Source organism: Mangifera indica, chromosome 14, assembly GCF_011075055.1.
Source record: "Mangifera indica cultivar Alphonso chromosome 14, CATAS_Mindica_2.1, whole genome shotgun sequence".
NCBI classification, from domain to species: Eukaryota; Viridiplantae; Streptophyta; class Magnoliopsida; order Sapindales; family Anacardiaceae; genus Mangifera; species Mangifera indica.
Window position 1 is genome coordinate 7,090,328 of NC_058150.1, and position 72,089 is coordinate 7,162,416.

At 33.5% G+C, this 72,089-nt stretch overlaps 3 protein-coding genes, 1 long non-coding RNA gene and 3 pseudogenes across 4 annotated transcripts in view; 6 read left to right on the forward strand and 1 right to left on the reverse strand.

Annotated features, from left to right (window-relative positions):
- The first annotated feature begins 10,944 nt into the window (after positions 1-10,944).
- On the forward strand, positions 10,945-14,002 carry LOC123196373 (G-type lectin S-receptor-like serine/threonine-protein kinase At2g19130). Its single transcript, XM_044610374.1, has one exon. The coding sequence runs from the start codon at positions 10,972-10,974 to the stop codon at positions 13,423-13,425; it is 2,454 nt and encodes an 817-aa protein (XP_044466309.1). The 5' UTR covers positions 10,945-10,971; the 3' UTR covers positions 13,426-14,002.
- A 5,242-nt stretch (positions 14,003-19,244) lies between these two features.
- On the reverse strand, positions 19,245-21,017 carry LOC123196375. Its single transcript, XR_006497692.1, has 2 exons — positions 20,724-21,017; positions 19,245-19,694 (listed from the first exon to the last, which is right to left on the reverse strand). It is a non-coding gene; the product is annotated as an uncharacterized LOC123196375 (long non-coding RNA).
- Positions 21,018-26,965: 5,948 nt separating this feature from the next.
- On the forward strand, positions 26,966-29,652 carry LOC123196022 (annotated as a pseudogene).
- A 5,681-nt stretch (positions 29,653-35,333) lies between these two features.
- LOC123196592 lies at positions 35,334-36,700 on the forward strand (annotated as a pseudogene).
- Positions 36,701-39,514: 2,814 nt separating this feature from the next.
- On the forward strand, positions 39,515-42,381 carry LOC123196115 (G-type lectin S-receptor-like serine/threonine-protein kinase At2g19130). The gene is made up of 2 exons (XM_044609999.1): positions 39,515-39,911; positions 40,035-42,381. Exons 1-2 carry the CDS (start codon positions 39,740-39,742, stop codon positions 42,218-42,220), a joined length of 2,358 nt encoding a protein of 785 aa, XP_044465934.1. The 5' UTR covers positions 39,515-39,739; the 3' UTR covers positions 42,221-42,381.
- A 7,334-nt stretch (positions 42,382-49,715) lies between these two features.
- Positions 49,716-52,632, forward strand: LOC123196116 (annotated as a pseudogene).
- Positions 52,633-70,095: 17,463 nt separating this feature from the next.
- The window catches only part of LOC123196118 (G-type lectin S-receptor-like serine/threonine-protein kinase At2g19130), a 2,840-nt gene continuing 846 nt past the window's right edge, over positions 70,096-72,089 (forward strand). The window contains exon 1 of the mRNA XM_044610001.1: positions 70,096-72,089. This exon is cut by the window's right edge and continues 846 nt beyond it. Within this exon, the coding sequence (XP_044465936.1) occupies positions 70,206-72,089 (1,884 nt within the window). The 5' untranslated portion in view covers positions 70,096-70,205.

Genomic DNA, 72,089 nt, shown 5'->3' on the forward strand with positions numbered 1-72,089 from the left:
TCCCACGGCGAACGTCATTTCTGCCGATTTTCTTGCTTTCCGACAACCGCAAATGGCAAAGAAGGTTAGTATATCTCCCGTAATCTTGTTTGGATCAAGTTATTGCTCATATTATTTAGATTTGATTGAGATTCTTGGGTTTGAAATTTTAGGGTTTACAGTTTGAACAATGCTTAAAATGTTTCGATTTTTGGTTGTTTTCGTTGAATTGATTGAGGGGTTTTGTGTTATACAACGTGTAAATTTGATTTATGTGAAAATCGGAGGCCGAAACGACCAAAATTTGGCCAAAAATGGCTATCAAAAGGATCGACAGTCTTGCCGTGGGAACAGCGTTTCCCACGGCAAACGATTTATCCCACGGCAGCTGCATTGACCATGGGTTAGTTGGGGGGGGGTGTAAAGTGACTTTTTTAAAATGTTGGGGATCAGCATGAGATTCATTAGGACACAACGGGTTTTTTTGAAATTTGTCATATAATAGTGAACCTTTTCTATTAAGGAATTTTCATGAGGGGGTAAATTGAGAATTTTCTTATCTAGGGTTTGTGATCGTGTAGTTTTCGAATTTTATATCCGTTTTTTCTGTTTTAGGGATTTTCCATATGTAATTTTCAAATTTGAGATTCGAGTTTTCGAATTTTGGTGCTTTTTGACACAATTTACAATGTAATGACGTAATTTCAACTTAATTTTCGATTTTTTCGTTTATAGGATATATTGATTCGTCTTTTTGAATTTCAGTTGCGTTTTTCTGTATTTTGTCTTTTTATGATATATCGATTTGTTTTTTTCAAATTTTCAAATGATTTTTCGGTTAGCGATATTCATAGGTATTTCAACTGATAGAGTTCAAATTTCAAATCCGTTTTTTCGATTTTCCCCGTGTTAGGATAAATCGAGTCTTCTTTTCAAATTATCTAACGATTTTTCGATTGTTCACATTCTATATTATTTTATCGTATAGATTTCGAATTTCATTTTCGTTTTTTCAAATTTCGCAGTTTCAACTTCTAGAATTCGAATTTCAGTTTCGTTTTTTCGAATTTTACTATTTCAGGATATATCGATTCGTATTTTCAAGATTTCCGATCGATTTTTTGATTATCATCACTTTAAGGTATTTCAACGTATAGAATTCGAATTTCAGTTCAGTTTTTTCGAATTTCACTATTTCAAGATATATCGATTGGTATTTTCAAGATTTTCGATCGATTTTTTGATTATCGTCACTTTAAGGTATTTCAACGTATAGAATTCGAATTTCAGTTTCGTTTTTTCGAATTTTACCATTTTAAGATATATCGATTCGTATTTTCAAGATTTATGAATGATTTTTTTATTATCGTGACTTTAAGGTATTTCAACGTATAGAATTCGAATTTCAGTTCTGTTTTTTCGAATTTCACCATTTCAGGTTATATCGACTCGTATTTTCAAGATTTCCGAATGATTTTTTGATTATTGTCAGTTTAAGGTATTTCAACGTATAGAATTCGAATTTCAGTTTCGTTTTTTCTGATTTTCGTCATTTCAAGATATCTTGATTCATATTTTGTTATTTTTGATCGATTTTTCAATTGTTAACATTCTAGGGTATTTGAACGTATAGAACTCGAATTTCATTTCTTATTTGTTAAGTTTTGTCATTTCCTTTTTTATTATTTGGTATTTTTCATCTTTTTATGTTTTTTCCACTAATACATTTATTTACATATTTATTTTTATGAATGTCTAACAAATTTTTAAAATTGTTACAGGATATTTCTCACAAAAGAAGACGGGTTGACAGCGAGTTGCGTATCCCCGACGAGTCCAGATACTTTCGGGCAGATGTGATATTTCGTACACAGCGTACCACATTATCTCAGATTTCTTCTACATTGACCCCAGGTCAGTTGCAACTATTTGAGAGGACATGTTTCAGGTCCCTCCTTCGTTTACCCAAAACCAAATTCTCCGGGATATTGGTTCATGCATTTCTACTACGACAGCTACATCCACCCTTTGCCAGAGACGAGTTTTGGTTTAGGGTTAGCGGGTGTGACAGGGCTTTCGTTTAGCCGACGGACTGATGTTTCTTCATATATTCCTTGCTCCTCTGGACATAGGATCAGAGATACGTACTTTCGCGGTTGTCCAAAGGTGCAGTATCAGAACATAGAGCATGTTTTCTTGTCGAGGCCATGGGGGCATGACGATATTGACGCTGTCAAGATGGCCTTGTTGTATATTCTTCACATGGTTTTGTTGGGGAATGATCGACTTACAGTTAGTTGATCATTTAGACGGGTTTAATTCCTACCCATGGGGCATTGCTGTGTGGCAGATGACATACGATTCTATGTCAAAAGCGAGTGAGAGAGTCTGTTCTGGACAGATGTCTGAAATCCGTAAATGCAACCTTTACGAATTTCCTTTCGCATTTCAGGTAAGTTTTATATTATTATTTATATATATTAATTGGCAATTGGAGGATGTCACATTCCCTCTTCGTCCATCAGCGATCGAGGAGGGTTTACCGTGAACCCCTCATTATACATTGTAGATTGTAGCAATAATCTGGTAAAAGCATAAATGATTCCTCCGGTGAACCCCTCAATGAATTGATAGCCCAATTTCTTGCCCGCCAAGCCTGTGAGTAGGAAATATCAATTTTATATCGGTCGGCGATGTCTACAATTATTTCTTTAGGCCGATAAATTCGATCAATCATCACAAACTTTGATCTCATTAATTGACCTAAAGCTCAGGCTCCAGCTTGTCTGTGATGTGGCATGATTTGATCAACTAAGCATGTGTGGGTAGGATTCATAGAGTTGATCCCCCACACATCATCGACAGTGGACTTGGTTGCATGAATATACCACTTACAATTTTCAGCCTTGCACTTAATTTCCCATCGTTTCTTATCAGACTTTTTCACACCAAATTGAAATCTTTAAGTAAGGCGAATTGCGTCATGACGTCTTTCAATTGGACTTTATTTTGAAAAATATCACCAATCTTTACACCATTCTCCTCTCGGATCGATCTAGAACCAGTTGATGATGCTGATGGCTGTGGAGGAAAATCAGGAAGCCACCTAAATGGATCAGTGGGGACATTGTCAAAAAATGGCCCAGAATAATTTCCACCACCTGAAATAGGATCTTCAATCTGCAAACTATCCATACCCTTGGTAACTGATGTCATATACTCAGACTCTACATCTTCTGAAGGAATGTCGGGCATATCATTTCCATCAAAGTCACCCCAATAAGGAACTATATCTTTTTCTCCATGAGCCCATGAGTTTGCAATATACAATGGGTTATTACTGAAATCAATCAACTTTTCCAAATTGTATTCTTTTTTGACCCAACTACTTTCTTTTTCATCTTCATCTTCATCTTCATCTTCATCTTCTTCTTTCTGCCCTTCAATTGGGGTACATGTAACAAAAACAGGAATACATTCCTGAAAGTACTGGGACATATCAAGAAGACCCTGGACATCTTCATCGTTTTGGATCTGGATGGGACAGTCGAGCTCAATTTTTCTTGGCTTCATTGATACTTGAATGTAGTTTTTCATTGGATCAATACTGCAAGACTCCGTCAAAAGCTCAATAAATCCCTCGAATGTTGTTCCATAAGGGATTTTAATCAATTGTTTGGCTCTTCCAACATATTTCATTTTGTTGTTGCCACCTTGAATCCATTCTCCCTGGTAACGAACCGATGCATAACCATCCATTTTAATTATCAATCCTGCAATGACAAGTTTTTGAAGATAATTATTCATTTATAATAAAAAAATCAATAATAACTATGTAAAATAGTCGTACATTTATTAATAATTAAAAAAAACTCCTCATATTTTTCTAATATTTTATTTATCTCCTTATAATTATTTAACAATTTATATAACACTTTCGTATGTTATCTTATATCAAAATGCATCTATCTGTTTGTAACGTTCCATTTAAAACGTTTTTATAATATCTATACTTTGAAATAGATATTCAAATTCTATACTTTGAAATACTTTAAAATGTCAATAATCAAAAATTTCTTTAGAAATCTGGAAAATATTAGTGGATATATCCTAAAATGATAAAATTCAAAAAAACAGAATTCGAATTCGAATTCTAAAAGTTGAAATACCCTAGAATGGTAATAATCGAACAATTCTTCAAAAATCTGAAAAATACGAGTTGATATATCCTAAAACGGTGAAATTCAAAAAAACAGAACTGAAATTTGAATCCTAAAAGTTGAAATACCCTAGAATGGCAACAATCGAAAAATTCTTCAAAAATATGAAAAATACGAATCGATATATCCTAAAGCGATGAAATTCGAAAAAACGGAACTGAAATTCGAAATCTAAAAGTTGAAATACCCTAGTATGATAACAATCAAAAAATTCTTCAGAAATCTGGAAAATGTGAATTGATATATCCTAAAGCGGTGAAACTCGAAAAAACCTATAATTTCAATTATAATGCGCTTACAATATTTAATATGAAAATGCGCCCTAATTTTAGTAACATTTTATTTGACCCCTCAATTATCTCTTTCTTTATTTAACACCCTCGTATATTGTCTTGTATCAAAGCAATACCTATCTATTTTTAACATGTTACATAAATCCTGTATATATTGTAAAATATCCAAAACCCCTCATATTTATCTAAAATTATTTTAACCCCCCATATTTACCCTAAATTACATTTAACCTCCCATACTTGTTAAGCATTGCATTTAACCCCCATATTATGACATAAAAACTAGACTTAACAAATAAAATTAAGTTTTAGCTAAGATTGACATAAATACCTTTTTTTGATAAATAGTATTTTTTCGAGTTGAATTCAGAAATACGAACTTCTTTCGTCCGAACGAATCCCTACTAATTGATCTTGAATAAAAATGAAAGTGAGAGTGAGTGTTTAAGTGATATGAGAAGTATGTGTAAATAAAATGAGTGAGTAGGGTTTATATAGATGAGAGGAATGGTAATTTTGACATTTTAGAAAAAGTAATAAAATAAATAAATAAATATCAAAATGCCTTTACAATGTAAAATATCCAAAAACCTCCATATTTACCCTAAATTACATTTAACCCCCATACTTGTCAAGCATTACATTTAACCCCCATATTATGACATAAAAACTAGACTTAACAAATAAAATTAAGTTTTAGGTTAAGATTGGCATAAATACCTTTTTTTGATGAATAGTATTTTTTCGAGTCGAATTCAAAAATACAAACTTCTTCCGTCCGAACGAATCCCTACTAATTGATCTTGAATAAAAATGAAAGTGAGAGTGAGTGTTTGAGTGATATGAGAAGTGTGTATAATAAAAGTGAGTGATGAGAGTTTATATAAATGAGGGGAAGGGTAATTTTGACATTTTAGAAAAAGTCTGAAATAAATAAATAAATATCAAAATGCCTTTACAATGTAAAATATCCAAAAACCCCTCATATTTATCTAAAATTACTTTAACCCCCATAGTGAGTGAGGAGAGTTATATAAATGAGGAGAAGGGTAATTTTGACATTTTAGAAAAAGTTTGAAATAAATAAATAAATATCAAAATGTCTTTACAATGTAAAATATCCAAAAACCCACCATATTTATCTAAAATTACATTTAACCCCCTATAGTGAGTGGGGAGAGTTATATATACATGTCATGTCCACAAGCAACCGCAATAACTGAAGGTGTTAACGTCCTTAAGTTATTAGATTCTAGGTTGGAGGGCAGTGCTGACGTAGAAGAGGTTTTAAGACTTTGTAGAGTGGCTTGTTGGTGCATCCAAGATGATGAAACTCAAAGGCCATCAATGGGTCAGGTAGTTCAAATGCTTGAGGGAGTTTTGAAGGTGATGCAGTCTCCAATTCCAAGATCTATCCAAGCATATTCTCACTACCAAGACCACATCAATTTTTTCACAGCCTCGGCCTCAAACCGGAGTCCCCAGTCACAAAATAATAATATTTCAGTCGCTTCATCATAGGCCAAAAGCACCACATTATCCACAAGTAATTTTGGTTTCTTAATGTCTGTTTTGGGCTGTTATTACAATTGGGTCAGTCATTGAAAAAAAATGAATTTTTGTAATTCACTAGAAAACAATGTCAGACAATGTAATTTATGACAACTATTTCATATGAGCATCCATTGTAGTTATTGAAATAGTGCAATGCTAACAACTATCACTTTGGATTTCGAGTGTTAGGTAGATTTGATTATAATTTTTGGATTTAAGAATCTTACCATAAATAGATAATGTTTGTCCTTTAAAAATGTGTTTATGCCAAAAGTAGCACTAACAAGAAGTACACCAAATTTTGGTTACAATATGGTGAAAAGAACTAAAACAATAAAATTATAGTAAACAAAATGACGTTATTACAATAATTCAGTTTACTACTTGAAAGTCTATGTTATGGTATTAGGAATTCTAATTACAATTGAGCAATGACAATACATGTGAAAGTTGTCATCCTTAAGTTTATGTACAATCCTCAATTCATAGAACAAGAGGTAAGGTTACATGTGTAATTACATAAATGAATACAATCTAAACCATAGTATAATAGATCTAGACAAATTTTGTTGTTAAGGAAAATTGGTAATTATGTACTCTCAAAATGATATGGATTGATTGTCATCCTATAAAGGTATGAGATAGAAATGGAACATAATCTTGTGAGTGTAAGAGTCTAAATTAACACATTGATGGAATTATGACAACGTTTGAAATTGTCAAGTTCTTTTCTTCTCACTATGTTTCGATGAAAATGTCTTTACCTATATTGTGTTATGACTCTATGTATAGATGACTTGACTAGCTGTTGTGTGCAATTTATATAGCTAATTACCTTTTGTGTTAGTTTCATAAGTTTGATTAAGGAGAGATTTGATCATATAATTATCCTTCAAAATTCTAGAGTGTGAGTAGAATTTTAAAAACTCTTTTCACCTCTACATAGATGAATGGCATGTGAACTATTAGGATTTCTACTTTAAAACATGTCATAAAAATGACACTTTTACTCTACATTTCGCAGATATAAAATTATAGCACATTCTTTATTAAGACCATACCCATTAAGTTTCCATTATCCTGTCTCTCCTACACGGCAAAACAAGACCTATTTGCATTTGTGGTACCTTCGACTGTCTTTGACTTGACTGCTGAACTTCAGTTGATGACTCCAAGTGTTAACTTCGATTTTTCAGCACCTCAATATTTTTGTTAAAGCACACAAGCTGTGTAAAGATTTTTGTTAATAAATAGTGGAAGAAAATCATCAATATTATATGGGCTGGATGTGGGCTGAGCCGGCTTGGTTTTGGGAGTCAGCTCAGTCTTGAGAGTTGGCTCGGTTCAATATAACTCAGTTTAAATTCGTTTTTAATGAACTCAAACCAAATCCCAACCAAAAAATATAGCTTGTTAAGAAAACAAGCCAAACTCAACTCAGATTAAGTTTGGATTGAATTGACTAGTGAGCCAGTCGTCAGCTTGCTTTGGACCAAGCTGAGTCATGGCTCGTGTGAGCCGGCTCTAGTGGCTAAAAGTACATCGCATTTAATGACACAAATTTTGACAATAAAAAAGTCTCCTGTTTTTTCTTCTTGTTTCGTCACTCTCTCTCCACCTTTCTCCTTCTCTTTTCAGACACTTTCTCTCATATTCTCCACCTCTTTCTTTCACCCAAACAGATCACAAAACCATCAAACAAATCACAGAACCATTCACATGGACTTAGCTCTGTCTCCAGTCTCTGTTGCGGTTATCTTCCCCGAGCATCTATTAAGAGACCGAAAACAATCCTGAAGTTTAAATCAATCGCCATCTCTCTCCTTTGGATCTTCCTTCTCACTGTCTCTCTAGTTCGCCGATAAAGAGTTCACCTCAGTTGGCCAAGACTCCGATTACACACCCTTGTGTTTCTCTAAACGGTGCACCATAATTCATCTTTAGCAGTATAAAAGTCTTTGTTTGATATCTTCAGCAGTATTACTTTTATTCAAATATGTCTGAACTTCTTAATTTATGAGTATTACTCTTATTCAAACATGTATGGGCTTCTTAATTTATGGCGTAAATATTTCTCTGAACGGTTTTATTTTTATTCAAAACATGTATAGAGATATGAATTTATGATGGGAAATATATCTCTCAACACTATTTTATTCAAAACATGTATAAAGATATGAATTTATGATGTGAAATGTTTCTGGCAAAAATTAAATTTGAGTTACGGATTTGAACTGAATTATAAATTTTAATTATTGATTTGGGTTATAAAATTGAGTTCAATTTGAATTGCGTTACGCTAAATCAATTTTCATCTGAGCCAAATTTAAACCAAATTTAATTTTGATTCAATGAATTCGAATCAAATTTTAATCAAATCATTTTTTATTTAAATTGAATCTGAATCAAAGGGTTTTCAGATATTCAGATTCAGCCCGATCCGTATCCACCCCTATTATCTCCGGTTACTGAAAACTCTATCTTTTCTACATAAAATTTGTTGGAGCCGTACAACTAATAAACAATTAATTTGGATATCAAATCAAAAATATATAAAAACTAATTTTTCAATTCAATTATTATTTTATTTAATTTTTAAAATTGATTAATTAAACCGAACTAATTTTAAAAAAGTTCAATAAAAAACAAATAAAAATGTTGATAAAATATTAAACAAATTTTCAAAGAAAAAATATCATAATTCTTTAAACTTAGTTCAAAAATAGGTTAACTGAAATTTGATTTGGTTAAAAATCGGTTCAATTTCAATTCTTAACATTTTTCAAACTAAAAATTCAGTTTGGTTCAAAAAATTAGTAAACGGTTCAATTAACTGGTTTTAAACACTATAGTAGTTTGGGTGGCAAATAGAAAGAATCCAATTTATGGTAAATATTCTTCACTTTTAAGAATCTTAGATGGTAATTTGGTGCTTTTCAACAAGTCCAAAACGCCAATTTGGTCCACGAATCTAAACTCTACCACCCCAAATCCTCTAGAAGCAGTTCTTCTAGACGAAGGAAATCTTGTTTTGAGAGAGTTGTCAGGTAATTCATCAAAATCATTACGAGAAAGTTTTGATTATCAAGCATCGCATACATGGATCCCTGGTATGAGGATGAGACCAGTGTAACACCCCAAAACCATCTTAAAACATATGTACAATAGACTCGAAAAAATTCTTAAATAAAAGAAAGTCTTAATACAAAGTTTTATACTTAAAAAAATATAATAATATACGTCAACCTAAAGCACATAATTAAATAAATACTAATTTTTTTAAATCTTCTTAGATGACTATTTTAATTTTTATTTCTCAATGGTTAAACAATCACTCATATTTTATTTAAGGTCTGTAGTACATATAATTCTTCTATTTAAGGTCATTGGATTTGTCCTATACGAGAGTGGATATGAATTGATATACAATCATCTTAGTTAGGCTTGTCAATTAAGCTTATTGAACTGGATTTGACTTAGTTAAAGTTTGGATCTGTGAAAAAATTTCGGGTCTTGGCTTTGAGTCTAAGTTTTTTTATTCAAGCTCAATGCATTAATTTTTTTTAGCCTTTAGGTCTAACTTTGTAATTTTAGAAACCTATAAAAACACCCCTATAATCTCTTGTAGGTTTGAAAATTTTACACCTCTATTCAAAATGAATTTTCAAACCTAATCAGGCCATAGGTTTGAAGATTCTCTATTCAAACTTGAGCTTGATAATTTAATAGATTTTTTTTTTTTCCAGTTCTATCTAAGACCTAAATTCTATTTAATATAAAAATGAATTTTTTGGATAGAACAATTGGATAATCTCAACCTTCCATTCACTGTTCATGGCAAATTAAAAAAGAGGAAAAAAAATTCAAGAAACCAAGAAATTTTTTATTGTAGGTTGGGTAGTTGTGCAAATTGTTTATGTATTTAGCGGAGGAATACAACTTCATCTAATAAGGCCCTATTTCGAATAATAATCAAACAGTAACCTTATTATAAGCATTTTATGTTACACTGGACTAAGTTGAATAGGTTTGTACTGATTTGGTTTAGCATAAACTCGTATATACCATGGCTGAAATTATCTATAAGAACATTTAATAACGTTTCAAATACAATTTCCAAAACCATCAACCAAACAATGACAGCTACAATATATAAATTATTCAGATCAAAAGTTCTTACGAACGGGGAGAGTGATACACAATAGTTATGAAGTACAACTCTTCATATAAAAACTAGAGAATGAGTGGAGGGAGAATCACTTGACTTTTTTCAAGTTTTAAAGGTTTTCTAAGTACTTTTATTTTATTCTTGATTTTTTATATTTCTTTGTTATTCTAATTTTAACCCTTTCCTTACGTTTTATTGTTAGACTAACGTTTATAAAAGTCAGTGTATAAATAAATATTAAAAAAAGTAAAATATTGAATAGGAGTTTAATTTATAATAAGATTATGTACATAATTTTTATACATAAATAATAATATGTCACTATATAATAAAGTATTATTTTATCTTTAATTTTCAGCTATCTAATTACATAATGACACGTTGTAGTTTATACATAAAATTGTGTACATAAGATTACTCTTTAGTTTATAGGCAAAATTTATTTATGAGTAATATTATATGTATTCATTTTTTAATATACAACTAAGTTTATATATGATGTGTTATCAAACGATTGGATGTTTTATAGTTAATTTATATAGGATATAACACAGATATAAAATTATAGAACATTCTTTAGTCCGACCATGACCAAAACGTTTCCAACATCCAGCCTCTCGTACACGGCAAAACAAGACCGATTTGTCAAAGCACCCAAACGCTGTAAAGATTTTGTTAATAAATAGTGGAACAAAATCATCAATGTTATCCATCTCCGGTCACAGAAAACTCTTTATACATAAAATTTGTTGCAGCCATGCATATCATGAACAATTCATGGTTTGCGCTTTCTCTTCTTTTAATTTGCTTCTCTCTCCAATCTTATGTCTCTTTGGGTGCTGACACCATCTCTGCAAGCCAAACTATCTCCGGTGATCAAACTATTGTCTCTGCCGGTGGAGACTTTGTATTGGGCTTCTTCAAGCCAGGTAAACCTTCGAACTACTATTTGGGCATGTGGTATGGTAAAGTTTCTGAGCAAACTGTAGTTTGGGTGGCAAACAGAGAGAATCCCATTTCTGATAAATATTCCTCAGTTTTAAGAATCTCAGATGGTAATTTAGTCCTTTTCAACGAGTCCAAAGTGCCAATTTGGTCCACAAATCTAAACTCCGCCATCACAAATCCTCTGGAAGCAGTTCTTCTAGACAAAGGAAATCTTATTTTGAGAGAGTTGTCAAGTAGTTCATCAAAATCATTATGGGAAAGTTTTGATCATCCATCTCATACATGGATCCCCGGTATGAGGATGAGACTGGACAAACGGACCAACATAAGCCAACGTCTCATCTCGTGGAAGAATATAGAAGACCCTGCACCGGGCCTATTCTCTTTTGAGCTAGACCCAAATGGATCCAATGCTCTTATTATGTTGTGGAATGGTTCTCAACCTCATACTTACTGGTCTAGTGGACCTTGGAATGAGAATGAAAAGTTGTTCGAGGATATTCCTAGAGCAGATTATATCTATGAATTCAGCTATCATACCAACGAGAATGAGAGTTATTTTACGTATTCGGTGAAAAATACTAGTTCCATCATTTCTCAATCTTCTATGGATGTTTTAGGGCAGGGTAAACAAATGAATTGGCTCGAGCCTACCAAATCTTGGATTCTGATTGGGGTTCAACCCCATAAAAATTGTGAGGTATACGCTCTTTGTGGTGTATTTGGCCGCTGCACTGAGGAAAGTCTGTCTTTCTGTGATTGTTTGCAAGGTTTTCAGCCAAGCTCAGAGCATGATTGGAACTTGCAAGACTATTCTGGCGGTTGTGCGAGGAAAACGCAACTGCAGTGTCAAAACAATAGTGTTGCCAATGGAGAGAAGGATACATTTTTAGCAAATTTGAACATGGCATTCCCCAAAAATCCACAATCCGTGCCAGTGGAGAGTGGCGTCGAATGTGAAACAACCTGCTTGAATAACTGTTCTTGCACTGCTTATGCCTATGAAGACAGTCAGTGTTCTATTTGGTTTGGAGATCTTCTGGGTGTGCAACAACTTGGACAAGGCGCCTCAGATGGGAAAACTCTTTATATCAAGCTTTCAGCTTCGGAGTTTTCGAGTCCCGAAAGTGAAAGGGTAACAGTCATTGGTGTTGTTCTGGGCTCAGTGGCTTTTGCAGTTCTCTTGGGCCTTTTCGTGTTTGTGTATTTGAGAAGGAGAGAAAACACAATGAAAACAACTAAAGCACTTGAGAAGGGTTCTTTAACGGCATTTGCATACAAAGATTTGAAAAAAGCCACCAAGAATTTCTCAGAAAAATTAGGTGGGGGAGGTTTTGGTTCTGTTTTCAAAGGAGTTTTACCCAATTCAAGTGTCATAGCAGTGAAGAAGCTTGAAAGCTTGAGCCAAGGAGAGAAGGAATTTCGAACAGAAGTCAGCACAGTAGGAACCATTCAACATATCAATGTAGTACGGCTTCTGGGATTCTGCTGTGAAGGTAATAAGCGGTTGTTAGTCTATGACTACATGACAAATGGTTCTTTAAATTTGCATCTCTTCCATACAAAGGGTTCAAATGTACTTGATTGGAAAACAAGATGTAGAATCGCTCTGGGGTCAGCCAGAGGCTTAGCTTATCTCCATGAGAAATGCAGAGACCGCATCATGCATTGTGACATAAAGCCAGAAAACATTTTATTAGATGCTGAATTTTTCCCAAAAGTGGCAGATTTTGGCTTGGCGAAACTTGTTGGGCGAGAATTTAGCAGAGTCCTAACAACCATAAGAGGGACAAAAGGTTATCTTGCACCAGAATGGATTTCAGGAGTGGCCATTACAACTAAAGCTGATGTTTATAGCTATGGCATGATGCTTTTTGAACTTGTATCAGGAAAGAGAAATTCTGAACAATTCGATAGTGAAAACTCGAAATTCTTCCCAACTTGGGTTGCAACCGCAATAACTGAAGGTGTCAATGTGCTTAAGTTATTAGATTCTAGGTTGGAGGGCAATGCTGACAGAGAAGAGGTTTTGAGAATTTGTAGAGTGGCTTGTTGGTGCATCCAAGATGATGAAACTCAAAGGCCATCAATGGGTCAAGTAGTTCAAATGCTAGAGGGAGTTTTGGAGGTGACGCAGTCTCCAATTCCAAGATCTATCCAGGCATATTCTCACTACCAAGATCAGGTCAATTTTTTCACAGCCTCAACCTCAAACCGGAGTCCACAATCGCAAAATAATAATATTTTAGCCACTTCATCATAGGCTAAGAGCACCACATTATCCACAAGTAATTTTGGTTTCTTAATATCAGTTTTGAGTCGTTATTACAATTGGGTCAGTCATTGAAAAAGAATGAATTTTTGTATTTCATTAGAAAACAATGTCAGATAATGTAATTTATAACTATTTCACATGAGCATCCATTATAGTTATTGAAAGAGTGCAATGCTAACAGTTATCACTTTGGATTTCGAGAGTTAGGTAGATTTGATTATAATTTCTAGATTTAAGAATCTCACCGTAATAGGCTAAAAGCAAGGGAGATAGATAATAGTTGTCCTTTGAAAAATGTGTTCATGCCAAAAGTAGCACTAACAAGAAGAACACCAAATTTTGGGTACAATTTGGCAAAAAGAACTAAAGCAATAAAATTATAGTAAACAAAATGACATTATTAAAGTAGTTCAGTTTAGTACTTGGAACTCTACATATGTCCAAGTTATGGCATTAGGAATTCTAATTACAATTGGGCAATGACAATACATGTGAAAGTTGTCATCCTTAAGTCTATGTACAATCCTCAATTCATAGAACAAGAGGTGAGGTTATATGTGTAATTACATAAATGAATACAATTTAAACCCTAGTATAATAGATCTAGACAAATTTTGTTGTTAAGGAAAATTGATAATTATGTGCTCTCAAAATGGTATGGATTGATTGTCATCCTATAAAGGTATGAGACAGAAATAGAACATAATCTTATGAATGTAGGAGTCTAAATTGACACATTGAGAGAATCATGACAATGTTTGAAATTGTCAAGTTCTTTTCTTCTCGCTATTTCTAGATGACGTGATTAGCTATTGTGTGCAATTTGTATAGCTAGTCACTTTTTGTGTCAGTTTCATAAGTTGGATTAAAGAGAGATTTGACCACACAATTGTCCTTCAAAATTCTAAAGTGTGAGTGAGGCTTTAGAAACTCTTCACCTTTCTACATAGATGAATAACACATGAACTATTAGGATTTTCACTTTGGAGCATGTCATTAAAATAGCATTTTTACTTTACATTTAATAGATTGCATGTTAGGGTTGTTTGCTTGTTATTGTGGTGCTAAATCAATGATGTGTGTCACTGACTTGACTTGAATGGTTGGGATTGGTTTTCGCTCAATTTCAAACTATCAATAAAATTGCTTCAAACCCTTGGTCCAACTTTTTCTTCACCCTAATTTATTTGTCTTTTTGAAAACCATAGAGCTCTTTATGAACCAAGCCCCATTAATCGTTCAAACTTTCAAACTTTTTCTAATGACTTTCTTAACTTTTTTGGATAAACCTTTGTGCCTACCCAATCAAATACCATACTTAATGATTTCGTAAACTATCCACAAGGTGGATGTTTTATATTATTTTTTGTTTGTTTGAATGGGTTGTGTTTTCTAAGTCTGTCTTCATGCTTTCTAGGTAGATTTATAGGGTTATGGAATAGAAGGAGAAACAAGCAATTGGGTATTTTGTTTGGGTTTGTAGGTTAGGGTAAAGGTTCACTTTTGGACAAATAGGTTAGTCTACTATTGGTTGAGCATTCCAGTCATTGGCTATCATTTTTTTCCCTATTTTCAAATGTCTTTCAAATGCTAAGGCAATGATAAAGTCTAGAAATATGTCCATTAACTCAAAGGCTTCCTTTACCAATACTAAGGTCTTTCTAGTGAGTTGAAATGTTGTAAAATCAACTATATTGAATCCCCCAACTAAAGTTGAGGGTAGGGTTTAACATAATAAGGATTGAACTAGTAGAGAACTTTTAGAGTAAAATGTACTTGTGCATGTTGCACACTCTACACGAGTGCATGTTGTATATATGTGTCTATTGGATTGAATCAGCAAAAGGATTTTTTAAATATGATTACTCCAATATCTATGAAATATATTCTCAAGCAAATGGTGGTACATATGATCTTTCGATTTGAAATTTTTTGATTGTCTTATATAAAAATAGATATGGGTTGATATACAATGATCTTACCTAGGCCTGTTAATTAAGCTTATTGAATTGGATTTGACTTGTTCAAGTATGGATGTATAAAAAAAATTTGGGTCCTTGCTTTGACTCTAACTTGTTTTGTTCAGGCTCAATGCATTAAATTTTTCTAAGCTTTGGGTCTATCTTTGTAATTTAAAAAACCTATAAAAACACCCCTACAATCTCTTGTAGGTTTGAAAACCTTACAAATACACCCATGTTTACAGTGATTTTTCAAACCTTATCAAGCCTCAAGTTTAAAGATTCTCTCTTCAAGCTTAAGCCTGATAATTTAATGGATAATTTTTTTTTCCACACTCATTCAAGACCCAAATTTTATTTGATCCAAAAATGAATTTTTTGGATTGAACAATTGGATCTTAGATTTATCTGTCTCAATTGACAAACCTAATCTTAGCCTTCCAATCACTTTCCATGGAAAATATAAAAAGGAAAAAATTAAAGAGCCCAAGAAATGTTTACGGTTAAGCTTATCAAGGAGGCGTTAGAGACTTTGCAAAAATGGTTGGGACTTATTGCAAACAGGGCCAAGAGCAGCTTTTACCTATCGTGTGCAAGGAATGACACAAGGAAAAAATTAAGAGGGGAAGCTTCCGTTCAAGTATTTGGGTGTGCCTATGGTGTATTCAAAGATCTCATTGGAGGACAGTAAACTGCTCATTGACAGAATCCTGACTAGAATTAAATCTTGGAGATGCAACTACCTCTCTTATGCAGGTAGGCTTGTTCTTATTAAGTCTATCCTTTTCAGCTTGCAAATCTTTTGGTCCTCCCATTTGTTTCTACCTTCCTTGACCCTGAAAGAGATTGATGCCAAGATAAGGGATTTTTTCTAGAGTGGAGTGGAACTAAATCATTACAAAGCCAAAGTTGCATGGGAGGACGTTTGCATCCTAAGGAGGAAGGTGGCTTGGGCCTTGCGCTAGCAAAAGATTGGAACAAGGCCGCCATGGCAAAACATGTGCGGGAGCTTGCCAAAATCAATGGCAAGTCGCTTTGGGCTAATTGGGTCAACGCTAATAGGCTGAGAAGGAAATCTTTGTGAGAAGTAAGCCACAAATAATAGCCTGTGGTGGTGGAAGAAGTTATTCAAATTGAAAAATGAGTTCAGAAACAAATATAAAATTGGAAATGGAGAGAATTCTTTCCTTTGGTGGGATAACTGGCACCCCTTTAGCCCTCTCTTGAAGAAGTATGGAGAAAGAGCAATTCATGGATTCAGAATTAATAGGCACGCAAAAGTTAAGGAAATAGTGAATGGCAACTCCTGGAAATGGCCGACTACAAACTCCTCTACTCTTGCGGGGATCAAACAGGCGTTGATGAACAATCCTTCAGATGGTTTAGACTCTATAGCATGTTTGTCATCAGCTAATAGTCAGTTTTCTACCAAATCAGTGTGGAATGAGGTGAGGAATAAGAAAAGAGAGGTCAAGTGGGCTGAACTGGTGTGGCACAAAAAGCACATTCCCAAACATACCATTATTCTATGGTTGGCAATTAATAAAAGGCTCATGGCTAGAGAAAAACTTGTCAAATTTGGGCTTACAAATGATGCTAAGTGCGTACTATGCAATTACTATGATGAGGACATAAACCATCTTTTCTACCAATGTGAATATAGCAGTTACATCTGGAAGACCATCTTGGGGAAAAGTCTTTTGAGCTATAATGGGCAAAGCTGGAGCTCTTTAATAGAAGAAATATGGTTGGATTGGAAAGGTAGTCAGCTGAAATTCTTGTTAGGCAAGCTAAGTTTGGGTGCCACTAGTTAAAACATTTGGAAGGGAAGAAATAACGGGATTTTCACAAAACTTTTGCTGCCCAAAGGGAGAATTGTGGAAAGGATCAGAAGGCTAGTTAGAGATAGAAGGGCTGACCTCTCAAACTTGCCACCTTTGAATGCCAATAAAGCCATTGCTTGGAATTGGGGCCTGCCAAACTGTATCTTCAAGTGTTGAGGCTTCAGCTCTTTGGGGTTGGCAGCCTTTTTTCTAACTGGGTATTTTTTTTTTTGCTGGTGCTTCTCCTTTCCTTTTGCTGGTTCAAACTTGGGTGGTTTGGTGCGGGTTGCCCTGGTCTTTTTGAATGATTATCCCTCTCCACCGCCTCATCTCTTCTGCTGCTGGACTTTCTGTGGCTTCTTTATCCCTGCGTTCTCTGTTTCCTGCCTGTTTCCATCTTCTGGTGTGTTTTCAGCCTTTTCTCTATAATTCCCTGGAGGTCTCTGGCTCTCTGTGGTTGTCCTCTGCATCGGCCTAGTTTCGTCCCGTGAGTTCTTGGGTCCTGTGGAGGTGCCGTTATGCTGCTGGTCTACTTTGGCTCAGGTTGGCTCTCAGCAGCTACTTTGGTGCTGAAATCCTCAACTGTTCTCTTGCTTTTCTCCTTTTCTGGAGTCGGTGATTCCTGCATCCCTCTCCCCTGTTGGTTTTCTCCTACATTGGGGTTCATTGGATATGTTGGACTTTTCTGCCTTACTGCTACCGAATTTGTGTTCTTGGTTGTCGGTTCTGCTGGCACCTTCCTCCGTTTTGATGGTTGCTGCTTTCATTATCCTTACTCTCCCATAGTCTTTTCTTGTTTCTCCTGGAGCATTTCAGCAGTGTTTTGCGTGGTTGGTTCTTGGTTGTGGTTCCTCCTGGTGGTTTGCTATCCTTTGCCTTGTTCAGCTTTTATGTCTGAGTTGGTGTCCTCCATACTCGTTGCTGTGCCATCCTGATATTTGCTGCTCTGTTCTTGCTGGAGCTTCCATCCCTGGAAAATATAATCTGCTTCTGCTAATCTCCTTTTGTTCTGCTGTCGCTACTATTGGTGGTTCCAGAGTACTGCTGCTGTTCTTGCTGGTGCCGCCGTTTCTGCTCTCTGTTGTTGCTACTTCTATCTTTTGGCAGGAGGTGCCTCCCTGGTTCTGTTTGTTTCGGCTGCTACATCTGTCCTTCCACTTATGCATTCTGCAATTTTTGCAAGCTGCTCCTTTTGGTTTCTGGTCGATTTCTTGGCTGCCTGGTGTGTGTAGGCACTGGTGTTTCAGTGGCTTCCGAGGCATAGAGAGTTGGTGTTTAAGTGAATTGTGTGGGTCCAGTAGGCTCCCTGTAGTATGGTTGGAAATGTTGTCTGATCTTGATTGTGTTGATCTTAATGTTGGTTCTCAGAACTGGTTTAATGGGCTCCCTGTTACCTAGTGATTTTGCTGCCCTCCATCTTGAAGATGAGTTTAGGTTGTTTGTGCTATGGACTGGTTTTTTGTGAAATATATATATATATATATGTTTACCTATCAAAAATAAATAAATAAATTGTTTACGGTGAATTGGGTAGTAGTACAAATTGTCAATGCATTTATCGGAGGAATACAACATCATCTAGTAAGGCCTTATTTGAAATAATAATTTATATTACACTGACTACATTGAATAGGTTTGTACTAACTTGGTTTAGCATGAACTAGCATATACCATGGCTGAATTTATCCATAAGAAGATTTAATAAAGTTCCAAATACAATTTCCAACACCACTAACCAACCAATGACAGCTACAGTAACTCATTCATATAAAAACTTTTTACGAATTGGGTACATTTGTTATGAAGTACAACTATTCACATAAAAACTAGAGGAGAGGGAGAGTTACTTGACTCTCTTTAAGTTTTAAAGGTTTTCTAAATACTTAAAATTTAATATTGAACTTTTATATTTCATTATTATTCTAATCTTAACCTTGTCTTTATGTTTCTTTCTTATTCCGTTCCGAATAAAGACTAATGTATGCAAAAGCAAATGTATAAATAAATATTAAAAAAGGTAAAATATTTAATACAAGTTTAGTTTATATGCATAATTAATTTATATAGGATATAACATAGATATAAAATTATAGAACACTCTTTACTCCGGCCATAACCATAAAGTTTTCATTATCCAGCCTCTCGTACATGGCAAAACAAAACCAATTTGCATTTGTGGTACCATCTATTGTCTTTGACTTGACTGCTGGACTTCAGTTGAAGACTCCAAGTATTAACCTTGATTTATAAGACAGAACAAGATTGAGTGCATAAGTATTGAGTTATATGGATGTTCTTCCATGCCTAAAAAATGACCAAAATGTGTTGCTCTGAACATTTCTCTCTTAGTTATATTTAGGTTAGAGTGGATCCTCTCAACCGCGTCTAGGTGCACTCTGATAGTCACATGGCCTTAAACCTTATGGGCCATGTAGAACTTAAACTCACCATCCAGCTCATTGACACAGAATCTCTAAAACGAACCACAAAAAGAACAACTAAGTTAGAAAAAACAAGCAAATTTCTTAATTTTCTTTATTAAATCATTAATTTAAGTTTTTTCCATCATAATTTACATAATCCATCAATTTTTGAGTAATTTATGTGACCTTTTAAATAATTTTATTCACTTTTTGAATTTTTAAATGGTTGGCCTGGTGGTTGGTTAGCCAGCCAACAAAATTTTTGGAAAAAAATGGTTGGTCAAGGACATTTCTTTAAAAAAGTGGCTAGTCAAGGACATTTCTTAAATAAAGTGGTTGGTAGTTGGTTGACCAGCCAAGGAAATTTATGAAAAACAATTGGCTGGTCGGGTTCTTGGTTGGCTAGCCAAGTAAATTTGTAAAAAAAAAAAAAAATTTATTAGTCAAGTGTTTGACCAGCTAGCCTGACCAACCAAACCACCACGCAAATCATCAAAAAAACTAAAAGATATATTTTTTTTAAGTAAATATATACATTTCACCCAAAAAATAAGCTCAAAGGCAATAACCTAGGCTCATCCTCAAAAAAGGAGGGTAGCAAAGCCTAGAATACAGAGAAGCAAACCTAAAGATATGTCCAACCAATTTAACTACACGCAATCAATACATAATCCAAAGTCTCTAAAGCAAATCCTCAATTTAATCCCTAGCCTAGCCAAGAGCCAACCCACAATAACAATAATTAGAAAGTACCAACAATCCGACTGGTGAAGCCAAACTAGAGTACAACACCATGCAATATTCACAAAGCAGCTCACCAGGCAACCACACAAGCAGCAAAATTAGAGCCAAAATAATAGGATCAGATCATGGGAATCATCGTGGAAAAACTAAGATTTCCACCAACAAATCAACAAAACCATACACCATAAACAATTTTCCAATTCACATAAACCATTTCTATCTACCAAAACACAATTTCAATATAATAAAATCAAATCTAAGAAAAACCAAATCAACCAAGATTTTGATAATCTAAAACCAAGCAAAAAACTATAAATATTTGGTTCGATAATTACCTTATGTGCCATTTTCCAGTGTTTACACCTTAAATATGGTGAAAACTAGCGAAGATGAGTCAAAATCGGCGGGGTCAACTTGTTTTTGGCTTGTCAATGAACCATCGGTATGGTCTCTCAACGAAAAAGTGTTGGCGAGGTTTTGGCTGGCCTAATCTATCCTCGAATGACCTTGTTTGGCTTGTTGGCGGTGCGTTTGGTAGATTTCTTTGAATGTTCGGCTAGGTTCAAGGGTATTTAGAATATTTTGTATTTGTGGCTGTAAATGTGGAGGGAGTAAAATGTCTTCACCTTTTTTTTACTCCAATTCAAAAAAAGGAAGTTTGAATGACTATTTCCCATCCAAATTGACTAATTATCATCCTTGAAGACATTTTCCCACCTTTTACCATGTAAAGTTAGTGAAATTCCTTAATGTTCAAAATAGACAAACTAAAACAAAAAAGTATCTTTTATTATTTTTAATATTACTGCATTTGAAAAAAAATACTTTACCCCCAAACTTTAATTAATACATTTCACCACCAATTTGTATAAAATAAAATTTAAATTTTAAAATAGTAGTTGGCCTACATTCATTATTGGCAACCTTTTAAGCACATTAGGCCAATAGAATCGCATTGGAATGATAGGACTCTTGTTAGAATTACATTGGCCTAGTGCCATTTTGACTAAAATTGTATTGGAATCACACGGTGTAATTTCAGCTAAAATTACATCAGAATAAAATGATTTAGTGGGAATCAAACTAAGATGGTGTTATTTTGATTTAATCGCACCATTTCAATGTCATTCTAACCTAATTCAATAGTAATTGGTATGATTACGAGTTTGGGATTAGTCTAAGCTAGGGTTAGGGATTTTATTTTTTCAATTGAATAAGGGTTTAAAGTGACAAATTTCTTAGTTGTTGCAAGGAAATAGAATTTGCTTGTATTTTAGCGGTATAAATGATAGTAATCTCATAATATTTATATATTTTATAATCTGGTAAAAATATTTTTTTTATTGTTAAAACTAACATTTAATTTTTTATGAAAGTTGAGAAAATGTCTTTTTTAGACTACAAGAGTGACAAATTGTTGTTTGCATAAATTTCAAGGCGGGAATAGTCTCTCTCTTAAGAAAATAATTGAAACTAAAAGTATATAATTTTCATATCTACAGAGGAAAGGTAAGTAGGATATCATTCCCCCTTGCTTTTCTTTGATTAAATCGATATTTGCATGTTGTGATTTTGCACAATGTAAATTGGTACATTGGTATACATGTTATGAGTAGCACTACACAAAAAAAAAAAAAAAAAAAAAAACTAATATTAGTGAGAGGAAAATAACATACGAATAAATATTTGATTATTATAAGTATTATTTTTATGATTTTAGTGATCAATTATTTATACTTATTAAAAATAAATAAATTTATGATCTTAACGAATGAAAAATAGTTGTTAAAAGTTTATTTTCTGTTATTAAAAAGTTTTAACAATTGGGAAAATTATGTCATTATCTATTGTCATTAAAAGTGTTAATGACAAAAATACTTTTAATGGGAACAGTTATAACGACAAGCAACAACTATTTTTTTCTCATTAAAATTATAAATTTATTTATTTTTAATAAAAGTATAAATAATTAGTTGCTAAAATTTTGAAAATAGCACTTATAATTAGTTGCTAAAATTTTGAAAATAACACTTATAATGACCAAATATTTATCCACTCCTTATTGTCCTCATTTTCCTCTCACTAATATCATTTTTTTTTTGGTAGTGTAAGGATACAGGCAGTAAATGAAAACAATATGGACTATGCTATATAACATGCTACTGTGTAGATTGAAAGAAGTATAAATCCATTTAATCTTGTGTTGCATTGGTATAATCAACATGTTAAGGGAATTTGTGGAATGATAGAAATGATCTAACGCACTAGAGACTTGTTTTCCATGTGATAGAGCATAAAGACAATTATGAAAAGGCCAAAGAACTTATTCCCACCCAAAGTTTGTGGCATTCCTAAATCAATACTGATTAAGTATTGAAAACTCAAATATTCACCCATAGATAGCTAAAACTAATGAAAACAGTTAAGTTCTAGAGGTAAAATCATCATCTTAGGTGGAAATATCTTAAAAATAATAAAATGTGATCCATTTCCCCTTAAGTTTAGAAAACTAACAATTTCCCTTATATAAAACTTTAAAATATTACATATTCCCTCTAGAGTTTTTTTCTTTTTCTCTCTCCCCTTTTCTGACTCTATTATTGGCTGGCTTTCTTCTCTTTCTCCTTGTCAATGCGGAAAACCATAATAAACTGGTTTTCATCTCTAGACGAAGACAGTAATGAAGACGTCATCTTCGTCGTTGGACAAAGATGACTCATCTTCATCCAAAGACAAAGATGACGTCTTCGTCACTGAACAAAGACGACATTTCCATCTCTGGATGAAGATGATTCATCTTTATCCAATAACAAAGACTAGTTTGTTACGATTTTCAATGCCGATAAAGTGAGGGAGAGGTAAGCCAACTAGTGGCTGCATTAGAAAGAAAGAAACCTTAGGGGAAAGTGTAACATTTCAAAGTTTAATCCAAGAGAGAAATATTTAGTTTTCTAAACTCAGATAGTAATGTTACCTTGTTCCATTTGTTTTAACACCTTGGTTGGGTGTTTGGGTTTTCAATACTTAACGGGGTATTGATTTAGGAATGCAACAAACTTTGGGTGGGAATAAGTCCTTTGGCCTTACCAAATTACCAAAAATTAGACATACAAATGATGATGAACAACCATACATAATGAGGTGCACAACCATTAACTTGATAGGTTAACAATGATGAGCAATAGTCGTACATGGAGTGCATGGTCATTAATAGTATATAAGAATGTACGATTGTACATAAGGATGTGCATGCCCATGCATGTGAAAGAAATAACTAACTACTATAAGGCTTTGAGGGTCCACAGTCGTATAATCTATGTAAGGACACATGACCATGACAAAAAAAGAAGCACACTTGTTCATGTGAATGGTATAGTGAACAATTGTAAGGCAATGGAGGTGCATGGTCGTGATAATGGAATGGGTGTTTGACCATCAGGCGTTATGGACGTATAATCGTAAAAGGTGTAAGGGTGCATAGTTGTAACTAATAAAGTGCACGCTCAAGCAAATGTTTAAAAGGCGAATAGTTGTGCATGGACCGTCACACCCATTCATGGTGCCAAACTTACAATAATACCCATATGTTGTATGTTGATAATAAAAAGGGAATGAATAGGTTTTGCCTTATAAGGATAGACTAAGGCGGATTATGAAATTTAGGCATCTAACTATATGGACGATGATACATGCCTTATGATGTGTGGATTGGGTCATAAATATAAAAGACATGTTTGAGTGGAAACAACTAAGTCAATTAGCCAAGCTATGTGATCTTAGCGAGATGAGATACTATGCCACTATCATGTGATCTTTAGCATGAAGCTTTAATGTTGTGTGACTTTTAGCCTAGTTTGGAGTCACTATTGTATATTTATGGCTTACAAACCCATGTGAAAGCATGACGATTATAGCTAGATGCTTATGAGATGCTTCATGCAAATGCTCATATGGGTGCACCTAGGGTGTCAATCTAGTAGTTCAGTTATGAATTGTATGCATGGAAAGAATAACTACACCAATATTTCCTCACATGGTTAGCATGATACTTAATGTATGCACTCATAGTAGGACCATTTTCAAATGGCTTTATGGTCGTCTAATTATGAATTGCATACATGGAAATGAGGACTACCTCAGTGATTCCTCATGTGGTTAGGATGTTAATGCTTACGGAACCTAAGCTTGATCAGCTTGTGCTTTGTGCACTTAGTAGAAATGATGAGAAATAGATGTTTAGGATGTTGAGATATAAAATTTTCGTGCTTTCTTAAGACATCTAGGATGTCAAATAGATGAAAATGAGTATTTATGTGATACCAAAGTGATCCGAGGATTAGTCATCTAAGATGTCAAGATCTTTCAAGAATAAGCACATGGGATGATGTAGAATATCCAAGAATGAACATCCTGGATGTCATAGAATATCTAAGAATGGAAATTTAGAATGTCGTAGAATATTCAAAAATGGCATTTGGGATGCCATAGAATATCCAAAAATGGGCATTTGGAATGTAATAGAATATCCAAGAATGGGCATCTAAGATGTCGTAGAATATTCAAGAGTGGACATGTAGGATGTTAAGGGATTCAAGGATATAATGAGTGCACAATATCGTTGAGAGAAGGGATATGTGAGAAATCCTAATAGTTGGAATGTTATGTATACGATTTTTGCATGTCACCTGCTTATTGAGTGTTTTCATACTCATGTATTCTTTTGTGTTGTTTTACATATGTGAGATGAGTGAGTGAGGTTGCGAGAGGAAATTAGGTAAGGTGGCATGGATGCTTGAGGAGAGGCATATGTGCCATTTAATTATGTTTGTGATGTTTTAGTATTTATACTATGTCCATTTTGCAATGTTATGGATTTTATGATAACCATGGATGATTTTTAGAAGGATGTTTATATCTATAATTGAAATATTTTTCACGATTTTATAAGATGTGTTTCATGCTCATATTTAATATTTGATTTTCGTTGCATTTAAGGAGAAGTATTAATGGTTTTGAGAATTTCAAGTAAACATGTCTCTTCAGATTCGTATTCTCCTTAGGGGTACACCTTTTGAGAAGGGTGTTACATAGTGTAAGAGCAAGGCTAAGCCTAAGCTTAAGACTTAGCTAGACACGTCAACTGGGTCGGGTTGAATGGAGGATCGGCACGAAGCACAAAAAAAAAGCACGACACGAGAAAGCCCAGCCTAGTACTGTAACATGCCGAGTTAGGCCTAAGGGCCTATTGGGCCGAGCCTTGGGCTTTAATATTAAGCCCATGGGTTGGCCCGACCCAATACTATTTAGATTTTTTTTTTAAAATTTTTCCTGGCAGAAGCAAGGCTTCTGCCTTGTGTTTCTGCCTTCTGTCGCAAGGCAGAAGCCTTGTTAGGCAGAGGGAAACAAGGCTTCTGCCTTGTAGCAGAAGCCTTGGCCTTTATTTTTTTTAAAATTTTTTAATTAATTAATTTTTTTATATACAAACCACTAATCTCAATTATTTTATTATATTTTCAATCTCATTTTCTCTCATTAATTATCTTTCAGAAGATATCTGAATTTATAAATAATAATTCTTTGTGTTTATAATTTTATTTTTATTTTAATTTTATCATTACAAAATATTACAAATAGATCAATTATCAAATAAATTCAATCCATTTGAATATTATCATAGTATATATTTATTTATGTTTTATAATTTGAAAAATAATTTATGTTTAAAAATTTTAAATAATTTTTTAAAAAATATTTAAAGCCTAGCCCGGCCCCGCCCATTTAAGGCACATTTTTATATGGGTTGGGTCTTGGGCCTTTATATATTAATGGGTCGGCTCGGCCCAAAAACCCCTCACTGTTTGGGCTTTAGGCCCGACCCATTAGCCCGATGGGCCGAGCCTGAACCAGCCCGACCCATCGACACTTCTAGACTTAGCATACTTTGTAGCTCACACGTAGCATGGCTAATGATGGGATGATTGTTTTTTCTTTTTGTTTGGTGGCAAGTCTAGTCATTGGAGGAAACACTGCAAGGTCTTCCTTATGAGAGCAAAAAATGTTAGATGCTCATAGTCCAGGTATGCACATGATTGAGATCAATCTTTTTGTTTTAAAAGTTTTCTAAATACTTACACTTCAATCTTTATTTTTTCATATTTCATTGTAATTCTAATCGTAACCTTGTCCTTACGTTTCATTCTTGTTCAATTCCAAATAAAGACTAATATACAAAAGTAAAGGTACAAATACATATTTAATGAGTAAAACATTTAACACGAGTTTAGATTATCTGCATAATTAATTTATATAGGATATGACAGAGATGTAAAATTGTGGAAACTTCTTAGTCCAACCATAGCCATGAAGTCTCCATTAACCAGCCTCTTGTACACGGCAAAACAAGACCGATTTGTGTTTGCGGTTGTGGCGGGCAGTCTACCGTATTTGACTTGATTGTTGGACTTCAGTGAAGACTCCAAGTATTAACTTTGATTTTTCAGCACCTCAAAATTTTCGTTAAAGCACCCAAGCGCTGTAAAGATTTTGTTAATAAATAACGGAAGAAAACCATCAATGTTATACATCTCCAGTCACTCAAATTGAAACTCTTTCTACATAAATTTGTTGCAGCCATGCATATCATGAACAATTCATGGTTTGCTCTTTCTCTTCTTTTCATTTGCTTCTCTCTCCAATCTTATCTCTGTTTCAGCGCTAACACCATCTCTGCAAATCAAACTCTCTCGGTGATCAAACTATCGTCTCTGCCGGCGGAGACTTTGTATTGGGTTTCTTCAAGCCAGGTAAGCCTTCGAACTACTATTTGGGCATGTGGTATGGTAAAGTGTCTGTACAAACTGTAGTTTGGGTGGCAAACAGAGAGAATCCCATTTCTGGTAAATATTCCTCAATTTTAAGAATTTCAGATGGTAATTTAGTCCTTTTCGACAAGTCCAAAGTGCCAATTTGGTCCACAAATCTAAACTCCACCATCACAAATCCTCTAGAAGCAGTTCTTCTAGACGAAGGAAATCTTATTTTGAGAGAGTTGTCTGGTAATTCATCAAAATCATTATGGGAAAGTTTTGATCATCCATCTCATACATGGATGCCTGGTATGAGGATGAGAGTGGACAAGCGAACCAATATAAGCCAACGTCTCCTATCGTGGAAGAACATAGAAGACCCTGCACCGGGTCTATTCTCTTTTGGTCTAGACCCCAATGGATCCGATGCTCTTATTATGTTGTGGAATGGCTCTGAATCTCATACTTACTGGTCTAGTGGACCTTGGAACGAGAAAGAAAAGGTCGAGAATATTCCTGAAATGGTTAGAAATTCTATCAATGAATTCAACTATTATACCGACGAAAATGAGAGTTATATTACATTTTCAGTGAAAAATACTAGTCCCCTCATTACTCTATCTGCTATGGATGTTTTAGGACAGGGTAAGCAAATGAATTGGTTCGAGCCTACCAAATCTTGGATTATGGTTTGGGCTCAACCGAATAAAAATCGCGAGGTTTACGCTCTTTGCGGTGTATTTGGCCGCTGCATTGAGGAAAGTCTGTCTCTCTGTGATTGTTTGCAAGGTTTTCAGCCAAGCTCAGAGCATGATTGGAACTTGCAGGATTATTCTGGCGGCTGTGCAAGGAAAACAAAACTGCAATGTCAAAGCAATAGTGTTGGCAATGGAGAGAAGGATAAATTTTTAGCAAATTCGAACATGGTATTGCCCAAAAATCCACAATATATGCCAGTAGGGAGCGGTGCCGAATGTGAAACAACCTGCTTGAATAACTGTTCTTGCACTGCTTATGCCTATGAAGACGGTCAGTGTTCTGTTTGGTTTGGAGATCTTCTGGGTGTGCAACAACTTGGACAAGGCGTCTCAGATGGAAAAACTCTTTATATGAAGCTTTCAGCTTCGGAGTTTTCGAGTCCCGGAAGTGAAAGGGTAACAGTTATTGGTGTTGTTCTGGGCTCAGTGGCTTTTGCAGTTCCCTTGGGCGTTTTCGTGTTTGTGTATTTGAGAAGGAGAAAAAACAAAATGAAAACAACTAAAGCACTCGAGGGTTCTTTAACGGCATTTGCATATAAAGATTTGAAAAATGCCACCAAGAATTTCTCAGAAAAATTAGGTGGGGGAGGTTTTGGTTCTGTTTTCAAAGGAGTTTTACCCAATTCAAGTGTCATAGCAGTGAAGAAGCTTGAAAGCTTGAGCCAAGGAGAGAAGGAATTTCGAGCAGAAGTCAGCACAGTAGGAACCATTCAACATATCAATGTAGTACGGCTTCTGGGATTCTGCTGTGAAGGTACTAAGCGGTTGTTAGTCTATGACTACATGACAAATGGTTCTTTAAATTCGCATCTCTTCCATACAAAGGGTTCAAATGTTCTTGATTGGAAAACAAGATGTAGAATCGCTCTGGGGTCAGCCAGAGGCTTAGCTTATCTCCATGAGAAATGTAAAGACCGCATCATGCATTGTGACATAAAGCCAGAAAACATTTTATTAGATGTTGAATTTTACCCAAAAGTGGCAGATTTTGGCCTGGCGAAACTTGTTGGGCGAGAATTTAGTAGAGTCCTAACAACCATAAGAGGGACAAGAGGTTATCTTGCGCCAGAGTGGATTTCAGGAGTGGCCATTACAACCAAAGCTGATGTTTATAGCTACGGGATGATGCTTTTTGAACTTGTATCAGGAAAAAGAAATTCTGAGCAATTCGATAGTGAAAACTCTAAATTCTTCCCAACTTGGGTTGCAACCGCAATAACTGAGGGTGTCAACGTCCTTCAGTTATTAGATTCTAGGTTGGAGGGCAATGCTAATGTAGAAGAGGTTTTAAGAATTTGTAGAGTGGCTTGTTGGTGCATCCAAGATGATGAAACTCTAAGGCCATCAATGGGTCAGGTAGTTCAAATGCTTGAGGGGGTTTTGGAGGTGTCGCAGTCTCCAATTCCAAGATCTATCCAGACATATTCTCACTACCAAGACCACATCAATTTTTTCACAGCCTCAGCCTCAAACCGGAGTCCACAATCACAAAATAATAATATTTCAGCCGCTTCATCATAGACCAAGAGCACCGCGTTATGCACAAATAATTTTGGTTTCTTAATGTCAGTTTTGGGTTGTAATTACAATTGGGTTAATCATTGAAAAGCAATAAATTTTTGTGTTTCAGTGGAAAACAATGTCAAACAATGTAATTTATGACAACTATTTCATATGAGCATCCACTATAGTTATTGAAAGAGTGCAGTGCTAACAGTTATCACTTTCGATTTCGAGGGTTAGGTGGATTTGATTATAATTTCTAGATTTAAGGATCTCACCGTAGTAGACCAAAAGCAAGGGAGATTGATAAAATTTGTCCTCTAAAATATGTGTTCTTTCCAAAAATTGCATTAACAAGAGGTAAACCAATTTTTGGGTACAATTTGGTGAGAATAACTAAAACAATAAAATTATAATAAACAAAATGACGTTATTAAAGTAATTTAGTTTATGTATGTCTGCGTTATGATATTAGGAATTCTAATTACAATTGGGCAATGACAATACATGTGAAAGTTGTTATCTTTAAGTTTATGTACAATCTTCAATTCATAGAACAAGAGGTAAGGTACAATTGAAACCCTAGTTTAATATTTCTAAACAAATTTTGTTATTAAGAAAAATTGGTAATTATATACTCTCAAAATGTTATAGATAGATTGTCATCTCACAAAGATATGAGACAAAAATGGAACGTAATTCTATGAATGTAAAAGTCTAAATTGACACATTAAGAGAATCATGACAACATTTAAAATTGTCAAGTTCTATTATTCTCACTATTTCTGGATGAATGAAGCCCCACTGATCCTTCAAACTTTCATACTTTTTCTAGTGACTTTCTTAACTTCAAATTTTCAAAACTATAGAGTAACATATACAAAAGTAAATGTATAAATAAATATTAAAAAAAGTAAAATATTTAAAACGAGTTTAGTTTATAGGGAAAATTAATTTATATAGGATAAAACATAGATATAAAATTATAGAACATTCTTCATTAAGACCATAACCATAAAGTTTCCATCATTCAGCCTCTCGTACATGGCAAAACAAGATCTAGGAAAAGGACTATTTCCCACCCATTTTTTAGGCCAATCTTAAACCTATATCTATGGAAGATCAAAAACCCTTTTTCCTACTCATGATCAAACTGTCATCCAATTTTTCAGTTAGGGATAGGGGCAAAATCATCATTTTACTATTTAAAACCTTAAAACTTTAAAATTTCATTATTTCCCCCCTCCAGGTTTTAAAAACTAATAACTAACCCATCCTCAAAGTTTGAAAAGTTTAGATTTCACCCCTAGGGTTTGCTTCCTTCTTCGGCCACCATCGACGATCGACACATTTGACCAATCTTCCATCTTTGACTACAAAGGACGACCCTTCGTCTCTCAGATCTGGACGATGAAGCATCATCCAGATCTGGACGATGAAGCATCATCCAGATCTGGAAGAACAGATGAAGGACGACACTTCGTCATCTTTCATTATCGCATTTGGAGGACGTGACAAGCGACGAAGCATCGTCTTTCATCATTTGGGTGGAGCGACGAAGAGAGACCTCTTCGTCGCACTGTGGTGCGATGAAGAGATCTCTGTCTTTTCGTCGCATCGTGAGACGAAGAGATCTCCATCTCTTCGTCGCACCGTTCGACAAGGAGATGAAGATCTCTTCATCGTATCACTGCTGTCGTACTAGGAGAAAGAGGAGGTCGGTGATGATGTCGAAAGATAAAATTGAAGAATGGGGGTGAAATTGCTAGTTTTGAAAGTTATGGGGGGCCGCTGCGTTTTGAAAAAATGGAAACCCTAGGTTTGGGGGTGAAAATGTTAGTTTTCAAAGTTTAAAAACTTTAGGTAAAGGTAAAATGTTATTTCTAAAACCTAAGAAGTGTGAAAATTAATAAACTTTTTAATATAAACAGTAAAATAACGATTTTACCCCTGTCCTTAACTGAAAAATTAGACGGCAGTTTGGTCATGGGTGGGAAAAAAAGTTTTTGATCTCTCATGGGTATAGGTTTGAGATTGGCCTAAAAAATGGGTGGAAAATAGTCCTTTCCCCAACAAGACCTATTTGCATTCGTGGTACCTTCGACTGCCTTTGACTTGACTGCTGAATTTAGGGCTAGATTCGAGCCGAGCCAACTCGAGCTCGAGCTCGAGCTGGCTCGGGTTGGCTCGACAATTTTTTTTTTAATTTTTTATACAAAACGTCGTCGTTTTGATCTATATAAATATATAAAACAGTGTCGTTTTGATATGAAAAACGAGCCAAGCCTAGCCGAACTCGAGCCAAGCCGAGCCAAAAAATGAGCCGAGCCGAACTCGAGCCGAGCCGAGTTCAGCTCGAGTCGAGCTCGAGCCGGTCATAAAAAAACCGAGCCAAGCCCGAGCCGGCTGCCAGCCGAGCTCAGCTCGGCTCGAATCCAGCCCTAGCTGAATTTCAGTTGAAGACTGCAAGTATTAACTTTCCTCAATATTGTTGTTAAAGCACACAAGCCCTGTAAAGATTTTTGTTAATAAATAGTGGAAGAAAACCATCAATATTATGTGTCGCCGATTACTGAAAACTCTTATCTTTTCTACATAAAATTCGTTGGAGCCATGCAACTGATAAACAATTCATTGTTTGCGTTTCTCAGCTTTTCACGTGCTTCTCTCTCAAATCTTTTGTCTCTTTGGGCTTTGACACCATCTCTGCAAACCAAACTCTCTCCGATAATGAAGTTATTGTCTCTGCCGGTGGAGACTTTGTTTTGGGTTTCTTCAAACCAGGTAAGCCTTCGAACTACTGTTTGTCCATCCTGTATGGTGAAGTGTCTGCACAAACGGCAGTTTGTAGGCGTGTCAAAATTATTTTGTAACTAAACCGAATCGATTTTTAAATCGAAAAAAGTTATTTGAAAACCAGTTTGTATACCGGTTCAAAAATATAAAAAAACCAATTTTTCGGTTCAATTATCGATTTATCTAATTTTTAAAATTGATTAACTGAACTAAATAGGTTTTAAAAAAATTGACTAAAAAATAAATAAAATATTATATATGTTTTCAAAAAAAAAAGAAAATATGATAATTTTTTAAAATTTAGTTCAAAAATCAGTTAACCAAAATTTGGTTTGGTTCAAAATTGATTAATCTTTAAATTGGTTTAGTTTCAGTTTATAACTTTTTTCAACTGAAAATTTGGTTTGATTCAAAAAATTAGCAAATCGGTTCAAACAACCCTAGTAGTTTGGGTGGCAAATAGAGAGAATCCAATTTCTGATAAATATTTATATTTCTGACTTTTAAGAATTTTACATGGTCATTTAGTCCTTTTTAACAAGTCCAAAGTGCTAATTTGGTCCACGAATCTACACTCTGCCACCCCAAATCCTCTAGAAGCAGTTCTTCTAGACGAAGGAAATCTTGTTTTGAGAGAGTTCGGTAATTCATCAAAATCATTAACGGAAAGTTTATGCATCTCATACATGGATCCCTGATATGAGAATGAGACTGTCACACCCCAAAATCATCATAAAACATATGTACAATAGACTTGAACAAATTCTTAAATAAAGGAAAGTCTTGCATAAAAGTTTTAATCTCAGAAAAATATATTAAAATACGTCGATCTGAAACACACAATCAATAAATACTAATTTTTTTTCAATGACTCAAAACTTATGTACATACAAAATTTCAGATCGTAAAAGGAAAATAATGTTTTCTTTTCTTTTTGAAAATGTATCTTAAATCAATGTCTAAGATAGTAAAATTTGAGTGAAACAAAAATGTTTACAAATATATTTTATAACTTATAAAAACATTTATATGTAAACAAAATGAAATATCTATATAATTTACAAAAATATTTATATAAAATTTTGGTTTAAAAAAGTGTTTACGAAAATATTTTATAACTTAAGAAAACCAAATTTTCAAATTTGACTACTATTTCCAAAAATATAGGATTAAAATCAAACATTTATATATATACAAAATAAGTAGTTTTTACTTACCTCAATTAAAAGCAAAAATCTACACAAACTCTTATACGTTTAAAGCTACCATCTAAGAACATATTCAGATCTTAGTCACAGCCAATGAATTTGATTTGTGTCAAAAAACTCTTAGAAATATTCAAATTCCATTGAAAAACAACAATTCAAAACTAATTTTACAAATTTTAAAGGTACTCAAATGGACAAACCTAGATGTAGCTTACACATATTTACACTATAAAACCTCTGTTCCATTAATTTTATAAATTTCTATACTAATTAAAATATTACGAAATTTGGCAGAATCAAAAAAGACATATAAATAATTCAACAAAAAATATATTCAACTTAAAAGGGATATAAGAAATTCTCAAAAATTAATTTTCCACAGTTCATGAACACTGTCAAAAGTTATCAAATTTGATAACTCGAACTTTTAGCAATTTGAAAAAATTCTATATAACTTATAAAATTATGGAATTTTGTAGAATTAAACTAAACGTATGAATGGTTTAAATCAAAGAGTATCAACCTAAAAATAAAATAAAAAGTCATATAAAACAAATTTCTTTCAAAGATCACTAACACTATCAAAAATCTTTCAAACTTAACACTAAATATTGTAACAATTTTAATTAAATTGTATATAATTTGTAAAATTGTAAAAATTTCCAGAATTAAACTAGAGATACTATTTTATTTATCAAAAAATATTCAAGTTAAAAATGATTTAGAAAGCTCTGAAAAACTAAATTTTCTACAAGTCACAAACACTGTCCAAAACTTCCTAGGTTTAACACTTTAAGATTCTAGCAAAATTTATGAAATTTTTATAACGTATAAAATCATGAAAAATTTTATTAAAGGGTTAATAGTATTATGTGAAATCTTAAATAAAATTTTCAAAATTTTTACAATACTATAAACTAATAATTTAAATTTATAAAGTCAAAATGTATACAAACAAAAAGAAATTTCAGGTTTTTCTAAAATTTAATGAGTAGATAAAATAAAATAAAATATATATCAGGTATTTTTATTAGCAAATAGAAAAATTCAAGGGTAATTTTAATCTTATAGATAAAACTAAAAAAATAGTATATATATATTTTTGCATACTAATATGCTACTATTATAAAATAAAAAAGTACACAATGCAATCTAGGTATTTTTTATTTTATAATACTAAAATTGAATTGTACTTCTAAAAAAGGTACTCTAATCCTCAAATTATGAATCATATTCATACACAGAATATTAAAATATTGAAGCTTAATGTATAGCGAGAACAATACTTCTAATAATACATTTTCACTACACCAAATCTTTCTTCAGCATTTTTTTTGTTTTCTCTAAAGATAGTAATCACAATCTCTCCTATGGTTTCTTTTAGGTTGGTTGGGTGGGTTGACTGGAAGAAAAATAGTACCTCCTTTAGTATCCCATTAACGACAACTATATTATACCCAAGTTTACTCCTAATTAATATCCTTAATTTATTTAGATTCTCCCAAAATCCATATTTGTCTTATCCTTCTTAATATTTAAATTACACTATACCAAAATTTGTTCCAAATCAATATTCTTAATGGACAAGCGGACCACTGTAAGTCAGCGTCTCATCTCGTGGAAGAACATAAAAGATACTGCACTGGGTCTTTTCTGCCTTGAGCTATTTGATGTTTTTCTAATTTCGTGGAATGGGCCTCAATCTCATACTTACTGGTCTAGTGGACCTTTGAACAAGAATGAAAAGCTGTTCGAGGATGTTCCTGAAATAAGAGCAAATTATATTATATGAATTCAACAATCATACCAACGAAAAAGAGAGTTAGCTTACATGTTCAGTGGAAAATACTAGTCTCATCATTTCTCGATCTCATATGGATGTTTCAGGGCAGGTTAAGCAAATGAATTGGTTGGAGCGTACCAACTCTTGGATTCAGATTTGGGCTCAACCCAATAAAAATTGCGAGGTATACGCTCTTTGTGGTGCATTTGGCCGCTGCACCAAGGAAAGTCTGTCTTTCTGTGATTGTTTGCAAGGTTTTGAGCCAAGCTCAGAGCATGATTATTCTGGTGGCTGTGCGAGGAAAACACAACTGCAGTGTCAAAATAATAGTGTTGCCAGTGGAAAGAAGGATAAATTTTTAGCAAATTCGAACATGGTATTGCCCAAAAATCCACAATCTCTTATGCCTATGAAGACAGTCAGTGTTGCAACTTGGACAAGGCGCCTCAGATGGAAAAAATATTTATATCAAGTTTGCAGCTTTGGAGTTCTCAAGTCTCGAAAGTGAAGGGGTAACAGTTATTGGTGTTCTGGGCTCAGTGGCATTTGCAGATCTCTTGGGACTTGCCGTGTTTGTGTATTTGAGATGAACAAAAAAGAAACTATCAAAACAACTGAAACTCTAGAGAGTTCATTAACGGTATTTGCATACAAAGATTTGCAAAATGCCACCAAAAATTTCTCAGAAAAATTTTGTTTTCAAAGGGGTTTTACCCAATTCAACTGTCATAGCAGTGAAAAAGCTTGTAAGCCTGAGCCAAGGAGAGAAGCAATTCCGAACAGAAGTCAGCACAACAGGAAATATCCAACATGTCAATCTAGTTTGGCTAATTGGATTCTGTTCTGAAGGTACTAAAAGGTTGATGGTCTACGAGTTCATGCCAAACGGTTCTTTGGATTTCAATCTCTTCCATGAAAAGGGTTCAGTGCCCAACTGGAAAAAAAAAAATCAATTTGCACTGGGAATAGCCAAAGGTTTCGTTTATCTCCATGAGAAATGCAGACATTGCAGATTTTTGTTGGCAAAGTTGGTGGGAAGAGATTTCAGCCGAGTCCTAACAACCATGAGAGGCACAAGAGGGTATTTGGCACCCGAATGGATTACAGGAGAAGCCATAACAGCTAAAGCTGATGTTTTTAGATATTCAATGATGCTTTTTGGAATTGTATTAGGAAGGAGAAATTCAGAGCATTCTGCAGATGGAAAAGTGACATACTTTCCAAATTGGGCTGCATGTTTAATCGTGGAAGGGGGTAAAATCCTTAGCTCATTGGATCCAAGGCTGGAGAGGAATGCTGATGTGGATGAGCTTTCTAGAATTTGTAGAGTGGCTGGTTGGGTGCATTCAAGATGATGAAACTCACAGGCCAACTATTGGTCAAGTAGTTCAGATTCTTGAGGGGTTTTAGATGTTGACAGGTCCCCCATTGCAAAATCATTCCAAGTATTCGTCGACAATCACGAGAACATAATCTTCTTCACTAAGTCTTCCTCAAGCCCGAGTCCACAGTCACGAAGTAATATTTGAGCTATTTCCTCTCATGCTAAGAGGACCACCTCATCGACAAGTTCATGAGACTTTTTGAAGAGAACCAGGTCAAGCTTTCTTGAGAGCTTTCATATTTGGCAAGGATAGGTATTTTTGCATTTTCTTAATTTTCTTTCACAAGTTCTAATATCCATATTAGAATAAATTTCTGTTCTTATTGTCGGCAGACAATGTCATTTGCTGTGGCATTTCTTGCAGTTATTCTTTCAAATAATTGTTTATTTCCTGCTAGAAATGACAATCTAAACAAACAATGGAAGTGAAATTTACTACCACTTTGAATTGAATGACGAAAGAGTTTTAATAAATCCAAAAAACACAACTGGCTTTGGAAAACCAAAATTTTTGGACTTAATTAAACCAAAATTACATGCATAGCAAAACTAGCAGAAATCTCCCAGATGTTGGCGCAAAAGGAAGTGCTAGTTTCCAGCTGAAGTGATTCGGTTGAATCTGAAATCCTACTATCAAAGCAAGAGAGAGGCCTAATGGACCGTTGATTTACGATCAGTTTTACATAACTTTCTTTTAATTTTTTTTTTCTACAGCCATTTCTTTAAAATAGTCATAAATAAATTCTTATACTATGGTGACAACAAATGTGGAGATAGTTATAAAATATCAAGGGCATATGAAAATATGGTAAATGATTATTTTCCACCAGAGCTTTCATGAAATGACATTGCCACCTGCCGAGTTTGAAAAGTTTAGTTACCCATCTATCAATCAATCAATTTTGCTAATTACTTTCATTTGTCGAAGGGTACAAAAGTAATTTTCACAAACCAAATCAATAATTAAAAATAAGTGAAAATAAGCTATAAAAAAAGTAAAATACTTTATAACCTCACTAATTTATTAATTTGATAATAATGTTCTCTCCTCATCCCTTTTCTTCATTATTTTCAATTTGTCTTTTTAGTGGAGAGGTATTGTGATGAATGATGGTTCTCAAACAGGGGAATCGTTCTATGTTCCCAAACACTTCATGTGACTTAAAATTAAGTAATGTCGAAGTTGGAAACCCAACAACTCTCTCTCTCTCTCTATATATATATATGCATGTATGTATATATATTGCTCTTGTGAATCCCGAAATTTTATTGTCAACAGTTTCAACATTTCCATATCCTGTAAGCCACAATATTCTATTATTTGAAATTTTAGTTGACCCCATGTCTGGAGAAGAACAAAGGAGAGTTTGTTGTTGGAAAAGAATGTGAAAGATTGGGCGAATGAATTGATATTGATGGGCAAGAGAGGTGTTTTAGGGTCTAAGATGCATGATGTGGCAAGTCTAAGAAAGAGGTCATTGATGGTTGGTAGTGCTAGTAGAGAAGATGATGAAGGAGAGATTAAGAGTGGAGACAAGTGAGTTTGGTAGAGAAAAGAGTGTAAAAATAAAAAATTCATCTGAGAAAGAGGTCGCTCATAGGTAGCCGTACATGCAGTAAATATGATTGAAAAATAGATTGAGAGCAGACATGAGTGAGTCCGATAGAAAGAATTGTATAAAAACGAAATTTTCTTTTAAGAGATATTATTGATGGTTATGGTGTTGGTGTTAAAAATAGAAAGATAGATCGAAAGTAGAGATGGGTGAATCCGAATAAGAAGAAAGGGTAAAAGTGACATTTTCATAAGAGATAAGTCATTGACGGTTGGTGATGATAGTGGTGAAAATGACAAGAAGAAAAAGAAAAAGAAAAAGAGAAAATCTAAAGAAAGAGTAATATAATTTTAATAAAATTTATTGGAGGACAAATAGGTAAATTTGATATTATGGATAATTTATATTGGTATTAAATGGTGATGACATTTTTGTATTACACTATTAAAGAACAAAACTTTAATTTATAATGAAGCCGAGCATACTTTATCGACAGAAATGTATCACAGACAGATAAATAAAATTTTCATAATTAAAAAATGAAAAATTGTCCTTCATAAAAGTTTCGGTGGGAAATAGTCATTTTGGCATATAAAATAATGAATGAACCTTCGACCCTTTCTTTTATCCCGGTACTAAAAAACTGTCTATCAACCTCAATTTTAAGTAAAAAGAAAGAATAATTATTTTTCAGTCAAATTATACCAAAATGATGTTTAGTAAAGTTCAATAACATTTTCCCTTCAAACTACATTAAAACATTTTCACCCTAATTTGTAAAAAAAATCAATTAATATTTAAAATAATCACCGCCAACAATCTTTAATTACACTAGACTACTACGATTCCAATTAAAATTATACCAAAATAATGTGATTTATGTTGAAATAACATTGATTCAATACAATTCAATTAGAATATTGGTACAATTCTAACTGAAATTACATGAAAATCGTACGGTGTGATTGCAATTGAAATTGTATCATAATGATGTGATTTAAACGAAATTGAATTAAGATGGCACCATTTTGACTAAATCACACATTTTTAATGCAATTCTAACCCTAATTCAATTTTAATCTATATGATTATGAGTTTGAGACTAGTTAGAATTAGAGTTAGGAGTTTGATTTTGTCAATTGAATATAGAGAACAAATAATAAATTTTTAAATTGGTAAATTAAAATAGAATTTGTTTATATTTTAAAGGTATAAATCATAATAATTCTATAATATTTATATATTTTATAAACTAAAAAAGAATAGTCTTTCTCTCTTAATGATGTCCTCCATCGCATACGGTCTTTGAAAAGAAATGGCAACTGTTGTGGGTGCCTGGTGATGTCATTTGATTTGAGCCGTGATTTGAGGTAACTAAACAGAATGAACGCACGAGCAGTGACTTCAGGTCCACATGGGTTGACCAAACTGCCAACATTTTCAATTTCCAGTCTGGTGTACTGTGCGAGTATGGAGTCCGCAGCCACATAAAGACAAGACTTCTTGCACTTAGAAACAGATAGTATCTTGCTTAATTACAAAGAATTTGTTGCATCCATGGATATTAAGAACAATCCATGGATTATGGCTTCTGCTCTCTTCATATGCGTTTTGGTGAAAGCCCATGTCTCCTTTGGAGCTGATACCATCTCCGCAAATCAATCCCTCTCTGGTGATCAAACTATTGTTTCTGGAGGTGGAGTCTTTGAATTAGGCTTCTTCAAACCAGGTAATTCTTCGAACTACTACATAGGCATCTGGTACAAAAAGTTGCCTCAAAAAACCGTAGTTTGGGTGGCAAATAGAGGTAAACCAATATCTGATAAGAATTCCTCAATCTTATGCATCTCAGATGGTAACTTAGTCTTGTTTAACGAGTCTGGAGTATCAATTTGGTCCACCAATTTAAATTATGTCACAACAAGTTCAATAGAACTAGAAGCAGTTATTCTGGATGAGGGGAATCTTGTTACGAGAGATAGGTCCACTAATTCATCGACACCTCTATGGCAAAGTTTTGATCATCCCACACACACATGGCTCCCTGGCATGAAGTTTGGACGGCACAAGGGGACAAAAGTTAACCAAGTTCTCACTTCGTGGAAAAATAAAGAAGATCCAGCGTCCGGACTCTTCTCTTTTGAGCTAGATCCGCATGGATCCGATCAATATGTTCTATTGTGGAATAATTCTGAACAGTACTGGCGCAGTGGAATCTGGGATGGGGAAATTTACAGCTTGGTTCCTGAAATGACGTACCTTATAAATAATCACATGTTCAACATCACCCACGTTTCGAATGAGAACGAGACTTATTACATGTATTCTTTAACAGATTCCAACACATTTAAGGTAATGCAATTTATTCTGGATGACTCAGGGCAGGTTCATCAAATGTATTGGTCAGAGGCTAGTAATAATTGGTTTGAGTTCTGGTCTGTACCGAGACAGATTTGTGAGGTGTACGCTTACTGTGGTGCATTTGGCAGCTGCAATGAGCGAAATAAGCCTTTCTGTGGTTGTTTGTCAGGGTTTAAGCCAAACTCGGAGCAGAATTGGTACTCGTTGGAGGATTATTCTGGTGGGTGTGTGAGGAAAACCCAACTGCAGTGTGAAAACAAGAGTGACAGGTTTTTAGCAATCCCCAAGATGGTATTGCCTGAACATCCGCAATCTGTTTCAGTAGCGAGTATCAGGCAATGTGAAAAGACTTGCTTGAATGACTGCTCTTGCACTGCTTACGCTTATGAGAACAACCAGTGTTCAATATGGATTGGGGGTCTTATTAATCTGCGACAGCCTGCACAAGGTGACACCAATGAGAAAACTATATATATCAAGCTTGCTGCTTCAGAGTTTCCAAGAAACAAAAAAGTAATAGTCCTTTGTAGTGTCGTGGGTACTGCCGCTTTCTTAGTTCTCTTAGGCCTTGTCGTGCTTTTATACTTGAGAAAGAATAAGAAACAAATTAAAACAACGAAAGCAATGGAGGGTTCATTGGTGGCATTTGCATACAAGGATTTGCAAAATGCAACAAAAAACTTCTCAGAAAAATTGGGTGGGGGAGGGTTTGGTTCTGTTTTCAAAGGTGTTTTACCCAATTCAAGTGTCATAGCAGTGAAGAAGCTTGAAGGCCAGAGCCAAGGAGAGAAGCAATTCCGAACGGAAGTCAGCACAGTAGGAAGTATTCAACATGTCAATCTAGTACGGCTTCTGGGATTCTGCTCTGATGGTATGAGAAAGTTGTTGGTCTATGATTATATGCCGAATGGTTCTCTGGATTCCCATCTTTTCCATGAACAGGCTCTTGATTGGAAAGCAAGATTCAAAATTGCGCTGGGAACAGCAAGAGGATTGGTCTATCTCCATGAGAAATGCAGAGACTGCATCATACACTGCGACATAAAGCCAGAGAACATTTTAGTAGATGCTGAATTTTGTCCAAAAGTGACAGATTTTGGCTTGGCAAAACTTGTTGGAAGAGAGTTTAGCCGAGTGCTGACAACAATGAGAGGAACAAGAGGTTATCTTGCACCAGAATGGATTTCAGGAGTGGCCATCACAGCCAAAGCTGATGTTTATAGCTATGGAATGATGCTTTTTGAAATTGTATCGGGAAGGAGAAACTCTGAGCAACTAGAAGATGGAGAAGTAGGCTTCTTTCCTACTTTAGCTGCACGCCAAATTTCTGAAGGGGGTGATGTCCTTAGCCTATTAGATCCGAGATTGAAGGAAAATGCTGATGCAGAGGAGATTTCAAGAATTTTGAAAGTGGCTTGTTGGTGCATCCAAGATGATGAAACTCATAGGCCATCAATGAGTCAAGTAGTAAAGATACTTGAGGGGCTTTTGGATGTGACTCAGTCTCCTATTCCAAGATCTCTCCAAGTGTTTGGCGACAACCAAAAGCGATTAATCTTCTTTACTGACTCATCCTCAAGCCATGGTTCAATGTTACCACTCAAGAACACTTTACCTGCTCCATCTCAAGCTAAGAACACCACATCATTGAAGAGTTCCGAAATTTCTCAAAAATAAAATTAGGTCATTGAGATAATTTTACAATTTCCTTATTCAGTTTAACAACATGTGTCATATAAAATCGCCATATATACTGGTCTATGGTATTTTCATAATTTAGTGGCTTTTATCTATGTTACCAAGTTGTACGTACTTTTAAATGCAAGGTTTTTGGTTCAGATTTGTCTCTTATCCATTCTCCTGGTAAATGTGCTTTCTAGTAAGGGATAAATTCAGGCTCAGACATGGCCCTAAAAGCTCACAGGCCAGGCCATATAAGGGGGGCCTGCCATGTCTACTGGAATGTCTATATATACACACACTTGTGGACATGATTGAGAAAGTTTCAAACCAATTTCTTGACTTGGCACCGCAGGATGGTATTCTAAGGAATTGATCAATATGGATGACAGGTTTGCTTTTCTGTTGTGGGACTACAACACGTTGGGCTGTCTTTTCCTTGTCCTGTCACTAAGTTGAGCTGTCTCTCACAAATCAAACTAAATTAGTTATTAATTCCAGCTACATTCCATTTAAATTTTTTATAATTATTATGGTGTTACAGAAGATGGATATTTCCATCACATGCGAAGAAAATGTAAAAGTTTGAGTATGAATGCATTAAATTTAGGGTGAGTTACATCATCGCTTTAGTGGACATTTGCCTTATGCTTAGCCATTTTCCTTGGCTAAAGCTACTAATCCTATTTGTACCCTGCAATTACAAAATTATGAATATATACCTAAAGTCTATAATATTATATAAGTTGAAGAGTATAAAATTATGAAAAGATATATATAGGTTTGAACTCCTAAATTTTATTAAAATATTTATTATAACTATATCGTATTTGTAATCTGTATATTACATAAGTGATAAAAATAATGAAATAGGAGTCTATAATATTATGTAAGTTTTACATACTATAGTATTATAAATATTAATCATAAAACCAGAAGTTTTGTGAATATAAGACAAATACGAACCTGAAGTTTACACATAATTTTTTCTTCATCATATTACTAATTTTTATTTCTTTCATCAACCTACAATTGGTGAAAATGACAAATCTTATAAAACTTCAATATGTTAACCTTTGATTGGATGGAGACAATTACATTGAATGAGCCTTGGACACGGTTCTCTATCTACAATCAATAAGCCTTGGAGAAACAATAAAAGAAGGAAAAAAAACATCCCAACAGGATAAATCTAAAACTACTATTTTCCTTCGTCATCATATCCATAAAGTTTTACGAGCAGAATACGTGGATATTATAGACCCACTAGAATAATAGATAAATCTGAAAAAAAAAGATTCGATCATCATAAATCAATAACATTGTCAAAGCCCAATATGAATTGACTCATTTACGCTTACAAGATTTTAAATCTATAAGTGAATATAACTTTACTATGTTTAGAATTGTCTCCCGAATGAGACTATGTGAAGAAAAAATAACTGAAAAAAATATGTTAGAAAAAACTTTCTCCACATTTTATCCCTCAAATATGCTCTTGCAACAACAATACAGAGAAAGAAATTTTAAAAATTATTCTTAACTGATATCTTGTTTATTGGTGGCTGAACAAAACAATGAATTAATGAACCATCATACACACCCCACTAGTACTGCGTTGTTCATTAAATGCAACTACTAGTAGTAGTCATTGTGGGCGCAGACAAGGTCTTGGACGAAATAAGTTTCGATCTAGAGATGGTCATAATAGAAAATTTTTCCACCATTAAAGGACTAGAGATGAAGCAAAACAGGATAAAAGAAAAATGATACAGAGTAAACCACAAAACTATGAAAGTAAATGTTATAGATGTGGTTTTAAAGGTCATTGTTTGCATACATGTCGTCCGCCAAGACATCTGGTGGATTTATATCAAACATCTATAAAAAATGCAGACAAAAAGATCGAATCAAATTGTATTGGTAATCCAGACCCTGTCGATCTAACGAACTTTGATCTTTTAGAATTTATTCAAGATTAAGAAATCATGTATATTATGTTGTGTAATTAGTACTATATATTTCTTTATTTCAAATTTTGTAATAACTAATGTAAATTTTAAAATAAAAGGAAATAGACTCTAAAACTGAAGCATTAACTTCAAAAGCTAGTGATGGAAACATATGTTTTGTCGATAGTGTAACCACTCATACAATATTGAAAGAAAGGAAATTCTTCTTAACTTTATCACCAATAGAAACTAAAGTGAATATTATATTAAGATCAATAAATTTGATTAAAGGCTCCAAAAGAGCCAAACTTTTGTTAAAAAATGGGACCAAATTAAATCTCAATGATGCATTATATTCAAGTAGATCCGAAAGAAATCTACTTAATGTTAAATATATAAGAAATAATGGTTATACTGAAATCATGAATAAAAATGGTGCAGAATATCTATATATAACTAATAATGCCTCCAGAAGAAGGTATGTACTAGAAAAATTGTCTATTTTATAATCTGGATTATATTATAGAATGATAAAGACAATTGAAACTTACACAATATAGAACCAGAAGTTCTCTAATCCAAAAGCATTTATATTTTGGCATGACCATTTAGGCCACCTAATATCTACAATTATGCGTATTATTGAAAATTCACATGGACATGCATTAAAGAATCATAAAATCTTATTGTCCAATGAAAAATTTTGCACCGCTTGTTCTCAAGGCAAACTAGTAATAAAAGCATCTCCCTCTAAAATTGGAGTTGAATTCTCATCATTCCTGCAAAGAATTCAAGGGGACATATGTGGACCTATTCACCCACAAAGTGGGTTATTTCATTATTTTATGGTCTTAATTAATGTATTTATGTGATGGTCTCATGTTTATTTATTGTCTACTCGAAATGTTGTATTTGCTAAATTGTTAGTACAAATTATCAAATTAAAGACACATTTCACAGATTATTCGATCAAATCAATACGACTAGAGAATGCTAGTGAATTTACATTCAAAACATTTGATGATTATTGCATGTCTATAAGGATTGAGGTTGAATATCTAGTTCCGTATGTCCACACATAGAATGAAATAGTTGAGTCTCTTATCAAACAACTCTAGGTAATTGCGCGTACTTTATTACTAAAAAGTCAATTACCTATTTTTATGTGGAGACATGTTATATTACATGCTACAACATTAATTCGCTTGCGACTTTCTTCTTATCATCAATATTCTCTTTTACAATTGATCCTTAGTTACTAACCTGATATATCTCATTTGAGAATATTTAGTTGTGTTGTATATGTTTCTATTGCGTCTCTTCAATGCACAAAAATAAAAACCCAATGTCATTTAAGAATTTATGTTAGATATAATTCATCATCCATTATCAGATATCTGAAACTATTAACAGGTGATCTTTTCACTATACAATTTACAGATTGTCATTTTGATGAGACAACATTCCTATCATTAGGGAAAAAAAAATATCCCCTGAAGTTAGGTATGAACTTACTTGGTATGTACCTACCATGTCTCATTTAGATTCTTGCACATCTTAAAGTGAAACTAAAGTACAAAGGATAACACGTTTATAAATTATTGTCAACCAAATGTCTGATGTATTTGTACATACGACAAAAGTGACAAGATCACATATTTCAACTGCTAATACACAACCAAATGTCTGTTGGATTGAAGGACACTATTCCTCAAAAAAGAAAAAAATAATCAAACTGATATTAATCATGATGATCTTAAAATGAATAAAAAATCTACACTCTCTAATATCCCTTCGGAAGAGGTTAGGGTCCCTGAAAAGACTTAAGCTAAGTTCTATTAGCCCGATTCAGCTCTACAACAATTCGTCACTATTGGAATAGAATCAAACATATACTTCGTTACTTATATGGAACTAAAGATTTACGATTTTTTTATTCTGTCAAATCTCCTAAAAATCTTAGTTTGGTTGGATATACATAATTTGATTTTCTTTTTGACTCTCATAAGACCTATTCACAAACGAGATATGTTTTTATTTATAAGGACACAACAATATCATGTCGCTCCACCAAACAGACTTTAGTTTCAACGTCTTCAAATCATTCAGAAATTCTATCTCTCCATGAAGCCAATTAAGAATAAATATGGTTACTGTCTGTCATCCATCATATCCAAAATACATGCAATCTTCCTTCTACAACAAACACTCCATCATATTATATAAACGTAATGTAGCATATATTGCCCAAATTAGAGGATGACACATCAAAGGAGACTGAACCAAACATATCTCACCAAAGTTCTTTTACACTCAAAAGCTCCAACAGAGCAGAAAGATTGATGTCAAACAAATAAGATCTAGTGCTAATTTTGCAGATTTATTCACCAAGATATTACCGACATCAACATTTAAAAAATTAGTGTATAACATTGATATACGGTGGTCAAGAAGCAATTAAATTAATCTCACTATAAAGAGGGGGAACATTCATTAGGCAAATTTTCGAAGTTTATCATATTTGGACAAAAATGTGTATTGTACTCTTTTTTTTTTACTAGGTTTTATCTTACTGAGTTTTCCTAATAAAGTTTTTAATGAGCCAATTTAAGCAAGTCCAACCCCATATTATAGAACATCAAATAATTATGTTCTTTCGCTCTGGTTTTTATCTCATTGGGTTTTTCCTTAGCGATATCAATATAATTATTTGTAAGTGGTGAAAATCCAAAAAGAAATGTTATAGAAGGTGGATTTTTCCATCACATGAGAAGAAAATGTAAAAGTTCTTGTATCTTGATTATATTTATAACATATGGGATATTAATTAAAACTTCTTTTATCTCAATTCTAAATCAATTCTTCCGTCTTTCAATTCTCTTTTATCTTCATTATATTTATAACATATAAGATATTAATTAAAATAGATAAAAAAATTCTTGTTTAAATGGTTTTACACAAATACTTTTCTAAGTAAATTTATCATTTATTTCAATAATATTTTTTCCTTTAATATGCATTCTCTTCAATTGTGTTCATTCTCAATATAATTGATGATAATATATTTCAACTATATATCATCACATTGAATTCAAGATAGTCTGATAACTTATATTATAATAAATCTCAACTTTCATTAAAAACTTATTGTGCAAAATTCCACAAATAAAAGTTAAAAACTTTGAATTCTGAGTTTTAAGAGATAATTAATTTTGTTTATTTATTTAGTTATCGATTATTAGTGAATATCTGTTGTTTTAATAAAAGTTAGAACAAATTCTAATGTCAGATTGAAATAGAAAGCATAAATAATATTTCTTGAAAACCAAGTACGAGTGTAAAGTGTGAATGTAGATACGCAATATGATAACTTATATCATAATAAATCTAAACTTTCGTTGAAAACTTGTGGAAACTTTTTCAGATAAAAGTTAAAAACTTTGAATGCTAAGTTCTAAGACATAATTGATTTTGTTTATTTGTTTAGTTACCGATTATTTTATTTTATGTAGATAGTAAATATTTGTTGTATTAATAAAAATAAAACAAATTTTAATGTCAAATCGAAACAAAAAGTAGAAATAATATTTCTTGAAAACCAAGTGCGAGTGCAAAGTGTGAATGTAAATACTAAATATGAATGCGACAATACGTATACATAAAATGTAAATACGAGAATACTTTTATAAAAATATAAAAATATTTTTTATAAAAACATGAAGTGCCGAATAATATATATACATATGTATACATATACATATACATATATATATATATATATATATATATATATATATATATATATATATATATATATATATATATATATATATATATATACACACATGTTTTTATATGAAAACATGAAGTGCGAGAATGCATTTCGACACTTCATGCTTTTATAAAAATATTTGTATATTCTTATAAAAACATTCTCGCATTCTCACTTATATTCGTACTTGCACTCGCATTCGATTTTCAAGAAACTGCATTTATGTTTTTTGTTTTGATCTGACATCAGAATGTGTTCTATTTTTACTAATATAATAGATATGCACAATCTACACAATTAATATAATAAGTAACTAAATAAATAAACAAAATCAAACCTTTTTTAAAAATCATCATTTAAAGTTTTAAACTTTTGTCTGTGAAAGTTTTCACAACAAATTTTCAACGAAAGTTTAGATTTATTATAATAAAAATTATCATATTATCTTGTATTCAATATGATGATATACTATTGAAGTGTATCATCGTCAACTGTGTAAAAAAAAAATGATTGAAGAGAAGGTATATTAAAAGAAAATGATATTATTGAAATAAATAGCAAATTTGCTGAAAAAAGTAACTATATCAAAAATTTACTTAAAAACGTTCAGATGAAAATCTTTTTACCTATTTTAATTAATATATCATTATTATCAGTCTTTCAAATTACATAATTTTGTCTTCTATTATGGTATTCAAATTGAGAACCGGGGGAAATTGCAACAAATTAAAAAACATAAAATAATATTCCTAAATAATTGACTTATATTATACAAATATTAGTATTCTCTACGTCAGATTAGATGGTTGAAGACTTTAAGGACTTACTATTGAATAGGTAAATCAAACAATTAGATGGAGAAGACTAAAGATAAATCAAACAATTGGATGGAGGAGACTGATGACTGAAAGTTGATGAAACAAAAATATAAAGAAATGGAAGAACAACTAATTGCTTACAATCTCAAGTATTATATTGTTGGTAATATGATACTTTCAAACCTTCTTTCTCTCAAAAGAAAACCATTTTTTACTTCTTGAAAAGATTTTCTTTCTTAATAATCTATATTTTTGCAGGGATGTTGCTGTACCTTCATAATTAAAAAAATAAAAAATTACAAAATGAAGTCACAAAGGTCAATAAAACAACTTCGCGACTTCAAAACGGACCTAAATATAGTCAAATTGCTTAGATAATACAGGCTATATTTGACTTTTGAGGCCAGCAGTGGGCACAACATGGACTCTTGTGTTGACTTCTATTGATACAATAACGACTTGACTTTTCTTCTTCTACATAGTATGCACCGAAATTCGAGGCTGTAATTTGAAGCTACTTGTTATACCCCAAAACGATTGTCGTCCCGATTCGAGAAGAGACTATAATTTTGTTTTCTACCTACAAAATGAGGATTCGGCAGAGTATGAGGCTGGTGTGATACCTTCGGTTCCAGTCAGTCGTTTTAAAACTAGATTAATGCAAGAGAGCTTCAGTTTAACGAGCAAAAGGGGGTTCGACTTTTGGGCATCAGTTTGCTCGGTTGGGTAAGCAAAGGCACACCCTATTACCTAAACTATCATACAAGTTTCTTATCAAAGAGCTTGGTGACGAATAGATTCTTATCAACCGTCAATTTTTAAGCTTCTTTAAATCAACCCATATTTTCTTTCTTTGTGACATATAACTTATCAAGCTTGTATTTTCAAAGATGACCATTCAATCCAAGGGTGAGAAATTTGTAACATTCAATGAGGGTAACATGGCGAGAGGAACGGTAGTGCGCTTGTTTGTAACATGACTTTTCACCAATCAACTGACTTAAGTTTGAAGTTGTTTTCATAAACTGGCTTGAAAGTCGAAAAGCACAACGGTCGGTTTAATCTGTAGATTGGTTGACTTCACAGGGAAATCAACAGCGGTTTAATTATGGCATGACTATTGATCAATGCGACACCCTTCCTCCTCCACACATAGGTTCACCTGCGCTAAGATAAATGGTGTATAAAATTTTCCTCCATTGATGAGTATCTTGACTGCAAATAACTCGATTTATTGCAGCAATGGATATCAAATTCCTAGTTTTTGTTCTCTTCATATGGTTCTCTATCAAATCCTTCGCCTCCTTTGGATCAGATACCATCTCCTCAAATCAATCCCTCTCTGGTGATCAAACTATTGTTTCAGCAGGTGGGGTCTTTGAATTAGGCTTTTTCAAGCCAGGGAATTCTTCAAACTACTACATAGGCATATGGTACAAAAAATTGTCTGAAAAAACCGTTGTTTGGGTGGCAAATAAAGATAAACCAGTATCTGATAGGTATTCTTCTGTGTTAAGGTTCTCATATGGCAATTTAGTACTCTTCAACGAGTCCCAAATACCAGTTTGGTCAACGAGTTTGAATTCTGTCACAACAAGTTCAGTAGAAGTACGTCTGGCAGCAGCTCTTCTAGATGAAGGAAATCTTGTTTTAAGAGATTCGTCTACCAATTCGTCAGTGCCGTTGTGGCAAAGTTTCGATAATCCAACTCATATTTGGCTCCCTGGTATGAAGATTGGACGGAACAAGAGGACCAATAAGACAACATTTCTCACTTCCTGGAAGAATAAAGAAGATCCTGCGCCCGGTCTGTTCACGTTTGAGCCAAATCCTGATGGATCCGATCAATATGTGATGCTGTGGAACAGGTCTGAGCAGTACTGGATTAGTGGATTCTGGAATGGACAATATTTCAGCTTGGTTCCTGAAATGAATTACCTTAAAAGTAATGATATGTTCAACATCAGCCATGTATCAAATGAGAATGAGAGCTATTTCACATATTCAGTAGCCGCTTCAATGACATTTCAATTTGTTATGGATGCTTCAGGGCAGGTTCAGCAAATGTACTGGTTGGAGTCTAGTAAGACTTGGTTTCAGTTTTGGTCTATACCAAGACAACCTTGTGAGGTTTATGCTTATTGCGGTGCATTTGGCAGCTGTCATGAGCAAAATATGCCTCTCTGTGAATGTTTGTCAGGGTTTAAGCCAAATTCGGAGGATGATTGGAACTTGCTAGAGGATTATTCTGGTGGCTGTCAGAGAAAATCGCTACTGCAGTGTGAAAATAGAAGTCATGTCAATGGAAAGAGTGACAAATTTACGGTAACCCTTGGCAAGGAATTGCCTACAGATCTGCAATCTGCCCCAGCAGCCAACATTAAGCAATGTGAAAGGAGCTGCTTAAATAACTGCGCTTGTACAGCTTACGCCTATGAAAGCAACCAATGTTCAACTTGGATTGGTAATCTTTTGAATCTGCAACAACTTGCAGTTGGTGATACAGACGGAAAAGCTATTTATGTTAAGCTTGCAGCTAATGAGTTTTCAAGTTCCAGGGACGACAAGGGAAAAGTTATAGATGGTGTTGTCGGCACAGTGGCTTTAGTGCTTCTCCTAGGTCTCATTATGGTTGCACACTTGAGACGGATTAAGAGGAGGCTCAAAACTACGAAATCAACGGAGGGCGCGTTGCTGGTATTTTCATACAAAGAACTGAAAAAAGCGACAAAGAATTTTTCTGAGAGATTGGGTGGAGGTGGTTTTGGCTCTGTTTTCAAAGGGGTGTTGCCTGATTCACGTGTCATAGCGGTGAAGAGGCTTGAAAGCATCAGCCAAGGAGAGAAGCAATTCCGGACAGAAGTCACCACTCTAGGAAATATTAATCAGGTCCATCTAGTCCGGCTTCTTGGATTCTGTTGTGAAGGTACTAAGCGGTTGTTAGTCTATGACTATATGCCAAATGGTTCTTTAAATTAGCATCTCTTCCATACAAAGGGCTCATATGTTCTTGATTGGAAAACAAGATGCAAAATTGCACTGGGGTCAGCCAGAGGCTTAGCGTATCTCCATGAGAAATGCAGAGACCGCATCATACATTGTGACATAAAACCAGAAAACATTTTATTAGATACTGAATTTTGTCCAAAAGTGGCAGATTTTGGCCTGGCAAAATTTGTTGGGCGGGACTTTAGCAGTGTCCTAACAACCATAAGAGGGACAAGAGGCTATCTTGCCCCAGAATGGATTTCAGGACTAGCCATTACAACTAAAGCTGATGTTTATAGCTACGGGATGATGCTTTTTGAATTTGTATCAGGAAGAAGAAACTCTGAGCAATTTGATAGTGAAAACTCCAAATTCTTCCCAACTTGGGTTGCAACTGCAATAATTGAGGGTGCCAGTGTCCTTAAGTTGTTAGATTCTAGGCTAGAGGGCAATGCTGATATAGAAGAGGTTTTAAGAATTTGTAGAGTGGCTTGTTGGTGCATCCAAGATGATGAAACTCAAAGGCCATCAATAGGTCAGGTAGTTCAAATGCTTGAGGGGGTTTTGGAAGTGTCACAGTCTCCAATTCCAAGATCTATCCAAGCATATTCTCACTACCAAGACCACATAATTTTCTTCATAGCCTCATCCTCAAACCAGAGTCCACAATCACAAATTAATAATACTTCAATCGCTTCATCGTAGACTAATAGCACCACTTCATCCACAAGTAATTTTGGTTTCTTCATGTCAGTTTAAGGTCATTATTACAATTGGGTTAGCCTATGAAAAACAATATATTTTTATGTTTCACTAGAAAACAAGACATTATAATCTATTATAGTTATTTCTTATAAGCATTCACTGTAATGTATGCCTAGAAAATATGCCTGATATTGAAAGAGTGCAATGCTAACCATAGTAGATTAAACAACAAGGGAGATAAATAATAGTTGTCCTTTAAAATGTGTTAATGCTAAAAATCGCACCAACAAGAAGTACACAAAATTTGGGTACAATTCGGTGCAAAGAACTATAGAAAAATAGAATTATATTAAACATAATGACATTTTATAGTGGTTCAACTCCCTACTTCAAAGCCTAAGTTTATGTTATGGTATTAGGATTTCTAATTACAATTTGGCAGTGGTAGTACATAAGTAAAAATTGTTGTCCTTGAACCTTTGTACAACCTCGATTCATAGGGCAAGAAGTAAAGTTACATGTGTAATTGCATAACTGAATATAATTTGAACCTTACTATAATGAATCTAGTGAATGTAGACAAATTTAACTAAAATGGATAATGGGTAAATATGTGCTTTCAAAATGCTAGGAAAAGATTATCATCCCATATATGGGATAAAATTGTAATGTAATCTTGTGAGTGTAGGAAATTGAATTGGCACATTAAGGGTATTGTACACATAGACAACATGGCTAGCGACTATATGTAATTTATATAACTAGTCATTTCTTTGTGTGTCAGTTACGTGATTTTGATTAAGAAGGAGTTCTTGCACACATGTTTTAACTTTTTCTTTACCCTAAATTTTTTGTCATTTTGAAAACCTTAGAGCCCTCTTTTTGGTCTTTTAGACTTTCAAACTTTTTTCAGTGATTTTCTTTACTTTTCAATGAACTTAAAATAATGTAGTCGTAAAATTAAGAGCTTTTAATTTTAACAACAGATTTAAGTATTTAGGCCATTTCATTTAAGAAAATGTAAAGTGAGGAAATTAGATTCAAAATCATACATATGAGTTTAAAGGATTTTATAGCATTGTGAATGATTGTGGACAACCAAACTCGTGAACAACTGAGCAGCTAACTTTGACTAATTGAACATCAAATGACCATGAATACTACTTTATGTTTGCTATGCTTTTCAGTTAACTTCAAAGAAAAAACTTAGTATCAATAACGTAGTAAATTACATCTATAGACTAAGATAACCCTTTTAGTGATAATAGTGTTGAGCAAGACTGGTGATTATAAAACAATAATTTTATTAATATTGAAAAATTACAAAATTGTACTTACACAAAAGGTTGCACCACTCACTCACAAAACATAAACTTAACACTTTCTAACTAAGCACTCACAACTCATCCACTTACTCACAACCCACACTTTATACTTTGCACACACGTAGATTATTTTTCTGGTGCACACTAACACTCACAACTTGCTCTTTTTGCACATACTTACTAGCAACTCATAACACAAACTTCTTACTTTTCTAATGCTCACTCACACTTTGATTTTTCTACACACACAAATGCTAGGACTCAAGGCCTTTTTATACTTGTTGAAGTCAGTTATATAGCCGTTTTCAATTCTTCTTCAGCTTCTAGAGGAAGCAACTTGTAAGGGAAAATTTTAGAGCTTTAGATATGAGGCTACACTTTTTCTTTGTGGAGAAACTTTTGGAGAGATATTCAGTGTTCTCCTTTTAGCGCTCCCTCTCACTAAATACTGTCATGCATTATTGATCTCATGGTCATGTCAAGTTGTCTTTAAAATTCTTCAAACTTTGTAGTACTAAATCCTTTAGTAAATATATCAGTAACTTGATCACTTGTCTTGATACTTCATTTAAATTTCTCTAACCAGTACCTTTTCACATATGAAGTGATAATGCACCTTTATATGCTTAGTTCTCACATGAAAGATAGGACTCTCTGCCAATCTATTACTGATTGATTGTCACTATACAACCATATTGGATTGTCAACTCGTTGATGAGGATCCTTCAATAGTTACATCAACCATGTACTTTCTTGAGCTGCCATTATTGTTGCCCTATACTTAGCTTTTCTGATTGATAAAGACACTGTTGGTTGTCTCTTACTACACTATGACAGTACTCTAGACCCAAGACTAAACAGTTACCCAATAGTTAATTGTCTTCTGTCATGATCTCTGACAAAGTCAACTCCGCAATGCCCAACTATCTCACACCTTATACAAAAGTCTAAATCGAAAGTTCCTTCAACATACTTTAGTATGCGTCTAACTATATCTAAGTGAGGTTTGTACGACTTCTTTATGAATCGACTTCCACTCTTACTACGAAGCCAATGTCTAAACATGTTATTGTAAGATATATAAGACTCTAAACAAGTCATTTGTACATCATTGAATCTTTTTATTCTCGACCTTTCTTGACACATAATTTTATATTGCCATCCATGGGTGTAGAGGCAAGTTTGCAATCCACCATCCTAAACTTGTTTAGAAAATCTTGCACATATTTTTATTGGCACAAAATGTTCTCATCCTTCGTTCTCTTAATTTCAAGACTAAAAAAATGTTTCAACTCTCCAAGCTTTTTGATCTGATATTGAATGGAAATGTTGGCTCTTATTTGACAAATCTCGTTTTAATTATCTCTAGTGATGATCAAATCATCCACATAGATCAATACTATTGTTAGTCTTTTTTCATTCTTAACCTTGAGGAATAAGCTTGAGTTTGATGGTGCTACTAAGTAACCACTTTGCACCAAGAATTTTGTATTCTTCTCATACATGCTCTTGAGGCTTGTTTAAGACCATAAAATGTTTTCTTCAATTTACAAACATAATTAGGATGGTCATACTTTGAAAATTGTCAGGTTGTTCCATGTATACTTCTCGATCTAACTCTCTATGTAATAAAGCATTTTTTACGTCCATCTACCATAACTTCTAAGACTTGTTTGCTGCAAGTGCTAATAGTACTTGAACTATAGTAATTTTTGCCATCGGATTGAAGGTCTCATCATAATCAAGACCATATTTCTAAGAGAATCCTTCAGCAACCAATCATGGCTTGTATATTTCAATTAACCCATTTGGTTGAGTTTTTAATTTGTAAACCCATTTACATGTTATAGGACTTATGTTTTAAGGTTTTGGAAATCCTATCTCATTTTTTTTTAATGCTTGGATTTCTTCTTCTATTGCCTTTTTCCACTCCAAGCATTGTGAGGCTTTCTCATATGTTGTTGGTTTTACTATACCAACATCTTCTTTTAGTGCTACAATTGTATATTTGGGATTTGGTTTCCATAGTCTTTTTTTGACTTCCTAGGTTGAAGTACTTTCTCTTCTTTCTTTTCTAATTGAGTCAACTGAATTTCTCCCATTACTCTAGAAGATACTCCACTGTACAATGGGCTTTGTGATTTTTCAGAAGACTCAAATCTAGCCTCTTAGTATTCTATGATTGGTTGCTCTTCAATAATTACTTCTTCGCTTAGCTACTCTTCAATCTTATTGGAGTCTTGAGTAATTCTACCTGTGGTGACCACCATGAGAATGCCTTTTCATCTGGTTCAACGATATAGTTGGTTACAAGCTTTTCTAAATCTTTAACTACTTAAGACACTTGAAAGTCTCATTCTTCTTCACTATCATTCTTCGTCAAGGTTGATATTTGTTGATCTAAAATTTCTTAGATGGTTAATATATTCGCTAACTCTGCTAATTTTGGCTTCTTTGCCCATCCACGGGTAGCTATAATTATCCCATTATATTCTAGCCTTAACCCATGAATGATAATGTTACTCTTTCTTGTCTTAGTGATTGCATTATGAAGGTCTAATTTGAAAATTTCATCACAAAAAGATTTAATTTTGGAAAATTATTTACTTATCATTATGTTTTGTTGTGAGATCGACAATAGCTCATTTTTTGAGCATTACAACTTTACGTCATTTTATCCTTGCAAATACAGTTGCTAGCATGTCCCAAACCTCCTTCAATGTTTCACACTCTTAATGTATTGTAACCACTCATTTTCTGCGGTCACGACAAGAACCCATAGAGTCTTGCTAGTTTTAATCTTCTACTTTGTTCATTCCTTAGCATCTATGGGTGGTGTAATGTTTTCGCCTCCAACCATATCTCATAAATCTTATCCTAATTAATAAAATTGAATAGGGTTCAATTATTACAATTGGAGCTATTGATTTTCTCAATCTAACTGACTGAATTAAAAAATTTTGACATAATGACTTAGTAATAATGCCCAGCAATATACAAGTAAGGTTGGTTCCCAACCAATTAATTTCACAGTCCAAATTGTATACCAATAAAGTCTTGGCATGACTTAACTCTTAATTACTTGATTCACGCGCTACAATCCCTAACCATCTTCAGAGCTTCCACAATCATGATCCTAACAATCTTTGAAATCTTTATGATCTCGGTCTTTGACCACCTATTTTGATACCACTTGTTAAGCAAGAGTGGTAATTATAAAACAATAATTTTATTTATACTGAACAATTACAAAACTATACAAACCCACACTTACACAAAAACTTACATCACTCAGTCACAAAACACAAACTTAACACTTACTCACTCAACACTCAAAACTCACACTTTATACTTTGCACACATGTAGCTTATATTTCTACTGCACACTAACACTCACAACTTGTTATCTTTTTCACTAAAGGTATCCCTTAAGGGATTCAAAACCGTTGATTTAGAGAACTGATGATTCACTATTTTACGAACTTATTGCTTCTTAATTCAAAGACTAACTTTTGATTTTGTGTGACCTATAGGTTCTTTATTATGTTGATAGTGGATCAAATCATGAGTCCACTAATCAAGATTGACTTCAAGCAAAGTATCATTACCACCCAAATATTAGAGATTTAGTGGAAACTAAATTTACTTGTCAATATTATATTACTATGCAATTTCAATCCTCTTACCATCTATATCTCTTCAAGGTTGAGACACAAAAGTATTGTTTACCTCGTATCAACCATTGATATTGGTGTTTGATTAATCAAACAATGATTGAACATAATTGAACTAAGCGATAACTTGTCCCTCTTATAGCCATAGACTTGTAACACATTGTCATAATCAAATCATATGTGAGATACATTCTCCCATACCTATGATTGTTGAATCCTATGTTAGGCTAGCATTAAACTAGGTCGTAGACATAGAAAGGACTCTAGTAATATCAACTCTAAGGATTACATACACCACTATCTAGTAAAGGATGGCTCAATACAATTTTATTTATCCTATTTTGTTATCTTTTATTCTCTTTCTTGTTTTAATTTTATTTATTTATTTGCTTTATGAATCTTGTTATGCTCCTGATTCTATCACTTTAGATGTTTATATATGGTATAAATGTGAGACCGGTTGTGCCTTAGGCATAAGTAGAAAACCCTGTATTGATTCAACACTTATACATTGTTTTGTCTAATGAGCTCCTTTTCGAGGTACTGTATTTTAAAAATTCATTTATTCAATTTTAATTATACAAATAGATAAGTAGTGATACTTAATAGTTTTTATTAAATTAATATTCATGTATGTGTTTGAGTAATATATTTGTCTTACTAATCTCCATATGCGAAGTGTTTAAGTTATTTTAAGACGCTAAACAGGAATAATCAATATTCATTTGCAGCTCTTTGCATGGATGAGTCCAGATGACATGGGAAGGGCATTGTGTGTCTATCGAAAATGAAGGTACACAATTCGTAACCCTGTGCTTTGGCGTAATGCATGCCCAAAGGCCTGGTATGTAACTTGTTAGTGTTTGTGAATATTCTCTTAGTTTATGATATGTAAATTATTCAAAGCTTTAACTGGACCTCTTCTGTGAAGCCCATTAGAGTGTTAGAAAGCTATAAGTTTTTGCAATCAAAATATGGTGGTTCATGGAGGAAAATGTGGTTTTTAAGACAAAGGCTCTGTATTGATGGTAAAATCTTCTCAGTTTATATGCTATTAAACTATAAGTCATGCCCTAAAATTGACAATTATTAAGTTAAAAATGTTAGAAGTCTCTCGTGTTTAGTATTTTCCAGAAACTAATTTGCTTTTTTATTGCAGATTTCTTTGTGGGTAGGAACCCATATATTCGTGCAGGATTTGCTAAGTGGAAGATTACCAATCCAGTTCACATAGTATGACTATCAATTCTGTATTAATGGCCTCATAATGTTCCTTTTTTTTTTTTTAAAAAAAATTTGGCTGTAATTTCTTTCATTAATATGTGCAGCCTACGTTGAAACGAAAAAATGTCTTATGAAATGAAAGCTTTAAGCATTGAGAGAAAACTAAGATACATCAGATTGAAAGTTATAGACCATTTTGTTCTACATTGAGCCTACTTTCTACTCCCATTTGTTTGATTGATGTCCTGTCTAGTATAACTATTAATTTTTATACAATGTCGGAATTCTTATATTAAATTTATCACACAAATAAGAATAAAATTTTTTGTTCCTAATTCCCCACACAATCAAAGACAAAAAAAAATTTAGCCCTCAATTCATTATTTAATTATAGACAAAAAAATTGTTCTTAATTCATCGCACAATTAAGGACGAAAAATTATGTCCATAATTCATTATATAATTAAGGACAAAAAATTTTATCTTTGATTCATTGCACAATTAAAGATGAAAAAAATTGTTTATAATTTATTAAACAATCAAGAACGAAAAAAATTGTCTTTAATTCACAAGATAGTTAAGGCTAAAAGACTTGTTCCTATCTAAGATACAGTAAAATCTCAAAGTCTCATATTTCAGCTTTCAAAAACCTAAATACCCAGCCATAAGCCAATTTCTGTTAAAATTTTAGTTAGAGTTTAGGATAAAATTGTTATTTTAACAATAGTATTAAAAATAATAATTCATTATATTTTCCCTCTAGGTTTTAAAAATTAAAAATTTCATCCATGCTTAAAGTTTTCATCACCTTTCATAAAATTTGTTTAATGAAGTAATAAAAAAAGTATTTTAGAATAATTATACTCAAGAATATTTAAGTTAAATAATATATTAATATTCTTTTATTAGCTATAATCAAACACTATAATTATTTATACTTATCAAATTTAGATTTTATATAATTTTATCAAATATATTAATAATTTATACTTAATAATTTTTTGATAATTTATCTTTAAAATAATCTTCCAATTTTGGTAATAAAATTTATTACTTTTAACATATAATAATAATATTAGGTCAGTGTATTTGGTAAAATCCGCAGAAAGTGCCCAAGTAAACAAAGTCATTTTCTAACTTAATTATTACTTCAACATAAAATAACGGGTCATTGTATTTGGTAAATTTTTGTAGATTTTGCACAGGTAGTCAACTTCAGTTTTTCAGTGCTTTGGTCTTCCTTTGGCAAATTGTTTGACGCCATAAAATTTGACATTTCTAGTAAAGCGTCCAAATTTATGGTGGAGCTTTTTGTTGGTATGTTACATTTGCTTTTAAGTGTATTAATGAATAGGCCAAAAGAATTGTTCCCCCTTAAGGTTTGATGTCAACTTACTCATAACCTTAATTTTTTAAAATCTAAACTCTCATTTATAAATAAAATTTTATTAAAATTTTCAGTTAAAGTTAAAAGAAAAACTATCATTTAACCCAAAAAAAATTAAAGACTAAAGTTTTATGACATTTTATCTCTTTAATTTAAAAATCTAACAATTTCTATTAACTCAAAGTTTGAAAAGTGTCAATCTCCCCCAAGGGTTTTGAAACCATCGTCGGAGATGAAGAATCCAACCTCGTTCACTGTCGTCAGAGTCATCTCTTCACCCCTCTGGTAAGATCCCTTCATCGTCCGACTTGAAAACTCATCGTCTACACAAATTTTGTCTGGATTCAACAAATCCAGAGGAAGAGATCTCAGAGTCGAAGATTAGGGTTGGATTCGAGCCGAGCCGAGCTCGGCTCGCAACCAGCTCGAGCTCGACTCGGTTCATATATGGGCGGCTCGAGCTTGACTCTGCTCGGCTCAAGTTCGGCTCGAGTTTGATTCGACTTAGCTCAGCTCATTTTTCGTTATCAAAACGATATCGTTTTTAATATATATTGATCAAAACGATGTCGTTTTGTATAAAAAATTTTAAAAAAAAATCTATCGAGTCAACACGAGCCAGCTCGAGCTTAATCGAGCTGAGTCGAGCCCGACTCATTTCGGGCTCGACCGAGCCGAGCTCGAGCTGGCTCGGCTTGAGTCCAGCCCTATCGAAGATGAACAGAGATCTTCGTCCTCTGAATTGTTTGGACAACGATTTTCCAAGCTAGATGATGAAGTGACCTTGCCAGAGAGGTGAAGAGACGACTCTGGTAATGGTGAACGTGGTTGGAGACGGTGAACTTCACAGTCTCTGATGACAGTTTCAAAACCCTGTGGGGAGGTTGTCATTTTTCAAACTCTAAGTGGGGAGAATTGTTAGATTTTCAAACTAAAGGGGAGAATGTGATAAAACTTTAATTTTTTAATTTTTTTGGTTAAATGATAGTTTTACCCTTAATTTTAACTAAAAAATTTAACATAATTTTGCTCATGGATGAAATTTTGGATTTTTAAAAGCTGAAAGATGTGAGTTTGAGATTATACTTATCCTTGGGTGGTAACAAGTCTTTTGGCCTAATGAATTTATCAACAACAATTCATGGCTAGTGGATATCAATGACAAGTGATGCTCATAAACGTCCATATCACAAAATGCTTAATCTATCATATCTTCTACAACAAAAATATGTTTGAAATCCACAAATTAACAATGCATAGTAAAAACATAACTCCATAAATACACCATAAATCTCCAAAGTGATAAAATTAGTAAAATGCCTCTCTCCTCATAGAACAATCAAAGTTGACCTATTAGCTCTCCCATAACCCTGTTGCTCATCTCGCTTACTTGCAAAACCATAACAAGGAACATGGTAAGTGAAAACACTTAGTAAATATGTGACATCTCAACACCTTGCATATAACATATCTTACAACCAATGTTTTCTAGTTTTTAATCACAATGTGGTACTCTTGGATGTTTCCTCAGCATCTCAAATACCTATCTAAACTGTTTGGCACACTCGTGTTATAAGTCCATATCAAAGGTACTATCCTGGATAATTAATGTCAAACGATGTATATTGACATCCTAGATTCCTGATGAAAGTATATGACATCTCCGATGTCTATCATAAAAATATAGCTAGTACAATGTTAGTTGAGCTTCAAACTAAAGATAACCTATTCACAAGAGAAGGCAGACTTCAAGCTTCTCACTTATCTTGCATAAGCATTCTAGATGCTATAGTGTCAAATATGTGCATAAACATCGTAGTTATTAAGGTGCCCAACACCGAATGCATATTATATCTCATGGGTATCAATATCTCAAACTGTACACAACTGGTGGTTAAAATGATATACATCATTTTTTTGTTTTGACTCAAATCTACTCTAATCAAGGTCTATTATAACACCTTTTTTCAGATACATATCCCTACCCAACATATATATCCAAAGAAACATGATAACTTAAAAACGCTTGTAGTTATAAATTAAGTGCATGATAATTAATTAAAATCCTACAATTTCCCAAAAGTGTATTTACTGCATAAAACATCAACACACCTATAAATAAATTATTTAACATTGTCTCTGAAGGTAAATCTCAAAGTAAATATCAAATACAAATTATATCCAAAGTCAAATAACCAATAACATAGTATACATAGATAAATGACTAAAATGTCCTTCATTCAAGCGAAGTCCCTAACTGACTCGTTAGTTTAGTCACTTGTTGGCTCCGTTGCCGCGCCCCCATTCCCCCCCTCCCCACCAGCCTGCGCACGTGCTAATTGACAATCCTACTTGCAAAATACAAGGAACACGGTGGGTAAAACACACTTAGTAAATATGCAAACACACAGTAAAACAACAATGATGTAATTCCTAGTGTTCTGTATTCTATCATATTATGGTTTTTTGGATGTTTTTCTAACATCTCAGATGCATATCCATAGATTCTGACACCCTATGCCAAATCTCTAATAATAAGGCCATCCATGATGGCTCTTACTAAATGATGTATAACGACATTGTAGACATTTGGTGAAAGTACGTGGCATTCTTGATGTCATTTGTAGAGTGTACTCTATACACGTGTCAAGTGGGTTTTCGGTTAAAGTCACACAAATGGTCACATAGATTAAACTTTGATGACCAGTTTGGTAGCACGATCATACCACATATAACTTGATGATGCATCACACAAAACACAGCTTAGTGATAAGTCATATTGCAAATATCTCAGTGATAACTCACACTGCACATAACTCAATGGCATCCCACATTGCACTTAGCTTGGTCGATTAACTATACTACACATAGCCTAGTGGTAAGAATTACATAATACATCATTGGTGTTTTTGAATCAAAACCACTTTGGTGGGGATTCATGTTGTTATTCACTTAGTTGGGTATCCAATGTTCTTTTTGTGTTGTCGTACACAGTTTGTCACTTTCATAATAATCTCTCATTATATAGCCTTCGTTAAGGCCTCACTCATTATTTACCCTTTATTCCTCTCTTATAGGGGTAATATAGTTATTATTGTACTTATATGTAAGCATTTCCATCTTTCTGTTCATTAAATTCCCTTTTTCCTCATGATACACATGGGTGTGTCCTTCATACACAGAGGGTGTTCTTACTTCTAGTACAAGACCATGCATACAACACACATGGGGACTATTTTTCCCAATTTTACACGACCATGTGTCAAGAGCCACATAGGTGTGTGGTGTCAAATTTCTAGAATTTCCATATTACAATAACAACACTCCAAAAGATTGAGGGCAAAATATCAATATCGAAGCTATATGCACGTTAATCTATTCAACAATTCATACGTATAGTCATTCAACCTAATCTTTCCCATTTTTAATCAATTTGTACACCAATCAGATAAGCACAACCTATCCTAAATACATAAGCGATCATTCACAAATTGTATAACATATAAACTAAATCAAAATTGCAATTAGTTAATCTTAACTCTTCATCCATATATTATCATCTACAAATGATAATACACCATTTCAATCATTTATTGAACATAAGGAAACAACATCAATCATCCATCACATACTTATATGTATATATATTAATTCAAAATAGTATAATATCAAGATTAACAAAGCAAATTAGGATTAAGGAAACCACGCTACTTATTTCTCCTCTATTGACTAAAAACGAATCTTTGTGTGGTAAGGTAAATTTCCTTAGTTTCGTGTGCATTTCCTTAGCTCCAAAATCCTTTAAGAGCCTCACAAACCATATGTTTTTGGTAAGTTTTGCAAAAAGTGTCTAGCCAAATGCATTTGGACTCTTTTTATTTTCACAGAAATTAATGACACACAGGTGTGCATTAGTCATGGCACGTCTATGTGTTATGTTACATAATAATGATAGTTTTCACAATCATTGTGAAACTATTCCTTATCTAAAAATTCAAACACGATGAATATGCATGGGCATCTATACTAGTATACATAGGCGTACATGTCTCCCAAACTTGCCAATTTTCACTAATTACAAGGAAAAAGACTATTTTCCCTTGGCACCATAAACACGAGCATGTAGTCTACCCACATGATTGTGCCTCCCAAAAATCACATAGATACATTAAATACAAAAACAAAAAGATAAAAGATTGAAATACCCTTAGACATACATGTGGGTGTTACATTTGTGTCATTATCCACATAGTCAGACACCATCAAAATATTTAACTAGCTTATTATGCCTTCATAAGGGCCTTTAAAACCTCATTCCCATTATTCACAATTCATAAGGGTAAAATTATCTTTTCAACAAACATGGATGGGCATGGTTATCCCTATGCACACGTTTCCATGAAATATCATATAACACATAAGTGTCCTTCCTTATAAGGTACAGTGGTGTCTCCCTAATATTGTCTAACATTACTTTAATTATCTGCATATGCTCTTGCTACCTTATATATATATGCATGTGTCCAAGTTGTCATGAATAGGCATGTCTTCGATATTGTAGACTTGTCTTTGACTCTTACTACTTTAAGCTTATTCCTCGACATATAAGCATTTCATTTGTATCTTAAGGGATACACAAGTATCCCAACAAGTAGGCATTACCATGTATTACGATCGATGATTATCAATCTTACAAATTCTTGCCTTTTCAGACCAAATTTCAACAACCCAAACATACACGATTATTCTGAACATGTCTTTAACTATCAGACAATGTCCAAACAATGAAATATCAATAGATCATCTTAATAATTGCTACTTCACCATTCATTACACACAAGTGTGCCTAAATTATCAATTTTAATACCATCAAATGCATAATTAGCACATAAATCAGATAGATCATTAATTCCCTCATTGTGCATCTTATTATGAGAACATCATACCTCACAAAATAACCTACTACATGCTTCAAAATTTTACAAAGCAAAAATAGATAGACAATTGCACAATTTTCACATGGCTTAGGCAAGTTTCCAACAACTTTTTCTTCCTTTAACAATGCCTCAAAAACCCTTAAACACTCTCTACACTCACTTTGGCTTTAGAAATATGAAATAACAAATGAGCCAAACAACTTTTGTGACGTCTTTTATTTGGGCATTGTAACACCATGAATAATCGTGTGCCTAAGTGATATGGTCCTCTTTGTAGTTTAGTAGTGAAAACCACAATCTCTAATTCTTGGAAACTGCCTTATCCACTTTTCAAATTTGATAAACGGGCATGTACCTCGACACACACGACTATGCATTCACTTCCCTTAGTCATCTTTGTGCATTTAACAAAAAATGAAATTTATACCCTTCTTAACATAAACACAGACATGTACTACACCCATACATGACTGTTCATGCTCACCACTACCAAAACATAAACATAAACAAACCAAATAAAAGGAAATAAATACAAATATCCTAGAATGTACCTGTGGTTGTTACACTAATAATTCAATTAGTTGGTCACTTAGGTCTCTAATAAATTTTAGGATTCAAATAGGTTCCCACTCATTAAGTTGGACTTCCTTTATGTTTTAGATAGGCTTACTAGTGGATTCATTCTGATAAGTCCATAAATTGATAGTATTTTTTATTGCACCTCGATGTGGAGTTTGTGACTCTACAACCATTATCTCAAGAAGATGTCACTTTTTCTTGGTGGCTATTTTAATACCAAAACATAAACATTTAAAGGGTCCTCTTTAAGTGTTCCAAATATGTTTGGAATGGGAAATTTCATAGCTTAGCAGTATATTGTGGTGACTACTCTAAAGCTTTTATATAATAACCTTCCCATGATGATGTTATGAACTAATAGGCAATCAATTAGAAGGAAGTCTATTATCAAGGCCATATGGTTCCTACCTCCAACATTGACCAATATATTAATTATCTCTCAGAGGATGATGTAATCATCAATGAAGCCATAAAGAGGTGTTGTCTTTGGATTCAAGTTTGCATTTGTTAACCCCATCATTTTTAATGTGAACAAGTTCACAATGTCCACATCACTCCTATTGTTAACTAGGATTTGGTAGGCTTCACTATTGCCTACTCTGATAATTATAACCAGGGCATTGTTATGATGATGTTTGACCTACCTTGCATCTGTTTGTGTGAAAATGACAGTTTTAGCTTCTCATTTTAGACATTTTGTTAGTCTTTACTCAAGGATGTCAATACTAATAAGATGTTTCTTCATTCCTTTGCTGACACACTTATTTTAGGCATGCTTTTATATGTCTTCAATGCACAATCCACTGAAGATAGTTTCTATCATGTATACCAGTTCTTGGGGTTTTTCCCACTTTTTAGTGTGACGAGTTGATTGCCTAGTGAAACACGACTTATTTAGGAACTTTCTTTGATAACCTATCTAATGCACATCTTTTAGTGCTCAACACTAATTTGTGTCATTTCCAATGTCGTTATAGAAAGGACAAAACTTCTTGGGGATCATGCTTGGTGCAATTTCCCTTTAGAGCTATAAGGCTTGGGAATATTTGTAGATCTTCAAACACTTCATAAATATGTTCAATTAAAAGGTAAAGGAAGTATAATCGTTCAATGGGTAATCAAAGTGATTTTCTTTTTAGGTTCCTTTCCTCATTACTTCTTAAAGGTTTTCTTGCCTATTGCCACTATTTTTTCTCTTTCCCTTTGATTTGTTCTCGCTCTATGGAATAATGTTGGTTGAAGTCTTTGAACCAACATTTTATAGGCAATTATAAAAAATTTTATCTATAGATGCTTTTTAGACATCTTATAGAAACGAGCAATGATGTGGACTCCTAAACCTACTATTTGTTCCAAACCTTCGTGTGTAGGTAGACTCTGCCTACGATGAGTGCTTAAACTAACTCTTTTGGTGTTGAAATACTCTTGGTAGGACTTCAAAGTTTTGTCTTTCTCTTGTCGCATATTTCCTAAATGGCTGTTAACATAGATAATCTTTTGGTCACCTAGAACTATCAAAGGAATCGTGTAGAAAACTGTTTCCAAAAAGTGGTGCAACTATCAACATCATCTTGAACTAACTTTTGGCTCTTCCAATGAATGTAACTACTAGGCAGTGCCATCTAACAATCCTAAATAAAATGGTGGAGCTCTATAATGTTATTGAAGACATCTAATTAAGTGATCCTACAAATCACTAGTTCAATCGAATACAATGATTAATTATGCCTTGAAGTTGTTGTGTAATGGTCCATGTAACACCATTGAGGGAACAAGGATTCATGTAACACCATTGAGGGAACAAGGATTCTTTCACTCTAATTTTTGTGCTCTTGATGGATGATGTGACTACCTATTACATGCAATTCATAAAGATAGCCACATTTTGGTATCGCTTCCATGAATTTGTTAAGAAAATGTTAACCTCAACAACTACATGATTTTATCCAAATTATTATAGTTAAAAAGTAAAAATTTGTTGATTCAATGGTGTTTTAGATCTTGTAAGAGGTCAATGTGTTCTAATTAGATCTGATAGTTTGTATCATTAGGTCGTATTCATATCATGTCAATTCAAGTTTCGGATGAGACTCTCAATCCTAACTTGACTCGAAATAAAATCATGTCAAAAAATTTAAACTCTAACCTAACCTAAACTATATTCAGATTAACCTGATCCAACTGAAATGACCTGAAATGGTCTAATGTTTCTGCTCATGTAAGTGTTTTTAGCGTTCTAATTTCTTCACTAAATTACCTCCAAATTAACAATAAATACAACTTAACATTTTGACTTGTTTACAAATTATCTGAAAAATTTACACGCCAAAACCTTTAAACACACCAATAATCTTAATAACTAAATCTCAATGTCATTGCCAAAAAATAAAATAAAATTTTTAAAGAGTAAATAATGCTTTTCTACCCAAGGTTGATCTAAAAACACTTTTCCACCCCTAGTTGATATAAATATCACTCTCCCACCCAAAATAATTTCATTAAAAAAAATAATGGCATAAGGGTAAAATAACAATTTTATTATATATTAATTTAAAAAAAAAAAAAACTTTGCATAAGATCCAAACATTGTAAACATGATAGTTTAACCATTAAAAAGGTTTAAAAACTCGCAAATCAATGTTTAAAATCTTTTCAAACTCCCATATATTTTTAAACTATTATATGATCTCAATAATTACAATATGATATTTACACTCATAATTTGTTGCATCCTATTTAATTTATTTGATGTGAAATTGTCATTTTTGAAATTATTAAAAAGCCATATTGATATTTCAAAAATTTTCAAAAATTTTCAAAAAACCCTAAACTTTTTTGAATTTTTAATTACCCCATGCAAATTTTAAAAAGACCCCTAATATTTTTAAAATGACATTTATCCTTTAATATACCATTATACGATAAAGACATCTCTCTCTATATATATAGGAAGAAAGGAAGAGGGGTTGAGGATGAAAGGAAAGGAAAGTGAGATGATTTTTATATAATTTAGATGTTTAAAATATAGTAATTAATTTTTGTTAATGAAAGTTATATTATAATTTTGGAAAAATAAATAGTTGAGATAAAATGGTAATTTTATTTCCTAATATTATTGTTTCATTTATATAGTTAAATTTTGGGTAACAAAATATTATTTATGTTTGATTTTGGGTGAAAAAGTGTTATTTATACTAAAGATGGAAAAGTGTTTTAAGGCCAAACTTTGGGTGGGAAATGAATTCACTCTTTTTATATAAAACTCGATAGAAATAGAAGTAATTATAATTGTATAAATAAAACTATATATAATATATGAAAATTTTAATTGTTATTAATACTTATCTCTCAACAAATTTTTTAATTTGTCTTTAACAAATTCTATTATTGTAAATATTTCTCTAAAAATTTCTGTCAATTTAGATAATATCATATTACTTTCATGTCAATATTTATCTAAACTAATTTAGTTTCAAGTCTTATTATATTAACCCAAATAATATTTCTCTAAAAATTTTGATTAGGGTCCTTATCAAAATTTTTGCGTATCAAATTAATAGATCACATTAAAAATTTTGAGCTATTGATCTAATTACATGGTGAGCTTTTCACACTTGACCTGATCAATATACTGACTTAATTCCTTTGAAGTTTGATTAGTTTCCTCAAAGTAGTCAACTACATAACAGTGGTCTCCCTTTCTCAACTACGTATGATTGATATTTTATCACACCATTAATTGCGGCATTTATTACTTTAACATATAATTATAATATTAGGTCAATGTATTTGGTAAAACCTAGACATAGTGCCCCCGTAAACCAAACGATTTTCTTTCTTAATTTTCACTTCACCATAAAATACTGGGTCAATGTATTTGGCGAATTTTGTAGATTTTGCATAGATTCGATTGCTAACACTGATTACGTTTGAAAGGTCAGTCTTACCTTGTTAGCCTTGTTGACTATAAAATAGTGGTATTAGAGTTGTGAATAACGTTGGACTGGAGCCCACTACGCTTGTGAAGAACAAAGCAATATCTGTTTGCATTTGACTTGTTTTGCGACTTAAAAATTTGTGATTAACTCATGTTTAGGTTGGATTCATGTTAAAGAGTTAGATTTGGTTTGGATTAGTATAAGATATTATTTAGTTTGACTCTTTTAAATAATATCGTTTTTTACTCTATTCAAATTTGGATATGAGTTTAGTTTATTTTTCTTATTACTCCGTCGCTAATATCTAAAATCATGTTTATTTACCCTATATTCGTGTTTAAATTCGTTTTAATAAAACTCACTTCGAGTTTTAACCAGCGCGCTTAGGGGTGAAACGCATGGTCTACTTCAGGTTTTCGGTGTTTGGGTCTTCCATTGACGATTTGTTGACGCCGTAAACGTTGACTCTTCTTGTCAAGCGTCCAAATTTATGGAGTTTTTTGTTGGCATGTTACATTACTCGGTTACGTTCATTAATGAATATAACTACCTCTGAACTACATAGACAATGAGACATGTCAGAGTTGTCTTTGTAACACACAAGTGGTTTACATTTAGATCTCTGGTTTCTGAAGAATTTTCTTTTTTTTTTTTTTTTTTTTTTGAGTTGAGAATTTGTTGCAATGGATATCAACAACAATTCATGGTTAGTGGTTTTTGCTTTTTTCATGTGTTTCTCTCTGAAATTGAATGTATCCTTTGGAGCTGACACCATCTTTGCAAATCAATCTCTCTCTGGAGATCGAACTATTGTCTCCAAAGGGGGGACCTTTGAACTAGGCTTCTTCAAACCAGGTAATTCTTCAAACTACTATATTGGCATCTGGTACCAAAAAGTGTCTGAAAAAACCGTAGTTTGGGTGGCAAATAGAAACAAGCCAATTTCTGATAGATATTCCTCCGTGTTAAGAATATCAGGTGGTAATTTAGTCCTTTTCAACGAGTCCAGAAGACCAATTTGGTCTACAAATTTGAACTCCACCACTGGTACAGCTTCAGCTTCTATAGAAGCAGTTCTTCTAGATGAAGGAAACCTTGTTTTAAGAGATTGGTCGACAAATTTGTCGATGCCGTTATGGCAAAGTTTTGACGATCCAACTGATACATGGCTCCCTGGTATGAAGATTCGACGAAACAAGCTGACCAAGGAAAACCAGCTACTCACTTCTTGGAAGAATAAAGAAGATCCTGCATCTGGTCTCTTCTCTCTTGGGTTAGACCCGAGTGGGCTTGATCAATATGTGTTATTGTGGAATTATTCTGAACAGTATTGGACTAGTGGTTTATGGAATGGGCAAATTTTCAGCATGGTTCCTGAAATGGTTTCTCGTCATTTTTTTAATTTCATCTACGTTTCCAATGAAAATGAAAGCTATTTCATGTATTTTCTTATAGATCCCGTCATATCTCGATTTGTTATGGATTCAGCAGGGCAAATTAAGCAATTGTACTGGGCAGCGGACAGCCAGACTTGGTTTCAGTTTTGGTCTCAGCCAAAACAACCCTGTGATGTTTACGATTATTGTGGTCCATTTGGCAGCTGCAATGAGCAGACTCAGAGTTTTTGTGCTTGTTTGCCTGGTTTTAAACCGAAATTAGACCATAATTGGAACTTGATGGGGGATCATTCTGGAGGGTGTGTGAGGAAAACCCAACTGGAGTGTCAAAATGACAGTCTTGCCAATGGGAAGAGTGACAAGTTTTTAAGAATTTTTAACATGATATTGCCAAAAAAACCACAGTCTGTTCGGGTAGGGAGTATCGCAGAATGTGAAACAGCCTGCTTGAATAACTGCTCTTGCACTGCTTATGCTTATGAAGACAACGCCTGTTCCGTTTGGGTGGGAGATCTCTTGAACCTGCAACAACTTGCACAAGGTGACACCGATGGCAAAACAATTTATATCAAGCTTGCGGCTTCTGATATTCCAAATCCAAGAAATAACAAGGGAACTGTGATTGGTAGTGTTGTTGGGTCAGGTGTCTTCATACTTCTCCTAGGCCTCTTTGTGGTTGTGTACTTGAGGAAAAGGAAAATAATCAAAACAGCCAAAGCAGTGGAAGGTTCATTGGTGGCATTTGCATACAGGGACTTGCAAACTGCGACTAAGAACTTTTCAGAGAAATTGGGTGGGGGAGGTTTTGGCTCTGTTTTCAAAGGGATGTTGCCCAATTCAAATGTCATAGCTGTAAAACGGCTTGAGAGCATTTGTCAAGGTGAGAAGCAATTCCGAACAGAAGTGAGCACAATTGGGAATATCCAACATGTTAATCTAGTTCGGCTTCTTGGATTCTGCTCTGAAGGTACTAAAAAGCTATTGGTTTATGATTACATGCCGAGTGGTTCTTTAAATTCCCATCTCTTCCCTGGAAATGATTCAAAGGTCCTTGATTGGAAAACAAGATACGGTATTGCACTGGGGACAGCCAGAGGGTTGGCTTATCTTCATGATAAGTGCAGAGATTGCATCATACACTGTGACATAAAGCCAGAGAACATTTTATTA

Excerpts from the sequence above, each read along its gene's own strand:
- LOC123196373 (XM_044610374.1), top strand. The coding sequence starts at position 10,972 with ATGCATATCATGAACAATTCATGGTTTGCGCTTTCTCTTCTTTTAATT.
- LOC123196115 (XM_044609999.1), top strand. The coding sequence starts at position 39,740 with ATGGATATTAAGAACAATCCATGGATTATGGCTTCTGCTCTCTTCATA. Across the intron at positions 39,912-40,034 it reads ATTAGGCTTCTTCAAACCAG|ATGGTAACTTAGTCTTGTTT; the intron begins GTAATTCTTCGA and ends TATGCATCTCAG.